At 40.9% G+C, this 72089-nt stretch overlaps 2 protein-coding genes, 1 long non-coding RNA gene and 1 other non-coding gene across 6 annotated transcripts; 1 reads left to right on the top strand and 3 right to left on the bottom strand.

Moving 5' to 3' along the window:
• Positions 1-32964: 32964 nt before the first annotated feature.
• On the bottom strand, positions 32965-38042 carry RDH14 (retinol dehydrogenase 14). Of its 2 annotated transcripts, none has more exons than XM_027077950.1 (2): positions 37302-38042; positions 32965-34045 (listed from the first exon to the last, which is right to left on the bottom strand). In XM_027077950.1, the coding sequence occupies exons 1-2, from the start codon at positions 38025-38027 to the stop codon at positions 33428-33430; spliced, it is 1344 nt and encodes a 447-aa protein (XP_026933751.1). In that variant the 5' UTR covers positions 38028-38042; the 3' UTR covers positions 32965-33427. The 2 variants fall into 2 exon arrangements, with proteins under 2 accessions (XP_026933751.1, XP_026933752.1); XM_027077951.1 differs by having other exon boundaries at positions 37332-38042.
• LOC128311305 (uncharacterized) lies at positions 37823-63945 on the top strand. Its single transcript, XR_008289666.1, has 3 exons — positions 37823-37946; positions 40853-41060; positions 47375-63945. It is a non-coding gene; the product is annotated as an uncharacterized LOC128311305 (long non-coding RNA).
• Positions 39750-65055, bottom strand: NT5C1B (5'-nucleotidase, cytosolic IB). 2 transcript variants are annotated; one of them, XM_015078367.3, is made up of 11 exons: positions 64966-65055; positions 59427-59551; positions 57575-57664; positions 57056-57238; positions 56308-56445; positions 54529-54960; positions 54021-54188; positions 52789-52918; positions 50248-50370; positions 49675-49859; positions 39750-41153 (listed from the first exon to the last, which is right to left on the bottom strand). In XM_015078367.3, exons 2-11 carry the CDS (start codon positions 59457-59459, stop codon positions 40821-40823), a joined length of 1815 nt encoding a protein of 604 aa, XP_014933853.1. In that variant the 5' UTR covers positions 59460-59551; positions 64966-65055; the 3' UTR covers positions 39750-40820. The 2 variants fall into 2 exon arrangements, with proteins under 2 accessions (XP_014933853.1, XP_014933854.1); XM_015078368.3 differs by lacking the exon at positions 57056-57238 and having other exon boundaries at positions 64966-65049.
• Positions 53302-53404, bottom strand: LOC113592546 (U6 spliceosomal RNA). Its single transcript, XR_003412453.1, has one exon. It is a non-coding gene; the product is annotated as a U6 spliceosomal RNA (small nuclear RNA).
• Positions 65056-72089: the final 7034 nt, after the last annotated feature.

The raw sequence follows: 72089 nt of genomic DNA, 5'->3' as shown, positions 1-72089 counted from the left end.
AGGTTGGACAAGACAGAGAGGCCTTGGCTCTGAAAGCCTGGATGCCGTGGTGCGATATGGATGTGACATATTGAAGTAATCAAGATAGAAGATCTGGCTTTAGCCAAGGCTGTCAGATAGATACTTTTTAAAACATTACATGGTTTGTAACAAGGTATTGTGTATCCTCCCAGAAACCCTGCCGCCTCAGTCTCTGGGAAGGCGGTGGGGGGAAAAGTGTGCTTATTTTGCTTGAGTTACTAAAGCTCCTTTTATATATGAGGAATTTGGCATCTCCCGGCTGGGAGCGGCTGAGCCAACAGTCCGATGCACTTGTAATGTAGATCATGCTAGTGACTCGCTAAGTAAGTCCAGGTGCTTGCATAAGAGGCAGGGTCCTAAGCACTCCCTTATTTGAGCCCTGAAGCAATCATGGCCCAGCGCCTCAAATGAGCCTCAAATCTGTTTAATAAATCATCTGTCTATTTATAGAGTTAATCCAGGGAGAAATCCTTCAGTTTGTCTTGTGGAGCCTCTTCCACCAGAGGGCGCCCAACGCCCGCCCCTTGCGGTCAGGGCTGCTCTTGGTTTATGGGGACTTCGGCTTCCCTGGAAACCCTTTGCCCAGTCCTTTCCTTCTCCTGTAACCTTCAGGCCCTGGATGCAGACGCAGGGATCAAAGCCGGCTGGGGATGGGGAAGAAAACCCAGACCTCTCCTCTATTGTCCGCAGCCAGGGTTTTGTTCTGGGTTGGCCTGCCCAGGCCTACTATGGAAAGGGAAGGAGGGCCCAGCTGTTTTAGGAAATCGCCAGTTTGTAACAAGCTGGCTTCCTTGTAATTACTCCTAGTTGGGAGACTGCCCCTTCCTTGAAGGAACTTCACACCTGAAAACAGGTTGGGCCGTCCCCACGGAGCCCGGAGCCCGGTGTCGGCCTCACATTTCAAAGCCTGGGAACTGTTAAGCTTGTGTTTTGATTAAAATTTTGTATTAGCTTTTCTTCCCCTTTCAATGTAATTTCAGGATATTTAATTTCAACCAATCATCTGAGGGGAGGGGAGAGAAGGTATGTGATGTGAAACAGCACACAGGGAAAGCCAGCCAAGTCAGAAAAGAGAACAGCTCTGGCTGTGTTGATATGACAACTGAAATCTCTTTTGTTCTCCCAGGCAGGCTCTGAAACCCAGAGCCCCTCAAGGACAGGCGATCTAGCCCCCAGCTTGGAATCAAGGGGACCAACTGTCCAGGCCGGCCTCGCTGCTGCCTTTGGGGACTTGGGCAAGTCTTGAGAGTTTCCTGCCTTCGGTCACCTGGTTGGGCTCTGGGGCAGGAACGCCTACCGTTGCTCCTTGTCATGGGACTGTGGAAACAAAAACAGCAAGTCTACAGAAAAATCGGTCTCTGGAGGCTGTGGTGGGACATTGGTTACAATATCCTAGCCTCAAAATGACTCAAACTTCAGGTTATGGTGGTTACACTAAGATGGATGAAGGGACATGAGTCAACGTGAATCCACGTCTGTCTTCTGTAGCATGGCAGTCACTTATTCACATGTCTGCAGGGTCCCGGCAAGTAACGCAAACATAATCACGAGGGCATTCCTGGCACAGAGCGGGTGCACAGTAAACATTTGTTAACGAACGGATGAGTAAGTGTAGGTCCAGTACGAGACATTAGGGAGGGCGGGGACATGTTAAACTGGAAGATACATGCACTGTCTTTGGTGTTCAAGTTACAGTTCTTTAAAACACTGCTTTAAATATCTTCTGAGCCAGTGGCTACTGATTTGCATCTCTACACCACCTTTTAAATATTTTATGCCTACTTAGAAGACCAAGAAAAGAGGAAAATTAATTTGGTAGTAGAGAAAACCCCAAATCTGCCCAGTTGAGGTTGATTTTAATATCCTACCCTTGCTCATAAACATACATCTATTTGCCATTCTACTTACATGCTTTGGATTTGGGTTAACCCAGTCACTTTGGAAATCGTAAGTATAGATGGTATCACATAGAATGAAGGATCACAGACACATTCTCGATTGCGGACGTCCATATGGAGGACAGACTGATGAACTAATGACCAATCCCTTCACCATCTTCCTCAGAGAAAGCCCCCATCAACAAACCCACAAGGTTATGATAGAGCCAGAGGGACAGCTGACCTGGTTTTAGACCTGGTCATGGGACCGGGCTCTCCTTAGTTTACAGGGCTGTTTGTGAGGACCCATGAGATAATGTCACGTGAAAGGGCTTTGTCAGTTGCAATGTGCTAAGTGAATTAAAAGAGTTAACTCTATCAATTTGGGGGAGAGAAACTGGAAGAATAGTCATCTACCGGTTCATTGCCTCCCTTAAGTTAGATGATTGGCATGATTCCCTATTCCCGAAGAAAATTCCTCTATTTGTGGGTCAACCTTTGTTTCTCTCTAATGTTATTTTTGACTTGAGTTAACGAGTCCCAAGTTCACGTTTGCATGTTAGCTGTGACCCTCACTCTGTGCTCACCCACAGCCCTGCCCTTTCTTTAGAGGGGATGTAGGGAGACGAGCCTTGGGGCCAGACCGCTCCTCTGCCTCCTCCAGCCCTCCCCTCAGGCCGCGGGTCCCATTCTCAGTCATCTACTGTTTGCATTTCTGTTGTGTCTGTATTTACCTCAAGGATTTGGGGCTGCAGATTTCCCCTACTATATTTGAGGTAAACATGCAACGTGATTTCATCCTGGAGCCTAGGGGAGCACACCTAGTGTTGCTTATAAGCAGGTAAAGAGGAGGAGGCTAAAGCCAGCTCTCTCTGCCAGAACCCGGCACTGCTCCCTGCTCTGGTGGACGCACATGCTCAGAGTTATGTTTCCAATAAGAGGCATGGATTTGCACTGCCTAATGATCAAAGTCAAAGTCCTAAGCCTGGAATTCGAGGCTCTCCAAATCTGGCAATATCTCCCTTGCCTTATCCTCCCCCATCTCCTTGTAAGCACCCCGGGCTTCAGGCACCCCGCAGCAGCCCCCTTCCACATACACATTCCACATTTCCTCACATCAAGCCTTTATACATACGATTTCTTCTGCCTGAAATTCTTTTCTGGACTGTCTGCCCACTGCATTCATGAGCATTTTTAGAAAGAAATGCTTATACGCCCCTCATATTTCCACAGAGAAGGAGAGGCAAGGTGGAGAGTTTCAACACCCTCTCCAGGAGAGGAGAAGTAGAGGGACGTTTCTGCCCTTCTCTCCACCTTTCACGGGGAAGGGATGATGGGGGACCAGGACCTAGGCACACTGGCTCAGCTCTCCCTCCCTCTTTGGAGGGCCCCCTTGCCTGCAGATCAATGCCTTCCTGTCTGGTCCCTACCAGCTGCCTCCTAGAAACAGTCACTAGTGCTGTGCATGGCCATCCACTGCGGCATGGCTGGCCTGGACTGGTGATGCCCCTGCAGGAGACAGCATTAGCACATCTGCTCTGCAGGCCCAGCTCTGGCCTCACAGGGGCCTCCCAAGCTGCAGACGCCAGGGCAGGGGGAGTGGGCCCTGTTCTCCCATCCAGAGGTAGCAGGAGGAACGCTGATGTGTTAGCTCTCATCTGACTCGATCCCTCGTGCCTGATAGGTTCTGAATCCCGAGGGTGAAGAGAGAAGTTATTAATTATATCCTCAGACCTCAACACCCAAATATCACATCTTCAAAGAGGTCTTCTCTGACTCTCTTACCAGATGGAGCAATCCCCTCTCTTTCTCCTCTTAGTTTATGTCCTACACAGTTTCAATTTTACTTCATTTGCTTATTCTTACGTTCAATGCCTGTTTACAGGTGTTTGCAGAACTGGGATTCTCCTGAATTTCAGAGGTGATGAGAAGTCACATTTTAAGTGATTGCCTCTGAAAGTCCAGTTCTCTCAATCATGTGGTTTAATGAAGACAAAATGGGCAGAAGGCCTAGGTTTGGGTCTCAGATGCAGGCCCATAAACTATCGAGAGCCTGTTCGAGGCCAAGCAGTGCCTCTACTGCTCTGGTGGTGGCTAGGTGCTTTTCGAGACCCAACCTTGAGTTAGCTGAGCAACATTATTATCTCCTTTTTGTAAGAAAGATAACTGAAGCTCAAAGACAGAAATAAACAACACCAAAAAGGGCAATAAGGAAACCGTGGCCTGTAGCCAGTGGATGGCAGAGCCAGGCCGAGAGCCAGGGCTCCTGACTTTGAACGCTATGTCCTTTGTGCCCCACCCCACTCACCCTCTGTGCCCCTTGTGGTCCCTCCACAGTGACAGTACTAATCTATAAAAAAATGCCTTTAAAAAAATTTTTTTAATGTTTACTTATTTTTGAGAAAGAGAGGGAGACAGAGTGCAGGCGGAGGAGGGGCAGAGAGAGTGGGAGACACAGAAGTGGAAGCAGGCTCCAGGCTCCGAGCTGTCGGCACAGAGCCCGATGCGGGGCTCAAACTCACAAACTGTGAGATCATGACCTGAGCCAAAGTCAGATGCTTAACCCACTGAGCCACCCAGGCACCCCTATAAAACATGTCTGTAATGACATAGGCAATAAATGATAATGCCAAAATAAGTATTTCAGGCTTTGAGTGTGTGGAAGCTTCCACACAGAGCCAATCCTGTGGCCTTTCACACTTGAGGCAGGTTCAGTGGAAGTGCAGGATTGAGCTGAGCCCTGGGAAGAGATCTCTGGAGCAGGCAGAGAACCCTTCGAGGAACACTGCAGGCAGGAGGTCCCACAGGGACAAAGAAGCAGTGGCTGGGTACAACAGGGACATTCAGAACGCAGTGGCTTTACCAGCCCAACCTGACCCACGGTTGACAGGGATGAGATGGGAGGGAGCCAGAAAGGACAACTAGGTTTCTACTTGACCAGATAGCAGTTGTCAGCCTCGGATGAACCACAGGATCACCATTTTGAAAATACATATCCCCAGGCCCCAGACCCACTGAATCCAAATCTCTGGGGATGGTTTGGAGCAGTCATTTTTTTTTTTTTTTAAATCTGCCACAGAGACCTCTGATGCTGCACAGAAGGGAAGAAAGGACATAAGGCAGATAAAGAGCCCTGGATTTGGATTCACGAATCTGGTTTTGGCATTCACAATGCTCTGGGATGGGGCAAAATACTGCCTGCCACTCAATTTCCTCCTAAGATAGGGGCAATAATAGGGTTGCTTGCCTCCCTCAAAAGATGGTTATGACAAAAAAGCAAAACGGTGCCCTTGAGAGCCCCAAGCAGCACATGCCCAGAGGAAAACCTGGGTAGACGTGCACAGACCCTGGAAACTGGGAGATTCTGCAGGTTGCTGATAAAAGCACGTGGGGCCGGACGGCGTGCAGGGAAAAATAAGCAATGAGGACTGGAGGGCACTGGATGGCGGCTGATGCAATGATTCAGGTGTGAGCTGATAGAGCACAGCAATGGTGAGGCCTTGAGGACATCTGTGTGGCCACAGGCGCAAAGCATCCAGATTCTCTGTGGGTGAAAGGCAAGGCAGTATCCTCACCTAAAAATAACTCCAGGCTTTCCCAACACTGGCCTGGGTGCCTGGAAATGACAGGAGGGCAATGAGGTACAATTCTAATTTTGGAAAAGTCGGCTCTTTTAGTACAAACTCAGAAGCAGTTTTGCTGCAGGGGGGGCGGGGGGGGGGGCAGGGGGATGTCCATGTATTGTATCTTCCAGAGTATTGTCAACGATCCCAAACAGATGTTAAGTACAGGAGTCCTGGGAGAGGGGCTGCCCAGGCAGGAGATCTGGGGGTCTCTGGTTCTAGCATCTTTCAGCGGGAGGTAGGAAAGGACAGAGAAACCCAGCTCTGGGAGGTTTAAAAAGGACCGAGCTGTGAAACCACGCTCCCGATGCTCCACCTTGGTCTGACCTGGAGCCATTTCCTGCTGATCCTGAAAGAGTTACTACACCCCAGGGTGGGGGCAGGGGCGGCTGCTCCCCTTCCTCCCCCCCTGGCAGCTACAAGATCCATTATCTCATGAACTTTCCCCATATCCCTTGGAGATAAGTATTTCCTTATGGTAATGATTGTTATTCTCATTTTAACAGCTGAGCACGTGCAGACAGAGGGATGGTCCTGAGAAGAGGGAGACATTTTCTTCCTTTTCTCTGGACTCTGTCAAGTTCAAATCATAAAACAGAAAGCACAAGGAAGGTCTCTGAGCATTTTCGAACCCGAGGTGGCAGGGTCAGCACTGGGAGACGACGGGGGACAATGTGGGTTTGCTGCGCCTTAAAATTTACGTTCAGTCTCATGGGGGGTTGGGGGGGGCGGACAATAAATAGCATCTTTTTATTTTCATATGCCCATAAAGAAAGATGGAGTTTCAGAAATAATCTCATGCACTTTTTCTCTTGCATGTGAGGGAATGGAGGCCAAAAGATGAAACAGGTTAAACATGTTTCAAGGGCAAAGCTGAGACCCATGCTCCGGGTTGCATGTATGCCCCGTTGCTTCCAGCCCTAAACTCTTTCACATGCTCCTCGGGCTGATTCTCCCAGCAGAGGCACATCCAAGGGTAGTGCTGCCTTTCTTCAAGGTCATTTTGAGAGCCTGGCTGGAGGCCGGACTTATCTGTGAAGTTTGAGAAACATATTGAAATTATCAAGACTTGGAGCACAGCCGCCCCTTGCACTGAGCTTTCACCGCCTTATCGAGTTCCTACACTTGAACTTCGCAAGGTTTAGCCAGTCAGTTTTATTTGCCTCACTGGAAGCCCTGCAATCTTAGGCTTGTCCCCCAGGCCCCGGGTGAGGATTCTGGGAGGTATGGGAGCCCTGCTCGTTCCGTGGCCCTCCAACAACTGAGACAGGAGAGGGGCTCTGGGGTGGCTACCCATGCTAGGAACTACCCCAGGCATGAAGATGGGTGGCCAGCACAGAGCCAGGGCCTGGGTTACAAGAACCAACATGGAAGTCAATACTGGATGACACCCTTCTATGCAAGTCACATATTACTGGAGACTTCCCACAATGACAAATTTGAAAAATCCAAAGCTCATTTTCTCATGGGCATAAGGAAGGAAGGATGTGTCGTTGAGACTTACAAATTTATAATTATGGTAAAAGCTATATTTTTTTTTACTTTGAATTTACTTTTAAAATAATAAATCTAGGGGCGCCTGGGTGGCGCAGTCGGTTAAGCGTCCGACTTCAGCCAGGTCACGATCTCGCGGTCCGTGAGTTCGAGCCCCGAGTCAGGCTCTGGGCTGATGGCTCGGAGCCTGGAGCCTGTTTCCGATTCTGTGTCTCCCTCTCTCTCTGCCCCTCCCCCGTTCATGCTCTGTCTCTCTCTGTCCCAAAAATAAATAAAAAACGTTGAAAAAAATTAAAAAAAATAAAATAATAAATCTATAATGTAATATATAAAGACTTTCAGGAAATTTAGAGATGCTTATTTAATACTGTTTTTATTGTCTTGGGTTTAGCATTAGTGTTTCCCTAAATGAATTTTAAATCAACTGCTTGAGTTATCCTGGTGGATATTTGGTCATCTTCATGGTATTTTATCACATCTACATCTATTTCCTAAGGTTTTTATTCTCAGGAATGTTTCTCAGCAAAAGCACTCTCCCCGCTGCTTAGTGCACCCTTGGATGACATTGATACAAGAGATGGGGGAAAAATTAAATGATGAGAATACAGAGTACCGAAAGAAATGGCAGCAAGAGTTCCCTTCCCCCACCTTTTTGGGTAAACAGCAGAATGGACAGGGGAGGGACTTGTATGGGCTGACAAATGTAGCATTGTCATGGGCAATAGTGAGCCCAGCTTACAACTGAGTCAGCACTATTGATCATCATGCAATTCTCAACGTTTATAAATTTTGGAGATTAGAGTTACTTTGAATTTTGATCATTTGGTGTACTATGTTTAAATTCATCTGACTTCCTACCATACTTTATAATATACAAAATAGTGAAGAAGTTCAGAGAACGGAGGGAGGGGGTGGAGATTAGAATAAGGATTGAAACTTCATATGTGATTTACTCACCAAAGTATCCTCTAATATTGTGCCATTCTTACATTCTTAGCACATTTGACACACCCCATTGCCTATTTGGGGGGATATCACTGCTGAGAAAGCATTGTATTTGGCACACTCATTTTATTCGGTTCTATGACGATACCATGGTATGGGTACTCTTATGGTCAGGTGCCCACAGAGTACTTTCCTTTTGTCTCTGCTGTCTCCAGAATTGTAGCCCCCTAGTGGCCCGGGCTGCTTTGTCAGTTCCAAACTCCAGTGTTCATCTACCTAGGCTGTTAAGATTTCCTCTTAGTAACTCCCCTCCGCCAGGCTTCCCCGTCTCTCTCTCTGCACCAAGAATTGGCAAATGCACCATATCAAAACACTGTTTAAAATATCATGCACACAACTGAGCCCCAAAAGTCTTGGCTGCTTCAGTAGCTCTCTGCTGCCTTTTTACTTCATCCACTTTTCTTATTCTGGGCTAGAAAGAACAGTGGTTTGCTACAGCTACTGCATCATGACCAGAAGTGGAGGTTAACATATGTTTTTGAGATTTGTATATATATATCTGGATCATTCTTTTTAACAGATGAATAGAATTTACATATATAGTACGTTGTATTTATTTATTTATAGATGGACACTGGGGTGTTCTCCAATGTTTCTCTGTTCAGAACACTGCTGCAATGAATATTCTTGCACATGTTTTTTTGTGCACATCTTTGAGAATCCCTTTGGAATAAACATCTGGAAATGGAAATGCAGAGCCAAGGAGGATGCTCATTTTTAATTTCGTTACTTATTATTGCCAACTTGCTTTCCAAAGTAGACGAACCACCTTACATTTTCCCCAGCAGTGTGTGAGTGTTTGTATAAAACGTTCCGCTCGCTTTGGTGATGTTTGACTATGAGACCACTTCATTCTTGCTCATCAAATGGAAATGGATTTGTACCTTCTTATTTTGATTGTTAGTGGGATTCTCAAGTTCATTGCATTTTAGGCTTGTTTTCTGGAAATGCCTATTCACGTCTCTGGTCTATTTCTCAGTTGGGTATTCGAGTCCACTGGACCACAGACCTGACCTGTGGGAGCAGTCCCTGCAGTTACAAATGTCAGGGGAGAGTTCCTCAAACAGGCTACATCAAAAGCCCAAGGGTGCTCTCACCCCTTCATCCTAAGCAAGAAATAAATAGTGATCATTTCAGGTTTTAGTTTCTTTCTGTGGCTCTCCTATTATCTTTTCCCAACACTCCAGCCAAGCTCATTTCTGGTTTACTCCAGGAAGGCTTTCCAGACACATCTCATCCATAAAGACCTCTCCTTCCTCTGACAACCATCCTCCACTATTCTCAGTGCCTGCTGCACATGGTACAGAACTGTATTCTGTCTTCTCACGTCCTCCGAGATCAACTTGAAGCCCCTAGAGGCCAGGACAGTGGAGTGCTACAGAGCTCAGAAGTGGACAGGTCAGACATATGGGCTCGGCCTTTACCAGTGTGTGATCTGGAACAAGTCACATAAACTCGTGGCCTTGTTTCCTCAACCGTACAGTGAAAAAATAGCAATATCAACCTCAGAAATATTGTGAAAACTAATGCCTTTACGCCTTTAGCAGAATGCTTGACTTAATAATCACTCAAAACATCTTTGTCATTGCCACTAGTTAAAAAAAAAATAATGTTTATTCATTTCTGAGAGACAGAGAGAAACAGAGTGTGAGCAGGGGTGGGGCAGAGAAAGCGAGGGAGACACAGAATCCGAAGCAGGCTCCAGACTGAGCTGTCAACATAAAGGCTGATGCAGGGCCTGAACCCACAAACCATGAGATCGTGACCTGAGCCAAAGCTGGATGCTCAACTGGCTGAGCCGCGTGCCCCTTTGTCATTTCCATTATTATTGTGACTTTGTGTTTCCCTCCACCCTTGTGTAACACTAGGTCCAGAAGGGAATCCCACACACACTAGGTCAGTCCCGACTCCCATGGAATCCTCTTATGTACTGATGTTCACTTTCTCTCCATTACCTCCTGTCCATTTGGTATTTGTTTGCTCGTACTCTTGCCCCAGACTGCAGGCAGTGAGTTAAGTGTGCCCTAAAATTTGGGCAGTGTGGGACAGCAGATAGGGAGCATGCTTGAGGGTGCCAGTATGCTTACAGGTCCCAGGTAGCACATGGAACCCATTCCATGGCAAAACTAAGATGGAGGTCCCATGACACGCTGCCCCGGTATGAAATATTTTTTAGCTTGGGGGCCCCAGGCTATGAATAGCCCAGTTCTTGGCTGCGACTCTAACTGTGCCAAGTCTACGAAGCATATTTTTCCTTTGTCAGTTTATCCAGATCAAAAGCTTTTGAAAGTACACGGTCTCCATGAGATTATTTGCTTTGTAACAATAGGAATCCCATATATTTATAGAGCACATTTACAACGTGCAAGGTACTTGCACATCTATGATGTCACACAGTCTCCCAAATAATGCTTGAAGGTAGTCAGGAATCGCTGACCTTGTGCCACAGATGATTCAGAGGAGAATAACTCGGTCCATAAAACTGAGAAGGGACAGAACAGGGCTTGAGTTCAGGACTTTTAAATCTAAAAGCTTATTAAAGCATTTAAATGCTTTTAAATCTAAATCTAGTGGTGCCTGGGTGGCTCAGTCGGTTAAGCGTCGACTTCAGCCCTGCTGAAGTGAGTTCGAGACCTGCATCGGGCTCTGTGCTGACAGCTCAAACCCTGGAGCCTGCTTTGGGTTCTGTGTCTCCCTTTCTCTCTGCCCCTCGCCTGCTCACTCTCTGTATGTACTGTGTGCCATGCCTTACATTGAGTTTTTTTCTTATGCCCCACTTACACTCATTTTCACGTCAATGAGATAAGTTTAGAGAGATGATGTGACTGGGCTCCAGCATACAGCTGTGACAGCGGGTTTTACAGCCACTGCTTTTGCCTCCACACCGGGCAGCTTCCAAATACCAAGGTGATGTGTATCAGAAGGCAGGAAGACACTTTACCTCGGGCCCTCTAGGCTGAGCTGACCCTAATGGCCAGCCTTCATTGAGTCACCTCCCACCTGGCCACCTCCCTCCCCTCCAGACCAGGCCCTCTGCAGGCGCTGGCCCAGCTCTTGAGGAATATTTAGCTCACTGAGGGTAGAGACCTGGGCCCGAGGAAAAGGATAAGTTTTCGACAATAATTATGCCAACTTGGGCATAGAACAGTCATTCAGATGCAGGCTTCCTTTTCCCACAAAAGAACTTAACTTCTAAGGAGAATATTGGAGAACTTTTGAATGTGTGATTTATGTAAATGATCTTCATAATGATATTCTTTTCAATGAAATACATTGTAAAACATCATTTGGGTATAAAGGAAAGTAAGAAAAATGTCTCTATGAAAAAGCAAAGAGGGTTCTTGAAGGAAACACAAAAATCCATTCATTCTCAGGGGAATTAGGCTGGGCTGGGCTGCACTGGACTGGGCTGGGCTGGAGACCTTTCACACATCCACTGGGCATGAACTCTTGGTTACCTAACACCCTGGTCGGAGGATGAGGCAGGGCGGGGCCACTGAGGCATAGACCCTACTAAGTACAGAACATCTGACTGTAGATTCTCAATACACATCCCCACATTCATGGGCTCCAGGCCCTCTATTCACAGTAGGGTCTGAGAGCTCGGACTCCAGTGTCAGAGGAAACAGGGTCCCATCTACTCAGAGCTACTGAGCCTGCTCAAAAGAGCAGTAGCTTCCCACTTCCCTTAATCAAAATCCAAGTCCTTTGAAGGGTCCCCAAGGCTCTACCCAATGTGACCCCTTTGCTCATCCCTGCTGCTTGTACACTGACCTCTTGGCTGCTGTTCCTTAAATGATGCTGCACACAGTCCCCGCTTTATAACCTTTGAATGCTCTTCCCTCAGCCTGGCCAGCCGCTTCACCTTCTTCCATGTCTTTACCTAAATGTCACCCTCTTAGTGAGATGTGCCCTGTGAACTTCATTTATTATTACCACCATTTCAGCAGGCACCCCTTCATCCTCCTCAGTTTTTTCCTGCCGCCTTCATACTATATAATTGATTTATTTGTATTATTCCTACAATTTTATTCTTTGTTGATGTCCTTGTCAACTAGAACTCAAGCTTCATTAGAGTCTTAGTTTCGTTCATTCATTGAGTCCAAGTTCCTAGCACAGTGCTTGGCATATAGTCAGAAATCATGGTTGAGTAAAGCAATAAATGAATAAATAATGCATGGCATGGAAGCCACTTAACCTCTCGGAATCTGTTCTCTTCTCCAAATAGGAGTGACAATAGTGCTGCAAGGAGCAGCTACTGCCTTCCCCTGCACGGTATTCCTTCTACGTGCAACAACCCAGCTTCTTCTTCCTGTGGTAAAGCCATTCCACGTGGTTTAGATGGGATTGACCACGGGGTTCATATTGTAACCCAGGCTAGCCTGGCTCAGGAGCACCACTTCCCTGGCTATGGTGGTGCACAGAGGGGGGCATGTGTTTCAAACGGGGCTCGTCTGTGAGATTAGCTCCGTCTGGAGGAACCCAGGCTGGCAGGGCCGTGCGGGCTGGAGGCTGTCAGCAGCCACCTTGCATACACGTGTAGGCAGCTTGCCTGAGGATGAAACCAAGCAGAGGCAGGCAGAGCAGAGCCCGGGGCCTTAAGGAAGATCAGGCTTTGTGTTCTCTCTCTTAGTAATGACTGGCTGAGGGTCCTTTGAGGCAAACATAACCTTTACAAGGCACCAGAAGACTAACATGGAGAGAGGTATTGAGAGCCAGAAAGAAGGAATTCCTCTGCCCGTGATGTCATCCTTCAATTGTAGCTTGGCAAACTGAGAACCTCACTGAAGAATTTATTCCTCCCCTAGATCTCCCAGGCTGAATTGATCATGATTCCCTTGTGCCCCATGGTACCAGGTTTATACTTTATCACACTCTTATCATCGTAAATTTCAGTTATCTCGTTTATTAGTCTGCGAGAGCTGCCACAACGAAATACCAAGACAGGGTGGCTTGACCAAAAGAAACTTATCTTCTCACAGTTCTGGAGGCTGAAAGTCCAAGATCAAGGTGTCAGCAGGTTTGATTTCTTCTGAGGCCTCTCTCCTTGGCTTGCAGATAGGTGGTCTTATTTTCTCTGTGCCCTCACATGGTCTTTTCTCTGTCTGTGATGTCTGTGTGCTGACCTCCTCTTTTTGTGGGGACACCAATCATATTGGATTAGGAAATACCCATATAATCTCATTTTACTTTAATGACTTCATGAAGGGTCCTCTCTTCAAATACAGTCACATTCTAAGGGCCTGGGGGTTAGGCCCTCAGCATGTGAATTTGGTGGGGGGACCCAATTCAGCCCATAACATCCATTTACCTGCCTGTTTTTTCCAAGTTCATTGAAGTCACATGGAATCTGCAGTGCAAACATTTGTTGAACAAAGGAGTGGGAGAATGAGTGAGTGAACGGAAAACATCATACTTCCCCAGAACAAACAGAGCCTTCATTCATTGGCAATGGCCACTTCCCTAGTCTCTCCTCCTCTGGTGGGTTTGGGAAGATCCTCGTGACCTCACTCAAGTCTACCAGAGAGAGGATTCTACCTGAGGTTATCAGAGTTCCTTTGGTCCCATTTCAGGTGAAAGCAGTGCTGAGGGGATGCTTGTATCTGAATGGTCAAGAATCAAATTAATTATTTTAATCCATTGAAGGTCTTTCTCACCACCACTCTCTAGCTCTCTTCCCACATCCAGTAAGTCTTCCCAAGCTGTCAATTCTGCCTCCAAAGTAGCTCTCAGTCCTGACTAGCTCTTTTCCTGGATTAAGAGCTGCAACTTCCAAACTGGTTTGTCTACACCACTTCCCCATTTCAATGACCTTGTCCTTGTGATCACAATCTATCCGAAATACGGAGCTAGCTGTGACATTCATCTGCTAAAAAAACTCCAACGACATCCCATGGTAAAAGCCTAGGTTACCTTTCTGTCCTTCACAGGCCCTTCATGCCAGCCGCGACCCTTGCCTCATCCATGTTTCCCGCATCTTCCTTAGTGTCCACCCTCTTGCCACATCATGGCCAAGTCCCTGTGCCTCAGCCTGTGCATCTCCCACTGCCTGTGATCTTCTTCTGTCCCTTCTTCCGCAAGGAACCCACGCTTCCAAGGCCAGCCCCAAACCACATGCTTACCTAAAGCTTTCCCCTTTACTATTGTTAGTTGTCCTGTGAGTTCTTTATCACAGATCCAATCTAGTATTTATTTGTTTTGTATGCACATATTCATCTACACCTGCCAGACTGAGAGTATCTTGAGGGGCAAAAATTGGTCTTATGCATCGATGTATTATTTCCAGCACCCAGCACAATACCTGGAATATGATAGATGGTCAAAAACAGGAGAGTTTTTCGGGACGTCTAGTATGTGCCAGGCATAGAGATGTACGTGGGCCTGACCTAGAGACAGACATGACTTACAGCAGTGTGTTCAGGGCTGGAAAGGATAAGGAGGTGGGAAAGGCTTTTTGTAGAGGCGGCATGGGATCTGGGGTTCATCACACGGCTAGTGATTTTACAAAGGAAGTGAAAAACAACCCCTGGCCCGTGGAGGGTGAAAACAAGGGGAAGCATTCCCGGCAGAAGTGAGTGGCCCAGTTGGAGGAAAATAAGAAGCAGCCAAAAAAGCTTCAAGAATACGGAGTGGCTGAAGCTAGCTGAGAAGTAAGTTATCATTTGCTGAAAGTCTTCATGTTGAAGTGAAGGTCCTTGGCTTGCAACGCAGGTCACCTGTTTTCGTGAACTTCCAGAGAGCAGAATAGAAGGCGAGGGCCCACATATGGGGTGACTTACATTGGTGCGAGGGAATGTGTATGTCACTCTGCTCAGGGGTGGTATGTGCTGTGTTATTAGGCCCAGGCTGAGGCCACAGTACAGTCATAAATCAAGAAGCGGGTGTTTAAAAAACAGTGGAAGTGTTAAGGGAACATGAAGTGGCTGACCTGTGGGGCTGGCTGTTACTCCCTACAAGAATTTCGATGACTAATGATGTGGATAAATAAGTGCTTAGCTTTCTCATAACCGCACGTGTAATTTATTTAATTCTGGGGGTATTATGCAGTTCTGGAAGCCCTTTAAGATGATGGTGATCCGTTGAAAAAGGTTTCCCACTCTTCAGAAGAGGCCAGAGCCTTTTTCTCCCAGACAAGTTTTTTTCCCCCCCTGGTAACTGGGATTAATGCACAGAAGGATGGGATTTAAGGGTAGCCACTCACCTTTCTAGTTTAATTTATGGTTTTTGAAGTTCTACCAGCAGATAATCATTCACCTGGGTCTTTCAGAGCCTTTTTGGAAAAAAAAAAAAAAGAATAACTGAGAAAGAGGTGAGTCTCCCCTTAAGATTTATTGGATCGCATTGACAGAGGTTCATGGATCTGCTGAGCGAAAGGCCTAAATGCTTGTGAGGTCGAAGGATGGCAGGTAGCGGAAACCTGAGACTGCCTGCCCTACCGTTTAGTCGCTGCCACTTCACACCTCCAAGCCTCGATTTCCTCATCTCTAGAAGGGGCTGAGGGGGGGCACCTGGGTGGCTCGGTCGGTGAAGCGTCCGACTTCAGCTTAGGTCATGATCTCACGGTCCGTGGGTTCGAGCCCTGTGTCGGGCTCTGGGCTGACAGCTCGGAGCCTGGAGCCTGCTTGGGATTCTGTGTCTTCTTCTCTCTCTCTTCCCCTCCCCCACCAGCGCTCTGTCTGTTTCTCTCTCTCAAAAATAAATAAACATCAAAAAAATTTTTAGAAGGGGCTGAGGATACTGGCCTCGCAAAATATTGTGAAGCTCAGAAGACAAAATAAAGTCAGATGGCTATTTCCATATAATATGCTTCTTACAGGTGTATGAAATCCTAATATAGATATAAGGAATGGTTGATCCAGATAATTATAAATGACAAAATCTCACATTGGCCCTGTTGTGGTATAATATTCAATGTAATATTTCTAGTATTTTGTTTATATTTTTTGGTACATTTTGATTTATAACTGGGCACAGAGATAATGAACTTAAGCCCAATGAACATATAACTGATGTTGTAAGTTGTTTGCTTTCATTACACTTATTTCACTCATTCATTCAACAAACACAAACAAATAAACGAGTATCCATTACTGGACAATTTAGTCTCAAATGTGTCAGGATTCTGAGATTTATATTGATTTATCACTTCCTTTTAAAAAAAAATCTCGAGCGATTTTTAAAAACGTATTGATAAAATGCAGTCCATATCAAGTAAGTTTGAAAACTTCTTCTAATACTCAACCTTGCTTTTCTTATCTCTTTTTATGAAATAAGCACTGTCCAATAAGCCACTTGCCTGCTTATCTCTACTTCAGAATCTGCTTTTCAGGTGATGTGCAAAAGACATATAAAATGGTATTTTGGGGTAGTCAGAAATTGGGTAATGTTAACATAGATGGATTATAAATTTTAGAGACAGAGTCTATAATACTTGTGACCATTCTGATGTATCTCTAAATAAAAATAATTGGAGTTTTAATTTTCAGAATACTATAATTTAGGCTACTCTAGGAAGGTCAGTAGAAAAAATTATTGAGATTAGGCAGAAGGGCTAATATGAATCATTATTTATAAACTAGAAATTCTGTTTCAGGGGCACCTGCGTGGCTGAGTTGGTTAGGCGTCTGACTCTTGATTTGATGGTTCAGGTCATGATCTCAGGGTTCATGGGATCGATCCTTGTGTCAGGCTCTGCACTGACTGACTGCTAGCCTGCTTGGGATTCTTTCTCTCCTCTCTCTCTGCCCCTCCCCTTGCTCGCGCTCTCTCTTTTTCAAAAATAAATAAACAAAATAAAAAATAAATAAATAAAAACAACATTAAAAAAAAAGAAATTCTGTTTCAAATATATACATATCCACCAAAGGCTAATTTTAAATGAAATATGATGATCTTTAGATTTGTCAATTAATAATATGGTTAAAAACAACTTCTCTTGACCACGTGGTACATTTCATTGCATATTCATTTGCTTGGGATATGCTTTGTCTTGAGAGAATGTGAAGGCAACTCATTTCATCTTCAAACATACTATTACAAAATCCCAATTAATTAAGTCACAATAATGAGGTTTTATTTCATTTACAATTACTTTAAGAACAGATGCATATCTAGGATACAAAATCACAAATGTATTTAGCAATAGTTTTAGTAATTTTAAAGCTATCCGGTAAGCATCTGAAAGCTAACCTTAGTTCTAAATTCAATTACTTTTCTTGTTTATGTTTTACTAAAAAAAAAACCCATATACCAAAAAACAAACAAACAAAAAGAAAGCATAGCACATATGCAAATAGTTTTAAATGCCTGTACCCAATCACCCAAGAGATAGAACATTCCTAGACACCTGGATCACAATTTCCTCCCTCCCTCCTATAATTATCCACTATCCTTCCTTCTGTGAGGTTATTTCCCTAGTTTGCTGTATTGTTTTATCACCCACATATCACAGATCATTATGCTCCCTCCCTTGGAATCTGAATGGGATTACAATTAGTGTAACTAATAGGATCCGACAAAACTAATGCTATGTTATGCAGATTTCCAGGCCCAAGTCTTAGGACACAGCAGCTGCCACTTGAAATCCAGATGCCATGCTATAAGAAGTCCAAGCCATCACTCAGAGAGGTCCACAAAGACAGAAACCATGCCCTCCACCCAACCGTCCTATCCGAGCAACCAGCTGACAGCCAGCACCAACTATCCAGCCACGTGAATGAACCATCTTGGAACCGAATCTTCCATTTCAGGCCAGTTGCCCACTTGGGGCTGGCTACATAATGTGTGGGGCTCAGTGCAACTGAAAATTCAGACACCTTTGTTCTTAAAGTAGGAGAAAAGTTTTTTTCTTTTATTAATGGCCTCTTGGTTGACCTGCCATAGGTTTTTCGGTTGTTGTTTGCTATTTCATATTGTGCACCCTTTGGGACAGGGATACATGCCAAGTGAGTGCCAACGCTCAAAGGTTTCTCAGCACCGTGCAAGAATAGGGATGGTTGAGGCAGGTGCCTGATAAAGGTGGGAGCCAGGCAGCTAGGAATCCTCTCTGGGATGCTAGAAGGTGTCAGAGGGCTAAACTACATGTAACCTTAGGCCCCAAGCCTTTACTGCATGTTCCATTGTCCCATCAGATTTTATTTACAAAACACAGATTCAAAGATAAAATTATTAAAAAGTTGAAGAGACTGTGGGCCCTCTTATGAATATGAGGCCCTCTGCACCTACACATATTGCATACCTCAAACCAGCTCAGGTCTCAGCTAATGTGAAGAGGAAAAGTGATGAGCCCCCCATGCAGAGCCTGGTCCCAAACTGCCAACTCATGAGCAAAGTACATGGTTGCTGTTATTTTAAGTAACTGCGTTCTAGAGTGTTTTGTTTCACAGCAGTGGGGAAGCAGAACAAATTTTGATACCTAGAAGTGGAATAATATTAAATCAATCAATCAGTCAATATAAAGGCAACACGGTTTTCGGACTAGACAGCAGGCAGAAATTGGAAGAGCCTCACAGAGATCATTAGTGAAAGTCGGTAAGATCTTAAAGAAGATTCTGCCATTGAGGGCTTGAAGGGCAGTGAGTGACATTGTCTGTTTGTGCCTTCTCTACAAAAGGTAGGCCCATTTTATAAATCTTTTCAAAGAATCAACATTGTTGATGTTCTCAATTGTAAGTTGATTTTCTATTTCATTAGTATCTGCTCTTATCCTGAAAATTTTTCACTTTTCTCGAGCTAATATTTGCTGTACTTTAACCTCTAGATATGAATGCATGCCTGATTGATTCCCAATGATTTTCTACTTCTAATATATTCATTCAAGGCTATTATTTAATCATCATATCTTTTAAAATATTTAAACATCTCTGTTTTGCTTTCTGATTTGACCCATTGATATTTTAAAAGTTTATGTTTCAATTTTGAAACATAAGAGAATTTCTGATTATTATTCCTGATGTTTATCTTAACTGCATTGTGATTAGGAAATACATTCTATATGATCTCAAATTCAAGAGATAGTTGAAACTTGGTTTATAGTCCAATATAAAATCACTTTGAGGGGCTCCTGAATGGCTCCATCAGTTAAGCATCTGACTCCTGAGTTCAGCTCAGGTCATGATCCCATGGTTTGTGAGTTCAGGCCCAGCATTGGGCTCTGAGCTGACAGGGCAAAGCCTGCTTGGGATTCTCTGACTCCCTCTTTCTCTGCCCCTCCCCCGCACTCTCTCTCCCTGTCTCAAAAATAAATAGATAAACATTTAAAAAGTAAATAAAATGAAATCACTTTGAAATTCTTCTGTACAAGCTCGAAAGTTCATGGATTCTTCAGCTGTTGAGTGCAATGTTCTCTGTCTATTAAATTAGCTTTGTTAATCAAATTATGGCTCAGATCTGCTACAGGCTCATTGACATCTGGTCAGCTTTGGATATCAACTACTGAGAAATGTGTGTTTAAAAAAAAAGATACTGGGGCGCCTGGGTGGCTCAGTCGGTTAAGTGTCCGACTTCGGCTCAGGTCATGATCTCAAGGTCCGTGAGTTCGAGTCCCGCGTCGGGCTCTGTGCTGACAGCTCCGAGCCTGGAGCCTGCTTCGGATTCTGTGTCTCTCTCTCTCTGACCCTCCCCTGTTCATGCCCTGTCTCTGTCTCAAAAATAAATAAACGCTAAAAAAAAAAAAAGATACTATGACAGACAGTAGATCTGCTTTTTTGCTTTTTGCTTTATATGTTTTGAGGCTCTATAATTTTTAATTTTCACACAGTTAGGTTCATGGCACATTTGAAAAAAACAAAAAAACCAAAAAACAAAAAGCAAACCTATCATATCTTCCTGGTGGACTAAAAGTGTTACCGTTAGGAAGCGACCTTCTTTATCTACACCAATGTTTTTTGGCTTAAGTTTTACTTTGTCCTAATAGCGTTATGTCCGTTTTCATTTGGTGACTTGTCCTGATGCAGCCTTTTCCTTTCTTTTGCTTTTAATATCTTCATACTTATATGTAAGGTGTATCTCTTGAAACAATGTACAATTGGGTTTAAAAATTTCTTAAACATTTATTCATTTTTGAGAGACAGAGCACAAGCAGAGAAGAGGCAGAGAAAGAGGGAGACACAGAATCTGAAGCAGGCTCCAGGCTCTGAGCTGTCAGTACAGAGCTCGATGCAGGGCTTGAACTCACGAACTAAGAGATCATGACCTGAGCTGAAGTCGGACGCTTAACTGACTGAGCCACCCAACTGCCCCTACAATTGGGTTTTTAAAAACCAGGGTGCGTGGGTGGCTCAGTTAAGCTGCCAATTTCATCTCAGGTCATGATCTCTCAGTCTGTGAGTTCGAGCCCCACATCCGGCCCTGTGCTGACAGCTCAGAGCCTGGAGCCTGCTTCAGACTCCATGTCTCCCTCTCTCCCCGCCCCTCCCCCACTCATGCTCTGTCTCTCTCACTCTCAAAAATAAATAAACATAGAAAAAAAACAGTCCAAAAATCTTTGTCTTTGTTATAGGAGTATTTAATCTCTTACATTTATTATAACTATACATTTAAGTCTACCATATTATGTTGTGTCCTATGTTTGTCTCATATTGCCTACTCTTTTTCTTAGTTTTTATATTCTTTTAGAAATATTTTTTAAAACTTTTTATTTATTTAAGTAATCTCTACATCCAAGGTGGGGCTCAAACTCACGATCAAGAGTCATATGCTCCTTTGACTGAGGCAGCAAGCTGCCCCTAGAAAGATTATTTTTATTTTTTTTCCTGCTGTATTAGTTTGGAGATTATACCTTTTAAAAATTATTTTGGTGATTACTCTATAATACACCATGCATCCTTTACTTAACAAATTTGAGTACCAATCTTGACTTTTTAATCTTACTCCTGGATAATGGAAAACCATTAGAACACTTTAACTCAACTTACCACTTCATCATTTCAATCTACATCTTATCAGGTGTATTAAGTCTATTCTTTCATGTTATTATTTTATATACATTATTTTTATATAATAAGTGTTCATATGATTCTTATTTTCTAATATAATTATCAGTTTTACTTAATATTTTCTTTGGTCTTATCTCCTCAGGACTTCCATCTGGAATTACTTTCCTTATGCTTGAAGTGAATTGTTTAGAATGTCCTTTGATGGGGTTCAGCTGTGGCTGGTTCTCTCCATTTTGGACTGTTTATGTTTGTTAACATTTTTATTTTACTTCCATTCTGGATATATACTTTGATTGAGTATGGAATTCTAGGTTGGCAGTTATTGTCATTCAGTCTATTACTATCTTTCACACGTGCATGTATTTTGTATGCAACCTTTCCAGATTGATTTCTCTCACTAAACAATATTCATCGAAGTTTCCTCCATGTCTTTGCTTGTCTTGATACCTCATTTCTTTTTAGTCCTGAATAACCTTCCAATGTTTGGATGTACCACAGTTTACTTAACCATTTACCTTCTGAAGTGTATCTTGGCTGCTTCAAAGTTTTGGCACTTACAAGTAAGGCTATAAATATCTGCGTGCAGCTTGTTGTGTGTATGTAAGTTTTCAGTGTGTGCCTTTTTAACATTCCTTTTAAAATTAGGTTTGTTGAAGTTGTGGATTATTGTTTTTTATCAGTTCTGGAAAATTCTCTGTCATTATCTCTTCAAATATTGCCTCTGTCCCTATTCTCCCTTTTTTCCTTTCTATAACTACAATAAAAATATATTATATTCTGGGGTACCTGAGTGGCTCAGTCAGTTTAAGCATCAGACTTCGGTTCAGGTCATGATCTCACAGCATGAGTTCGAGCCTCGCATAGGGCTCTGTCCTGACAGCTCAGAGCCTGGAGCCTACTTCGGATTCTGTGTCTCCCTCTCTCTCTGCCCCTCCTCAGCTCACACTTTGTCTCTCTCTTTCACAAAAATAAACATTATATATATATATATATATATATATATATATATATATATATATATAATGTTCTGTCTACAAATTTCTTGATCTCTCCCCTAAAACTTCCATCCTTATGTCACTCTTTGAAACATTCTGCATTATTTCTTCTAATCTGTCTCTTTAGCTTATTATTTCTCTCTTCTGCTGTGTTCAATCAGCAGCCAAATCTACCCTCTCACTTTTCATTTGTTACAATGTTGTTATAAATTATATTTGTTGTAATTTGCTATAAATTCTATAAATAGATTCATTTCTAGAAATGTTATATAGTTCTAAAAGGTGTCACTTTTGTAGTTTTTCTCTGATGAAATTTTCAACTAATTTTTATTTTTTTAAGCATAGTAAACATACTTGTTAGATCATCTATGTCTGAGAATTCAACTTACTTGTTAGATCATCTATGCCTGAGAATTCTGTATCTGAAATCCTTGGATCAGTGCTGCTGATTCTTACTCATGGTTCCTATGCTTGTACCTTAGCTACTTGTTGACTTTGAAAAAAAATATTTATGGAGATTGCTCAAGCCTTTTTATGAAGGTCCCTTCCTTGGAAGAGGATTTGGGTTTTTTCCTGCTGGTCCTCTAAGGTACTACCAGTCCCCCAAAGGACTTTCTTTTTTTTTTTTTTTTTTAAATTTTTTTTTCAACGTTTATTTATTTATTTTGGGACAGAGGGAGACAGAGCATGAACGGGGGAGGGGCAGAGAGAGAGGGAGACACAGAATCGGAAACAGGCTCCAGGCTGTGAGCCGTCAGCCCAGAGCCTGACGCGGGGCTCGAACTCACGGACCGCGAGATCGTGACCCGACTGCGCCACCCAGGCGCCCCAAGAACTTTCGGCCAAACTGATGGTTTGAGTTTTGTTGGCGTTGCTCTGGTGAAGTCAATGGGCACTTCTCCCTGGGGGCCAGGGCTTAGTTTTCCTTCCAGGGAGGGGTTTTCTCTTCTTTTATATGTTTCTTCTTCTGTTCAATGTTAAGACAACTCCCCTGTTCCACGGGACAGTTGGGAGTATAATTCAATGTTAATTCTTTTTCATACTTACCACGAGCGTGGAATGGTTCAGAATCCCAGCTTCATGTGAATTTGTGTGAATGTGTACCAAATCCCAGATTTTGTGCAGGCTTTCACTTCTATCCTCCTTCAGGCTCTGGGCAGTCAAAACAAAATTTCACATTCATCATTGTTTCTGCTAGGGAGACAAAGGTCCTCTGGGCAGGAGTAATTTTGCCTTCTCTCTTAACTTTTAGGATTCTTACATCATGTTTGCCTGATTTTGATCTAAAAATTTCTCACCACATTGTCCGCATATTTTTTCTATTTTTATCCAGAATTGTCAGTTGTCTTTAAATTAAAGTATTGGTCTAAGTAACCTGTCATTTTCAGCAGCCAAAATTCCCTCAAATAATTTTTTTTTTGGAAAACGAAACACAAAAAGTATTTTTCTTGTCATCTCCCACTTTATTCAGAAAATTTTACATGAAATAATATTGATATGTCAAGTGTGTTATCAATTGCAAAGTGGGAAAACTATTCTAAGTATTTGGAATCTTTAGAGGGTTTTTGCTAATAGGATATGTATAATCTCTGAATTTTCAGCAGATGTTGGAGAGTTAAAACCGCTTTATTTCAAAAGAAATGGATGCATTTACTATAAAGTACAGTAATACAATTCTTTTGATCATTGTATTATGATTTAACTCAGACATTTCATTGTTTGTGCAATTTCTGCAAAGCCATGAAAGATGATATATATCTCTTTGGCAGGGAACCAACATTCTGGATGGGGCACTGGGTTTTTGAACTGCCCCGATAAATAATTTACACTTAGGGATATTATGCAGAAACCTTTTCAATTAACTTGTGTTGACAGAGAAACTAAATATAGTAGTCAATGAAAAAAAAATTAACACATTCTTGACCTATCAGGCAGAAATAACCTTACTTAAAATATTATCTACTCTAGAAAATGAATATATTAAAGGGACAGATTGGGAATAATAATGATCATAAATATGAAAATGAAATATCTACTATTGTGTTGGTTTTAGAGAAAATGTTAACTTTTTCTATGTACATTATTTTAGTTCACTAAAAGAAGTGCACACTGGTAGGAAGGAGCCAAAGTCTCTAAAACCTGAAAAATTTTGGTTCAAATCCTGGGCCCATCACTTTCTAGGCAAGTCACTTAGGCTTTCTGAAACTCTCTTCCCTTATCTGCAAATTAGGAATAAGAATATCTTGCAGTGTTGCTACAAGAATTAGAGATAATATATGTGAACTATCTCTCATAAATAATAATTTTTCTAGAAGAACTCTCTCTGGTGAGTTTAATCACATCTCAATTGTCCTAATTGAATTGATCATCCGTGGTCTTAGGGATTTGCAAGAATGGTGGCATTATTTCTAAAAAGAACATAAGCCCTCTTTATTTCTTTTCATGCATATATACTTATTTGAAAATTAATTATGAACCAGAGCAAATACATGCTGGTTGTGGCAGAATTAATTGTGTTGGCTTTGGCAAATCCTCTCTTATCAACTGAAGGCAGACTGCTTACTGGAAGGCACTAGTCAATAGTTTGAATGAACTATATAGATGTTTCCAGGGGAATCTGTGGCAAGATTCGTTTTTTTCAGCCTGTGAGCCTTCTTTGTTGACATTCTAGTTTCCCCTCCTACAAATTCCTAATTATTATTGACTATAACTGTCAAAAATTATGACACACTTACTCAAGGCTCTTTCATACGCATCATTCCGTGTTTTGAGTAAGAGTGTATAAGACAATCCAGCATCACTGTCACAAGCCCAAAGAACCCTTTACTCCCTGTGAAGGTTGAGCTTATTTTCCAGGATGTCGGAAGAGACCATCTGCCAGGCCAGTTAAATCAGCTCCATCTACCCTGACCATGAATATGGTGGTAGACACCTTAGTTTTTGGTAATTAAATAACTAATTAAATAATCAGCCTAATATCTTGTGAGTAATTGATATGTTATAGTCCCATGCCAGATGTTAGCAGGAAGAAGAAAATGTTCAAACATGTCCTTGCCTTCCATGCACTATAGTCTGGTTCTTAAACACTCACATGTAGCCTCCGCATCCCCCTTACCTCTACTTCTCTGATTTGATTTGCAGCAGATAACTAGAAATAAATATTCCTAGGGTAGCCAGCGTTTCAGTTATGAACGTCCTTCTAATCCATTCACACTGCCCAAAACACTTATGCAGGATTATCCATCACACGTCATTCTACAATCTTAATCAAATTGCCTGCTGAAGGAAGCCTAGTATTTATTACATTTTTCCTAAATGGAAAACAGCTGTGATAAATTAACCTGTTCCCCAGAAATCTCATATTAGGAAAGATTCACGGATACTCTCTCATATGTCAGCCTTTCCGACCATGAATAATATATTCCTCTACCCCTACCTGTGTCTTTGAGTGTGGCTAATTCACTTGGCCCCTTTTACTTCTCTGTGATGTATCATAGAAGTGAAATGTTTCCTGAGGCAGACTAGCCATATTTAGGTGATAAGCACAGATTTAAAAGAAGCAAAAAGAAAATGTCACCCAGAAGGTGGAGTAGTCAACAAGAGAACACATCGTTTCAAAGCCCCCTTCAAGAGCCATGGCCATCTAGAGCATAAATCTGCTTATGAATTCACCTAATACAGGTATCTAATCGAATTTCTGGTTATAATTTTGTTCCCCAAATGGAGTTCCTCACTGTGTGTCACCCAAAGGAAAGAGGTTTCCAGTTCCTTTGGTAGTTTCTCATTGTCTACTGACATCTTGACAAGTTCAAATATGTGAGGCTGCTGAGTGAGGGCCCAAGCATTGTACTTCTGTGATTTTACCAAAGAAATGTCATGTTGGCTGCCTCTCCTTCATCAGCTCCCTCCCTTTCCAGCTGTAACCCTCCATCTCTTTGTGTCTTCTATTATGCCATTGCTTGCTCATTTGCAAGGTGGTTTTTATTTGAAACTTTATGCTTCTTGTCCCTGGTCAGTAATCCTGTTAATCTGCTTTCTTGCTTGCTTTCTTTCTTTCTTTCTTTCTTTCTTTCTTTCTTTCTTTCTTTCAGCAGAAAACAATCCTCCCAGATATTTTAAGGAAAAGGGGATTGAGTAAAGTAGGGAAGTAGGTGCCTACAAAATAATGGGGAGGGCTGAAATACTGGGTTAGGTTATAGTAACAGGAATGAATCCAGAAATACTACAGAACTGACCTGTAAGAGGAAGCTACTACTTCTGTCATGCACGGTCAGGAAGGTGGGAGCCTGGGGGATGTTGGCAGAAATACTTATTTACAAGACACAGCTTTGATTCTGGGATCAGGAAACCAGAATCAGGATGCTGCTACTGCTGTAGCCCCTGCTCAATACCCACTGAGAAGTGAGTGGACACAGAACTACAGGGTCTACCTCAATTGCCTCTTGTTATCAAAACAAAACAAAACAACAAAAATAAGACTGAATAAAAAGAAGCAACTCTGTTTCCACAACTACCAGAAAATAGCCAAAAACAGTAGGAAGAAGGCCTCCTTTTAATCACTCATTCAAAATCTCACTGTAGAGGCATCTTTTGTTGGAAACTGGTTTTTGTCTGGAATGTGCACAGTGCAGTTGTTTTACTAAAAGGAAAGAAAACTGAATGGCAATTTAACATATCCAAGATAGTTCTGGTTCTATTTGTCTTCTTGTTTTTCTATAAACTGAATGCAAGTTATATTGAAGGTATCCTATCCTGCGCATAGCCCATTGTTCACATGGAATCTCTTAATGCTTGTATATGCATTAGTGGGTAAGATAAGAATTACACACTGGAGTTAGTCATAAATTATACTCGGTGTAAGGTACTGACTTAGATCCTACATTGTCCCACACCCCAAAAGGCTATGGCTAAGTATGTGGTTGGTGCCTTTGAATGTCCCCATATCACACATAGTGAAAAATAAATCCCCACTGAAAATAAGAGCACATTTATTTGATTTCTTACATCCCGCATTTATTTTAAGGAGGTGGGGACCCTCTAACCTGCTATTCCTTTCCTTTCTACCCTGCTGCATACTTTTCCAATTTAGCTATAGTTACTTCTTTGTGGCTACGATGATTTCTTTTAAAATATTCCAATACGGTTCTTCTCCTCTTTTACAGGTCACAAAGAGAGCTATGGTGTGTTCGGAGAAGAATGAAAAATCTACATTCGAGCCTTCTCCACCCTCCTGCAAAAGACTCCATTGGCTTTTGCAACACCCCCAACTTCATTTATCTATAGGATGGCTCTCGATAGCTTTGTGTGAGCTTTTTAAAGTTCGGCCAAGCCAGCTGCATGATCAACACAAAGACAATAGCTCCCACACACAGGGCTACATGGATTAAAGAACCCGATCCATCAGTAAATCTGCCAGATGGCAGTGGAAGAAAGCTTGTAACTCTCTCACTTTCATTTCAACAGCAGCAAACAATGTTCAATGTTTAAAATAAACTCTTCCAGATGAGCTAAAGATAAACTCTGAGGTGGGTGGACTTGAGCTTGCTAGGCTGCAGCTCTGAAGTGTTTGATTACATTAACACAAAACCCCTGGGTAGGACCCGCTTCTGTCAACAGAATGCTCAGGCTCCAACACCTACTACATGAAGCCATTTCCTGTGCTTTCATGGGTTGGTGGCAGAAACTTGCTTTGCTTTTTTCACAAACTAATGATTATGTATTTCTCTGTGCTCAGCATTTCCTCAAACCATGTGTACAACTTCAAGATATTCCTAAAATGTTAACATTGTATGTCGGTCTGTACAGATAAAAATCTCTTGAATATATTTACAACTTAAACTTCTATTTACTCATTCATCTTACTGCTCTCATAGTAGCAGGAAAGGTGCTATTAGGATTTAAAACCGTTCTGCTAATCACTGGATTACTATGTAGACTATAGGGTATACTCCCTCCAAAAAAAAAAGTATTTTTTAAGTCAGAATTTATAAAGGAAGTTAGCAACTTCTTTTTTGTTGTTTTTTGAATAGATTTTAAAACTTGAGACTTGGAACAGACCAGGCTGTCATACATCATATGTAACATGGCAACTTCTAAAGACCGAAGGACATACTGAAAAAATAACTATTAAATATTAAGGAACTTACCTACGTAACAAAATTAGTAGGGGCTTTAAATGAAGCAGAGAAACAAACGGGGTTAATGATGAAAATAAATCTTAGGATGCAAAAACACTCAGGACAAAATAAACCCAAAAATCAATTAAGTCTATTGGGGTACTAAAATATATATATTTCAATTTAGATTAGAAGTCTTAGGGAAAATATGACTCACTATGCAGGACATATTTATTGCCAATTCCTCCAAATTGAAACTTTCTGGTGTCAGTCATAGCTCTATTTCATACAGTACTAGCCCTCTTCTTTGGAATTGGTTGGTTACATGAACAAGTTGATTAAAGAAGGAAATCATAAAGATGAATCATATGCACCAGGGATTTATTATTTCAACTTGAAACATACAGCATATTCATTTATTTGCCTATCTTCTGATACAAGGCAAAGGGCCCTTATTTGTTGTTTTTCTGAGTATGAGTTCACTTGGAATCCCATCTTATTGCATTATAGTCACTTACACAGTATAGTCTATGATTTCCAGTTTTTGTGTCTTTAAAATGGAGTCAAGGGGTGCCTGGGTGGCTCAGTCGGTTGAGCGTCCGACTTCGGCTCAGGTCATGATCTCACGGTCCGTGGGTTCGAGCCCCGCGTCGGGTTCTGTGCTGACTGCTTGGAGCCTGGAGCCTGCTTCCAATTCTGTGTCTCCCTCTCTCTCTGACCCTCCCCTGTTCATGCTCTCTCTCTGTATCAAAAATAAATAAAAATTAAAAAAAAAATAAAATAAAATGGAGTCAAAGTTGAAAGTCACCCACAAAGCACTAAATATAGACACCTTTTAGATTTTTATAAATATATTTTTAGTATTTGACAGGTGTTTTGAAACTTTATTCAACAGCAAGTTTCTAGTGATCTGCCCTCATTTAATTGTAAGAAAGCACTCAGCTTACCTTTCATAGAAGTTCTTTCTCTTTGTGCTCATATTTCATTGGTTTGTATTGTGATGAATAACTTCTATTATGATTAATAATAGTGCACAACTAACCCACACACACAGATTTGGTTGAATTTTCTTTGTTGCCCCCTGCCTCCCCAAAGCCTAGAATAATGCCTGGCACATAATAGGCATTCAATAAATATCTGTTAAGTGAATACATGAATGCTCTACAACTCACTCTTCCTAAATATATGATAGAACAGGTGGGAGCAGAATTCTGAGCCAGAGGTGCCCTGGAGGGGAACCTGCCAGCCTAGAGCATTTGCACCCTATGGGTATCAGTCAGTATGTTTTACAAGAGTGGAGTTGTTACAGTAAGTCAATGATTGGTTAAAGGTGCTTCTCTGTACTTTGGTGATATATCTAATTTAGCAAAAACTCTTCCTTACTGGTGGTGCAAAATGGAGCACTCCACCTAACTTGCCTTTAGTAATAAACTACTTCCTCCATGTTAACCTGTAACTAATTTAACTCCCTATTGTCCAGATAAGCTTTGTGAAACATCTGAAGCTGTCTGTAGGGGCCAAGCTCCTGAAGGGTGATTAGTAACATGTTCTCTCTTCAGTGTTCCTTAGGACATTTGGAATCAATTAAATATTCAAATAGAGGTTCCCTCAGATCTCTGGCCAGGCTCAGCAGGTTTGTGAGGGGAGAGAGTTGAAGGCGGATAACTATGATTCCTCACACCAGAATCGATAGCTGGAGAGAGGTTTTAAAAAATACACTCTCTAGACTTCCTGGGCTGCAAACAAATAGTCATACAAGATTAGAAATGATATGAAGAAACAACAGGAGGCACACAAAGAAGGTGTGTTACAGCACCCTCAAGAACCGCTGTCATGCACAGTGTCTGAGAGAGAAGAAGAGTTAGTTAGTCCATTGGGCTGTTGCATAAATATAATGGGCTGGCCTGCATGAGCTAAGAATGGTTTTTACATTTTTTAAAGGATCATAAAAGAAAAAGAACATGTACCACAGATTGTATATGGCCTAGTGACTTTAAATATTTACAGTCTGGCCTTTTGTAAAAAGTTTGCTGACCCTTGGTTTAGTTTTGCTTCCATTATACGAACTCATATAAACATTACTATTATTAATTACTATTACCATTAATAGTAATGATCAGGTGCATTTGGGAAGGGGAAATGGATGAGTGCCTATTATGTGCCAGGCACTTTGCTAAAAGCTTTATTTACATACTCTAATATATTCACTGCACAGGCCTTTAAAGGATTATCTTTGAATGATAGAGCCAAGGAAACAGAAGCTCAAGGAGGTTAAGTGTCTTGCCAGTGTCTCAGGGAGAACTGGATAGTTGAGCTGTTAATCAAACCTGATGTGGTGGTGTCTTTATGCCATGAGATCCCTTTCCCAGTTAAATGCTACTGGGAACCCCCTATACAAAATAGTTACTCTGAGTAGAATCGAGGCAGAAAAGCTAGCAGGTTCACTTCTTTTCAGAACAAGTTGCTTGATGTAGAAGGCAACATTTCAAAAGATGAAGCCAGAAACCAACATGAAAATGGGTTTCTAACCCAATTATTGCATCATCTGGCACACTGCACACTTCTAACAATATTTTGCTAAGGGTGAGAATAAGTATCAGTGGAACAGAATTGCCTTTTGCTCATTTCTTTGCCCAGTGAAATGGTTAGAAGTAAGTCAGCAGAACAGAAGAGTTTAATAATAATCTTCAAAATCTAACTAGTCATACTATAGCTATTAGCCCTCGATTCCATACAACACGGGGTGGGAAGGACATCTTCCAAATGGCAGCTCATTTTACCTAAATACTTGGTGTTTCCAGATGAGTTTCTAGTTTTCCATCATGATAAATTAATATATCCTATTTTATTATGGTGCCGCAAACAAGAACTCTGAAAGGCTCAACTCTTACAAAAGGCCCAACTCCCCTGAAAAGCATCAGGTATCAAAATGAAGCCAGAAAAGATGGTATTAACTGGAAGAAAAAAAAAAATAAAAAAGGCGCTCTTTTTAATGAAGTCGAGGTGTAGGACAGATTTATTAGCTTCCATTTCTCCAAGTTGCATTCTGGTGTATTTCCTGCCATATTTCTAAGTTCAGCAAGTCTCTTTGTGGAGGATTTTTTTAAAATACATTTCAAAGAACATGATGCAGCTATACCCACTACACCTGCAGAGGCACACCTGTGATGATACAACCACTGTGTTCCTCAGATGCACAACCCAGTGCTCTAATGGAAAACAGATCTTCTGTGTAATCTGCCAAGGTCCTGCCATTCTCGAAAAGAATTGATACTGGTAACCAGATAATATAAATAGTCTTAAAAATAATAACCGAGGATTACTCCTGAGCAAAATGGTCCTTAAATTCAGTATTGTACAGTCCATCATTTTCTGTCCCAATTCCTTTTCCAATAAGAGATGGTTAAGACAAAGAAATACTAATTACTATTTCTGATGTTACAGTACAGATACCTATAATAGCCCTATTCAGACTTATTTTTAGGCACACCACTGACCCATTACTTATTACTCATTCAAACATCATTATTCAATGTTTACTGTGTGTCAAGTACTACACTTGATTCTTGAGGAAGGAACACTAATAAGAATATAACAAAATAAAAAAAAATTCCTTGAAGAATTCTTATTCTAATTAACTGGATTTTTGAGCAAATAATTAGTAAAGCTCCAAAATCAATGAAAACAAAGTAGAAAAAGGACTGGTTCTGCCTACAGGGATTGAAGGAACGATATAAGGAAAGGCCAAGAAGCAGGTGAACATATGACTGATTTATACTGATGACTGGGTTATACAATGGAATGAAGAGAGATTCCTGTCTGAGACATTAGTCACTAGGCACCTGTGCCTATTTAAATCTAAATTAATGTTAAATAAGATTAGAAATGCAGGTCTCAGTTATATTTCAAGTACTCAATAACCACACGTATCTAGAGTGTACCTCACAGGACAGCACAGACACAATTATTTCCATCATTGCAGAAAGTTCTATTGGACAACACTAAGAGGACAAAGTAAGCCTGTGGCCAGTTCCTGGATAGTCTCAAATGTATATTAAAGAGTTTAAACTTTAAATAGAAGTAGTTTATAAACTACCATATTCTGCTAAGTCCTTTCAGGAATTAGCAAAAGGAACATATTTGGGGGAAGACAATACTAACAAGTATTGTAATTACTTGTTTTACCCATTAAGTTTCTCTACTTAAGACTTTTTTGTTTTGTATTGTTTGTATTTTTAGAGAGAGAACGAAGAGGGTTGGGGGTTGAGGGGCACAGGAAGAGAATCACAAGCAGGCTCCGTGCTCGGAGCCTGACACGGGCTCGATCCCATGACCCTGGGATCATGACCTGAGCTGAAATCAAGAGTTGGATGCTAAACCAACTGAACCACCCAAGTGCCCCTTAAGACTTCTTTTGAAGAAAGAATTCTGCAGCTTAACAAAAAAAGGCTGGAAACCCACTGTTATGGGCAATTGGAAACCACCACATATTTTTAAGCAGGGATATGACACTATGACACAGATTTGGGTTTTTGAAGTATTAATTCTTTTTAAAAAAATTTTTTTTAACGTTTATTTATTTTTGACACAGAGAGAGACAGAGCATGAACGGGGGAGGGTCAGAGAGAGGGAGACACATAATCTGAAACAGGCTCCAGGCTCTGAGCTGTCAGCACAGAGCCCGACGCGGGGCTCGAACTCACAGACCGCGAGATCATGACCTGGGCCGAAGTCGGCCGCTTAACCGACTGAGCCACCCAGGCGCCGCGAAATATTACTACTTAATGCAGCATGCAAGATGTGTGGGAAGGGAAGATACTGGGCATACCAAGATCAGTGGAGGCTAATAAGATGATAAAGGACACAATTTAGTGAAACTTGTAAAAAAAAATGCACAATTAAGAATTTGCATCACTGAATTTATTCCAAGTGAGAATGGTGCACACAATAGGCATATTATTTTCACACAAAAACCAGCACTGCAATATAAATATTTAACACTTTGGCCATGAAACTCAGAAAGATATTTGAAAAAACTTCTCAAGGTGTTTAAGTCACTGGATTCTTTAATATTTATAATCCATGCTTGCTCAATCATAATTTATAAAATTGTTCATTATATATTCATTATACTATTGCTCATTACACCACTCATTATGCTTATATTTAAAACTTTTCTGAAATTTTATGTTCTCTAGAAAATAACTTTTTTAGTACCTTCAAAATATCCTTATGTACCTCTCAGCAGTTACTGTAAAACCAAAGCTGTGTTTTCAAGTAGCAAGTACTCAAGCCACACCATTTCTGATTACAGATGTAAGGCATCCAGTTTTATAAATAGCTCTCTTTCACTCCTTGTTCCTATTTTAATATGCCAACCATTACTTCACTGATATCCCAGAGTTTTCTTGCAACAGACTCATCCATAGCTTTGGGCAATAGTGCTTCCTCTTTACAGTCCCCAAAGTACTTTCCCGACACGCCTTCCACTTCAGGTGAAGAGGCTAAATAAACTGAAGTCTGGGCACCTTCTACTGGGGTTTTAAAAAAAGCCCATGACACCAAATTGAAAAGTGGTTTGACCAACAGTGGAATGTGTATGTGCCTGCCAAGATTCGTCCGCACAATACCAGGGTGTAATACGTTGACAGTAACGTTTGTGCCTTCTAAGCGGCGGGCTAATTCTCTGGTAAAAAGAATGTTAGCCAGTTTGCTCCGACTGTAACAAAAGCTTTTATTATAGCTTTGTTCACTGTTCAAGTCTTCAAAGTTGATGTCTCCATATTTATAAAGTTTGGAAGAGACTACCACAATCCTGCTGGGAGCTGAACTTTTGAGGAGTCCAAGGAGAAGATTGGTGAGTAGGAAGTGCCCCAGATGGTTCACTCCAAACTGCATCTCAAAACCATCTTCGGTCTTCATATAAGGGCACTGGAAGATCCCTGCATTGTTGATTAAGACATCCAGTCTAGGCTCTTCCTTTAAATGTCAAAAAGAGAATGAGGTAATTATGAACACAGTCCTCAAATGAAATTAAAAACAAATTCTTGCAAAGTACTAAAATTCTATACAATGCCTTCAAGGGTTTTCAACAGTCGAGGGTGGGTTGCATGCTTAATGGAGGGCTTGTGCTTCTCACATGTTATCTCATCTACCCTCAACAACTTCAAGAGCAAACTGAAGCACCCGGGTTAGGTGATTTGTGAAGACGGGGCTCCTAAGTGGCAAACAAAAATTGGAAGAGGAAATCTTCTGACAGCAATGCCCTATTTTTTAATGCCCCTATTTTTAATTAGTAAGCTAGCTTGCTTTTCTAATTGGGAGTTTCAAACCATAGCTAGAGAATCGATGTGTGCTAGAAAGTGGAAGTATAGCAGAAGGCAGGTCAGCATCCTTTATTCCCAGAGCTGCTATTAACAATGCCAGGGCCAAATTAGGATTTTTCCATTCTGTAGTTTTCTAAGGGCAAACAGTACCATGGGGATAGAGCAACTTAAAGTGGTTTCCTCAAAATTGGGACAATAGAGAGGGTCAAGGATGCAAAATAAGACTGGAGAGGATATCAAGAATAAATCAAAGAAATATTAAGAAAAAAAAAGTAGGTAATATCAAAATATCAGAAACTACACAATGGGGAAAAAAAACAATGCAATGAAACATAATACTAAGTCTCACAATGACAGCAAAGGACATTTAGAGAGGAGTTAGCCCCAACAAACACCTTTAACATCTATTAGGATTCTAGAATACAGTTCTTTTTTCCCTGTATATAATCTACCTCTTTCAAGCTACAAGAGGCCCGCAGCTTGGAAGATCTATATAGTCAGAATTCTGCACTTTGTACCCTCCTGCATCTCTCCAGAGTAAAATGCTAAAATTTAGACTGTCCTCAAAAGGAAGTCTTTTCATTTTTTAATTCATATTAAGTTGGTTTTCCCCAGCCCTTTCCTGGCTCCTCTCTGTCTCTTCTGATGGGCAGAGAAAAAAATGCACAACATGTTCCAGGTGTAAAGACAGAGTGATGACCTACGATTAAATTAATTTGAGGTCAAATTTCAAATTTCACTGGCCCTTTTGCCAAGTGTAAGTAAAAAGAAAAATGTGTTAAATTTCACAACTGTTATCACAGCCTACCTGTCAGAGGATCAACTATTTATCATTCTGTCTGTCTACGCACCTTTGGCTTTTCCAACAGTCAACTTCAAAAAGAAGGCAAAAGTTCACCCGTGGGGGAAAGAAAGGAGTGTTCTTTTTTCACTAATCCTTTGGAAGAGTTTCCTGTATTAATCATTTCTGAGCCATCATTCTTTGCTGGGCTTGTATTATTTTAAGACTTTATCATTCACTATTTTTTTTTTTTAATTCGAGGAGATAAATGATATAAATACCATGAATACCAACCTGTGGGAAATTTACACTTCCACTAAAAATATATATATATATATATATGGTTATTGTCACTGAACTTCAGAGCCAGGAAGGAACTTAATAAAGTTTATCTCTTTAACTTTTAATTAGTTCTGTCTCAAATGGCCAAAGTGGTTAAATGCTGTAAGTATCAGAAATGAGAAGGATTCCCAGACCCATCCACATTTTAATGAACAGGAAGACCCACTTTTTATGCTTCAACATCTTTTATACATCAGTACTGTTAACTGTTTCAGCTGATAATGAAACACTAGTTATTAAGACAAACAGACAAAAAAGATCTGCAATAGTTCCCAAACAATGCATCAAAGCGCCCTACAGCCTCATAAGGGACTCCACAAGGTGCTATGGATAATTTTATATTTTCCAGGGAAACAAAGTGATAATCTGTACAACATCTCAAACTACTAGCTGCAGGGGGCTCACAGCTTAAACATTAAATTTTGCTAAATTCCTTTCAATGGTGTCTCATCTCTGCAAAGCTGAGTTTTTACCAAAATGCAAGTACAATGTTAAAAATCAATGTAGAACAAAAAAAGATGGACATTTTCAGTGTGAGCCCAAAGACTGAGAAGTTGGTGCAGTGAACAACAGGTGCACATTTCCCATCACTAGTTATGATTATTGAACAATGAAATAAAAAATTTTTCTTTGAATTATGTATATTATTTTTTCAAACAGCTACTAAGTTGTTAGGATGTAAATACTGGGTTGTTTGGACCTAATTACTTAATAAACTGATAGATCTTTCCTTTGGCTCACCAGCATTATGAAAAAAAATAATTAGTTTGGGAACCTCTGCTGTAGACTCAAGAGGCTCCATTTCATACAGGCACCTTTCCCATGCCAGCTAATTTTAAATTTCACTTTTCTATATGGCCTTTTGCAAGTTACCCCTGCAGGAAACTCTTCTATCTCAATTTCAACAGAGGACATCCCCTGCAGTGGAATATTTATCAGCTAACCGAAGAAATCCTACACCTCACTGGCAGGCAGCAGGAGTATAGAAGCTAACAGCGAGGGCTTTGGAGACAGATCCTGGGCAAATTACTTGGCCTACCTATGCCTTCATTGCCTAACGTTGTAAAATGGGGATAAAAATGTCTACCAGGGTTGCTGTGAGGCTTCGATGACAGTAATAGCCAAGGGCACTTTAATTTCATTATAAGTGCTTGGAACACCTCCTGGCACACAGGAAAGCCATTGTAAGAATGCTTGGAACACCTCCTGGCACATAGGAAACCTTCAATAAATACTAAGTATTATATTTATTTGTCCCCGTTTAGAACACTTGGCCACTGGGATTCTGAGCTCCAGTCTATTTAGAAATCAGGCCAGATACTGCTTAAGGATGTGGTGCTAATGAGTCCACTGGTGACAGAGAACTAAACTTCCTACCCCAGTAGGGGGGGAACATTGTTTCAAGGTCCCTGGCTCTAAGGTTCTCTGAAAGATGGCTTGGTGCAGATTCACTCGGGACACAGAAAAAACAGTCCGTGACCTCGCGGATCTCCTCCAGGGCCGGTCCTCACATAATGAAAGGAAATGTGCAGAAACTGGCTTATTTTCCTCTTGGGGCCATTATTTCCCCAGCATCTTTGGAAGGCAGACACCTGTCCTACCAATTTTCCCAGCCTGCACTCCCTAGCCTTCTCAAAACCACTGGACTGTTGGGACTCAGGCTTGGTCTTTCCCAAGGTCACACCCCCGGACTCTGGGCGGCCACCCGCCGCTCAGCCCACGCCCCGCCCGCTCGCCGAGGCCTGCGCCCGTCCCCGATCTCCAGCTGGCTCCCGGAGCCCCACACCTGGAGCATCTCCTGACAGAAGGCGCGCACCGAACGCAGCGAGGCGAGGTCCAACTCCTTGACGACGAGCTCGCCGGCCTCGCCGGCCTCGCCGGCGTCGGAGCCCGGCCCGGGGCCCCCAGCCTGGCGGAGCTCGCGGCGGAGCTGACCCGCTGCCTCTTCGGCGCGCGCGCGGTCACGGCAGCCCATGATCACCCGCGCGCCTAGGCGCAGCAGCTCGGCGGCAGTGGCGCGGCCCAGGCCGCTGTTCGCCCCTGTGATCAGCACAGTCTTCCCGTGCATGAGGCCGGAGTCCCCTCCTCCGTGTCGGACACTGGGCCCCACGAAGCGCCGGGCCGCCAGCCACAGAGCCCCACCTAGTGCAGCCAAGAGTGCCGCTACTGTAGCCACCAGGGCCATAGCCGCGGGGGCCGAGGGCCCACCGGCCCCTGCGCGGGACTTCCGGAGTGGTCTCGCGCGCCAGGGACTAAGGCTGACACCTGCACGCGAAGAATTCTGGGGCGCGGCCTTTCGCCGCCTGACGGGACGGCGTGGGGCATACTGGGACTTGTAGTTTTCCTTCCGAGGGCATCTGATTGGTTGCGGGAGTACAGCGCCCTGGGTCGTGGTGACTCCGTGGAGAGGTCTCCAGCCTGAGCGTGGAGGGTGAGCACAGGCCCCAGAGTAGCGGGGGTCGACCCCATGGGAATGCCTAATGAATATTTTTAATTTACAAATCCCATACATCGGAGCTTGCTTAGTATATTTTCCGTTAAAGGGCCCTGGGACTTGTTAACCCTCAGTGAAGTTTACTTTCACCCTCAGGAGAATTGTCCCTGCCCACCTGGAGTCTGAGGAAGGGCTCTTTTTTTATTATGATGAGGCGAAGAACTCAGCAACAGGAACCACTCGGAAATGGAATGGATCAGTGGTTCTGGTTGGTTTAGCGTTGTATCAGAATCTCCTGGAGGACTCATAAAAAACAATCCCCCCCCCCCCCCCCCAGAAATTGTAGGGTGCTAGTACGAGTTTAGAATTCAATAAGTTCCAGATGGGACCTGAGACGTTGCAATTCTAACAAGTTCCCAGGTGATTCTGATGCTGCTGATTTGTGGACCACAGTTTGAGAACTGAAAACCATCGTCATTGGTCTCTATAGCAAAAGGCATCCTCCAATGGTCTTATTTCATACTGGCAGAGATACAGTGGGAAAAGCCCATTCACTAGTGCCTCCACGCCTCCCTCCAGGAGGCTATTCAACGTGATAATGGAAGGGAAAGTGCTTTGTACACTGTAAAAATGATACAAAGATGCGAGGTCTTATTGCCACAGGGACCCATCTTCAAGCTGCAAACTTCATAGCTTTAGACCCGACTTTTCTCAAGTTGTCATTCGTTCATCTACTCACCCATCTGGTATGTGCCAGGCCCCTGCCCTGGGAGAGTCACAGAGAAATAGGACACCATTTCTTCCCTCAATGTGCTTATTGTCTTGTACAGAGACCTCCCCTGGCAAAGCCCCCATTCTAGAATCTTTAGGATAAGAGAGGAGTCACACAACTTGTACAGTTTGAAATTAACTCCCTAGATTATTTTGATAAACTCTCCTCCACTCCTGTACATTTGGGAAGGATATAACATGCATTTAACACGCACATAGAAGAGGGTTAGAATGCCAGAAGAAGGTTTCGTGTGAGTGCTGAAGGTAGAGCTTATAGGTGGGAAGGAGCACTGTCCCTGAGGATTCCACAAGGCACCAGAGAAGAAGTCACCAGGGGTGGGCCTTTATTTCTTCCTTTTGGTAATTTGAAGTTGCCTCTCAAGCTCACTGATCCCAGAGCACATCTGTTTCCTCTTTCTTTTTCTACCTATCCATGTCTTTCTCATCCTTAAAAGCTCACCTCGGTTCTCTCTATAGTCTGACCACATCCAGCCCACACAGATCTCTTCCTCAACTTCCATGTGCGACCCTCTCTTGGCACTGAAGACAAACAGCTTTTTGGGGTTGACTATATCAGTTTGCATGCTTGACTTACTCTAAGGGATTGTTCAAGGTTTTAAATTTCCCAAAGGACAGGATTATGTCTGAGTTTCTCTTGTGGTCTTCACACTGGAGAATGCATAGAAAACAGTAGGTGCTCAGTAAGTGTCATGACTGGTATATTTTGGACTAGCTTATATCAAATTAAGAAAGAGAGAAAAAGCTATATGTCAGCAACAGTCTTATTTACCTAGAGCCGGGGCAGAATATGTATACATGGGTGCAGTAGAGATAGAAGTGGGGGTAGAAGAAGCAGGAGAGGGCATGAAGAGGAGAGGAGGCGGCAAATCCTCAGACCTGTTATGTAACTGCTATGTAACTGAAGCATAGAACATAATGGGATGACTATCTGTTCAGGATGGGTCCTATGGCCATGGAATTAATAACAACTTGAAGTGGAAGCTGTATATTCACAGAGAAAACAGAATGTAGCTTTTGAAGGAATCTCAGTCCTACCATTTATTAGCTGCACGTTATTGGACAAGCTACTTTTTCTTTGCGAGTCTTAAGTCCTCCATTGGTAAAAATGAGGGTAATAATGTTCTGTTACAAACATTTGGTTTGATGAGAAAATGAGGTAACGTGAAAATAACCAGCTCACTGTGCCTATTATGCAATAGATTATGGTTAATAACCAATAGATGTTTCTTAAAATCAAAAGAAAAATAACAAAATAATAATAACAACGAAAGGCTGGGATATTACACTTCATGTCACATTTTGAAGTGGTAGCCAAAGCTTTTTTTTTTTTTTTTTTTTTTTTTTTTTATGTAAACATTGGACCTACCTGCCAGGCCCAGAGCCAGAGACTTCAAATATGAAGCCTTGTAGTCCAGAGGTAATGCACCCTCGGGTAAGCTTCAAAGAACCTTCCCCAGGTTCTTCAGGTTCTCCAGACCTTCTGTTTGGAGCTCATCTTAGATGGAAAGTGCCCTCTATGAATAACCTGCTGATTTATTTCTCAATGAGCAGTGTCAAACTTGGTGCAGGAGTCAAAATTGCAGGTGGAGTGACCTTTTCATTTTGCATTGATTAAAAGCCTGGTCACAGAGGCAACAGAATAAAAAGCTCCAATTTTCAAGAGTGTATCTAACCCTACTCTTTCCTTCTTTGAAGACCAATATTCTACAATGATGGTGGGTAACAATTCAATCAACCAACATCCAAAAATGAGCAATGCTTTGTAAAAATAACTAGACACCTGAGATAGCCCGTTAAGTATTCAAGCATTCAGGTTCTAAACTTATCCTAAAGAGTCATCAATATGACTTACACATAAAGGTAAGTGCAGTGGTATTCAACAGCATTGATAGCTCAGAGAGAAGTAGCTTGAAGGTAACTTGAAGGTTCAAAATATTTTCAAAATATCAAGAGGAAACCTTTCCAAATGAACTAAGTTCTGAGGTCCAATCATCTGAAATACCTATCTAATTACCCTAGAGATCCACAAAAGTGGCTTCTGTAATACCAGACTCACTGCTTTATTTCTCCTCCCCATCCCTAATTGTTCATTTTTTGATTAATGCCATAAGGTACATGAGCTGTGATGGTGCCGAATTTCTGTGCCCCTTCAATGTGGAACATGTGGTCATCAAAGAAAATGTGGGGCCTTATCTTTACCAAGATGGGACCTTTGGGGGCTCCAGCAAGGAAAAGAGCTTCGTCTATCTCTAGACCCCAGCGGCGAAGGGTTTTCAGCACTCGGGCGCCTGAACTGGCTGCACTCCTGGCTGTAACCAGGTAGGTCCTGATAGGGCAAAGTAACCGTTCGTCTTTGGCATAAAACTTCTTTTGCAGTCTGCCTAAATCTTCCAGAAAGCCTTTTAAGGGACCCTGTAAAAGGAACATATGTCATAGCTGTGATCCAGTGAGCTAAAGGAAGTGAATGCTGAAAAAGCAGAGGCTTATAAGAGCTTATAAAAGGATATAATACTGCATTAGACTGTCAGTATTCTAAGGCCGATAGCAAAGTCCTGAAACTCCTTGCGTTTATGTGAATATGTTTCCTTTTGTGGAACTATCCTTGCATTGCTGGAATAAATATAGGATGACCATATAATTTATCATCTAAACATAGATGTTTTAAGAGTGAAAGAAGTTTCTATACAAAGTTAAACCAGGGCAAAAGACATAAATTGTCCATGGCAAAATGGGATACTCTAAATAAAGTCTGGTTAATCACTGAAGCACTATTTTGGTTTGCTTTTTGTGAATTGCACGTTTTATTATTATAATTTATGGTATATTATAATATATGCTAGTTAAGTGACTTCTTGGCTTGAATCTAACCTTGTCTTATATTTACAATTACCTTTGTATATCTTCACACTTACTTTTATCTTCATCTTTCTGAACACTTAGTTCTAGCTGTTTCTCTGGAATAGAGCAAGAATTGGATTCTGCTGTATGATCCAATATGGAAGTCTTAATTTTTTAAAACAAAGTTGAGTTTTAGGCCATTTATATTTATTGGCATTACTAATATATGCGATAATGGTTCTGTCTTAGGATTTTTATTGTATTTTCCTTGTTCATTGAGTATCTTTTTTCTTTGTGAATGTGTGTATGTGTGTTTCTTCTAACATTTAGGAAGGTTTGTAGTATTTCCTTATATTGGTTACCTTTGTAACTTTAACTTTTTATAGTACTTTTAGTCCTTTATTTTTTAAATATCAGACCTAGTGTTTTTTTATAATGAGAAATAATGAAATTACAGTCCTTCTTTACCTCTCTTTCATTTCTGTTTCTTTGCAAGCATCCAATTTTACTTGGTCCCTCTTCCTCATTTTCATTATTAAAGATTCCTATATTTCTATTTATCAGTTTTACATCTTATCCTTTGATCATTATTGTAACTGAAGATATCAACATACTTATTCTTCCTTGGATTTTTTTCCTCCGCATTTTTCTTGTTTTCATTAGTGATATAATTTTTGCATCGTTAAGACATGTAATGTGTACTTTCTTTTCTGTCACCCTAATCCCTACAATTGTTTTAGTTTTAGCTCTATGGTTAAATATATTCTGCATCCATTTGTGCCTCCGTGTTTTTATTCATCTACACGTGGGCCAATATGTGTCTTCTAAACTAATTTTCCCAAGAAAATATTATGGAAATAACAATCTCTGAGAATATAGTATGTTTTCAACTGTTGATCTATTTTCTTTACTTGAATAAACTTTTGGCTAGATATAGAATCTGTGATATATATTTTCTCTCCAAGTGATTTTATAAGTAGTGCACCACTGTCTTTTGCTATTGAGTGCTGCTGTGGAGAAAACTGAAGACAGCTTGATTTTTTTCCCCCACTCATATGTGCAGACTGCCCAAAGAATTACTTTTTCATCTTTGATGTCAAATTTTTTTACTAGGGAATTTTGTTCTAGTTCCCAATTACATAATGTCACCTTTAATCTTTATTCTTTTAATAGTTTATTTTTTAAATGTTTTTATTTACTTTTTTTTTTTTGAGAGAGAGAGAGAGAGAGAGAGAGGAAGAGAGCGAGAGGAAGGGAGGGAGAGAATGAGCTGGGGAAGGGCAGAGAGAGACAGAGAGAGACACAGAATCCAAGCAGGCTCCAGGCGCCGAGCTGTCAGCACAGAGCCTGATGCGGGGCTCGAACTCATGACTGTGAGATCATGACCTGAATCAAAGTTGGACACTTAACTGACTGAGCCACCCAAGTGCCCCTAATCTTTCAATAAATCTGACAGTTTCAGATATTTTATTTATTTATATTTTGATATAATTTTGCATCTTTGTATTTACCACACACAATCCTCTCCTCCTCCCTTCAAAACATAATTTCAGTGTTTTCTTCAGGGATTCCACTTATGCATATGTTGGATTTTCTTTACCTATGATAGATTTCTGTCATTTTTTTCCTCTGTAAAATCCTATTTTTCAATTTTACTCATTTCCAGAGTTCTACCATTTAACATTTTATTATCTCTCCCTTGATTCTTGCATTTCCACTTTATGACCCTGACCCTGCTTTATTACGTTTTTAAAAGTCATAGTAAATGTTTAGTCACAATTTTTACCTATGCTTTGGCCACTATTTCTAGTGAGAGATCTACATCTGTTATTAGATTTTGCCCTTTTTTGCCTTTGTCTCAGTATCTTTGTGTATGTTCTGTGCTGCTTCTGTTTTTATTACTCATCACTGAAGCAGACTGGTTTTTCTGGGAACAATTAGAGAGTTTATGGGGGAAGGACAAGGATAGTATTGTAAGACTGACTTGTTTTCAATTCAAAAGATCCCTTCCCTGCTGTCCTGGAAACAAACTGTTTGTTTATAAACATGACTTAACAGATGATCTAAACATTATTTAGATCACTGTTTCTCTAAGGCTGCAAATATCAGGAAAAAAAAAACATGTAAAATTCATTTTCTAAAGGTATTCTAAAACTATTAACTATTTCTAAAATTGGCAGCAGCAACAAAGGGGGTATGGTGACTGTTGGCAGGATCCACCCTACTAATAACTAGTTTGGCTTTGAAACATAGAGGAATACAGTTCTCCTACTGCTTTTGAGTAGTTTCCAAAGGGAATAAATAGGGACCAGTTTATGTCACCATATTCAGAACGGGTGTCCGTATCATCCTTTCTAGAGACAATTTAAATGTAAAAACATAGGGATGCCTGGGTGGCTCAGTCAGTTGAGTGTCTGACTTCAGCTCAGGTCATGATCTTGTGGTTTGTGAGTTTGAGCCCTGCATTGGGCTCTGTGTTGACACCTCAGAGCCTGGAGCGTGCTTCGGATTCTATGTCTCCCTCTCTCTGCCCCTGCCCCATTCACGCTCTGTCTCTCTTTCTCTCAAAAACAAGTAAACATTAAAAAAATAAATGTAAAAACATAAATCGGTTAAAAGTAAAAATTATAGAAAAGATATGCCATGCAAACACCAGTGAAAAAACCCAAACCAAAACAAATAAAAAAGCTGGAGTGGTTATATGACTATGAGACAGAGAGACATTACATAATGAAAAGGGATTATTTCACCAAGAAGACATAACAATCCTAAATATTTAGGCAGTAAGCAGAAGAGATTAAAAATACATGAAGCAAACACATATAATTGAAAGGAGAAATAGATTAATCCCCAAACATACTTGAAGGCTTCATCCCTGCCTCCTCAATAATGGATACAAGAAGTAGGTAGAAACCTACTGACAATATGGAAAACTTGGGCAATATTACCTAATACACTGTCAATTTAATCTAATTGACATGTTTGACTACTCAACTTAACAATACAGAATCAACATTCTTCTCAAGTACACATAAAACATTAACCAAGATAGACCATATTCTGGGCATAAAACACTCCTCAATAAATTTAAAGAATTGAAATCATATAAAATGTATTCTTTGATGACAACAAAATTCTATGTGGAATCGATAAGAATGAGATATCTAGTAAAATTCTAAATCCTTGACCAATAACCAACTTCTAAATGACCCATAAGTCAAAGAAGAAGTCAGAGGAAAATTAAAAAATACTTAAAATTGAATGAAAATTACAAACAACCTATCGACATTTGTGGGATGCCATCACAGCATCATTTAGAAGAAATTTTAATGTATTAAATGCGTATTTTAGAAGTCTTAAATCAGTGTCCTCAACTTCCATCTTTAGAAACTTAGAGCTGGCTATTGAGAAGATAAATAAAATTGTTGTCTAGCTAGACTAAGAACAGGGGAGAACCACAGAGAAGACAAATATTACTAATATCAGGAATGAAAAGGTATACATCACTACAATCCTAAAGATAGTAAAAGCAAAATAAGAACATATGAAAACTTTATGCTGATGAATTCAGTGACTTCAATGAAACAGGCAAATTACTTTAAAGATACAAACTCATAAACTGCCGGAAAGTAGGACAAAAAGAGAAAATCTGAGTAATAGTTTATTAAAAATAATTGAATTTTTAGTTAAAGCCTTCCTACACAGAAAAGTCCAAGCCCAGATGGTTTCTCTGTGAAAGTCTACCTAATAGTTGAAGAAGAAATAATACGAACTATACACAAAGTCTTCCAAAAATTTGACAGGAAGAAAATATTTCCCACATGATTCTGTGAAGTTAGCATTATTCTGTAAGGTATTACCAGAAAGGAACACTATAGAGTTATATATCCTTCAGGAGCATAAAGGCAAAAAAAAAAAAAAATCCTAAATTATATTTTTACAAATTGAATTTAGCAAGATATAAAAAGGGTACTACAACATGACCAAGTTGAATTTATACCAGCAGTGCAAAGCTGCCTCAACATTTTTAAGTACATCAATGTAATTTAGCTATCAACATACTAGAAAAGCCACATGCTTTTCTCAGTACTTGCAGGGAAGAAATTTGACAAAATTCAACATGCATTTATCGTAAAAACTCTTAAAAAAATAGGACTAGAAAGTAATTCCCTTACTTGGCAAAGGGCATCATGAAGAAAACAATAGATAACATACTTAGGAGTCAAAGACTGAATGATCTGTTCCTAAGATCAGGGATAAGGCAAGGATGTCCCCTCTTATCACTCTTATTGAACATTCCACTGAATTCACAAGCAAGGGTAATAAGGCAAGAAAGATAATTAAAAGACATGCAAAATGGAAACATAGAAATGAAAGTGTTTTTATTCAGTCAATATTGTCTATGTAGAAAATCTCAAATCATCTATGAAAATTTTACTATACTAACTAGTGAATTTAACAAAGTTGCAACATACGAAGTCAATATGCAAAATCTGTGATAACAGATTGGAAATCAAAATTTTAAAGTACCAATCACAATAGCACCAAAATTATGAAATACTTAGGTATTAATCTAACAAAGTATGTGCAATATCTATATACAAAAACATTTGAAACACTGAAAGAAATCAAAGATGACCTAAATGAATGGAGAGATGTACTATACCCATGGACTGAAAGACTTGATATTAGGACATCCCCCTGCCTCCCCCAAGTTTAAGCTATAAATTCAACATAATCATAATAAAAATTCCAGCAGAATTTTTTTTTTCAGGAATGGACAACCTAGTTGTTAAATCTATATAAGAATGCAAAAAAAAAATTCAGAATATCCAAAAGAATTTTAAAAAATAACAAATTTGAAGAACTCAACACTACCTGATCTCAAGACTTACTATAAAACTGCACTTATCAAGACAGTGTGATATTGGTAAAAGCATGGACACCTACATTAAAGGAACAGAAAGCCAGTCTTTTTCACAAATAGTGCTGGAACAATTAGGATATCCATAGGCAGTAAAAGTGAACTTAACCAATACTTTGCACAAATACAAAAGTTGATTCGAAATAGGTCATAATCCTAAAAGAAAAAAAACCCTAAAATTATAAAATTATGTGCAAAAACATAGGGAATTTATGTGACTTTGGCAAACAGTTTTTACATATGACATTAAAAGCATGATTCATAAAAGAACTAACTGATAATTTGAACTTCATCAAAATTGTAAAATTTTGATCATTGAAAGACAATGAATGGTATAAAGAGAATAGAAAGACATGTTTGTCTTGAGACTGAGCGAAAATATTTGCAAACATATCTAATAGAGGACTTGTATCTCGAATATGTTAAGAACTCTCAAACTTAAATAATAAACCCAATACAAATGAGCAAGATATTTGAGCAGATATTTTTGCTAAAGAGCATATATGATGGCATATGTTCAATATGATTTATTGTTAGAGAACTGCAAATTAAAACTACAGTGAGATACGGAACAACTTAAACAAACAAAAAAACAATTACCAGTACAAAATACTGGTAAGTATGTACTGCAACAAAATCTCATATATAGTGCTATTGGGAATGCAAAGTGTATGGTCACTTAGGAAAATAGTTTCACAGTATCTTATAAAATTAAACATATACTTAACATGTGACCTAGAAATCCTACTCATAGGTGTTTACCCAAGAGAAATGCAATCTTATGTTTGCACAGAATGCTGTATGCAAATGCTTAAAGTGGCTTTATTTATAAATGCCAAAAAATGGAAACAGTCTAAATCTCCTCCAACAGGTAAATGGATAAAGAAAATGTGGTACATCCATAGAAGAGAATATGACTCAGCAATAAAAAGGAACAGACGCTACTGATACATGGAATGGCATGGATGTATTTCAAATGCATTATGCTCAATGAAAGAAGTCAGATTCAAAAGATTGTATACTGTGTGGTTCCATTTATGTGACATCTGGAAATGGCAAAACTATAGGGACAGAAATTATATTAGTAGTTGCAGATCCTGGAGATAGCAGGGTAGGATGACTACACAGAGGTATGAGGGAATTTTGTGAGTATATTGAGTATTTTGAATTTGGTCATGGTTTCACAACGGTATACATTTGTCAAAACTCAGAAGCATCCAATAAAAATCATGAATTTTACTGTATATAAATTATACATCAAATGTTATGATTAAAACACACAGAGACACACACAGACACATACATACACACAGAGTTGGAGACCACTGTTTGAGAATGGTGAGACTAAGTAGGGATCAAATCAGGAAATGTCTGTTACTTGTTATAGTGCCACACTGGAAGCTTATAAGGCACCAGAGAGTGCCCAAGTTAATCTTCTCTAGCTGTTTCATTTTCTGGGGACTCTCAGCTCTCCTCTATTTGAGACAAGTGGGACATTGTCATGACCAAGCTGCAAGTCCCATGACCAACATACTTGAAAGGCTTGGGTAGGAATTGTACCTCAGTTGTACTTCTTTCTCATCAGTGGAACACATTGGCAATACCTGATATTTATAGAAAAGCTACATTTACTATGTAAAAAATAGCATCTTTATGGGGTGCTTGGGTGGCTCAGTTGGTTAAGTGTCTAACTTCGGTATGACCTCACGGTTTGTGGGTTCCAGCTCCGCATCAGGCTCTGTGCTAACAGCTCAGAGCCTGGAGCCTGTTTCCGATTATGTGTCTCCCTCTCTCCCAGCCCCTCCCCTGCTTGTGCTCTATTTCTCAAAAATAAACATCAAAAATAAGTAAGTAAGTAAGTAGGTAAAATAGCATCTTTATCCACTGCCAGAAGGACTGCATAATGAAAACAAGTATCTTCAGTTGAAATTTGTTGGGTATTCCAGCAATAACTAGCATTGGGCTTCACAATTTCAATGTTTAATGGAAAGTTCTTTAACACGGAAAAGGGAAGTGATTAATGCAAAATTTAAAATAAATTTGATTTACCTGAGATGAGAAAATGGTATTTTAAGATTATCTTGAAATAATTATGATTTTGAATATTTTAAGTGTTCTTTTTTTGGAAATTTCCAAATTTCAGTAATAGACTACTATACAATGGACTCTGAATTTCAGCAGACTTACTAAAATATAACAAAGGATTTTCCTCTCAATTTCTTAACAATGAACAACTTCATAACATAAGATCAAGTTTTCCAAAGAAGCTGTTAAGGCAGGGACCATGAAGTTATGTGCATATGTGTGCACACGTACACACACACACACACAATTTAAATATCGCTTGCTATCACAAGGCAAATTAGTGAAACTTTTCAGCTTTATGTTAGTCTATTTATACTTTTACAAGTATAATAAAAATAACAATATTTGTTTATTTTAAAGTTCAAGAAAAGCTGAAAAAAAGACCAATTAAATAATTAAATTCTTTGGTAAAATTCTTAGATTAAAACTAAATGGTCCATCAGTTTAGATTCAGTTTAGAGAATAGCTTGATGTTTCAGATTTCCTTTGGTTCAGGAGTTGTAAGTTTTGTTTATTTCAGACTGTGACTTTAACATTTCAGTTCATGGGTTGATTCAAAAAACTTAAATATTCAGTTTCATTTTGATTCAGTGTTCATAGCTTGCACTTACTTGAGGCTCATTGTTTGATTCAATCTGAGCTCACACTTGTGCAGATTTTCTCAAATAATGCCTTTATTGAGTTTGAGGTCTATGGTCAAAGAGGTCCATAAATGTTTACTGAACCTATTGGAAATCACTTTACTATTCTGAGAACTTATTATGTAGAAATGGTTTACTGGTAAGCCATATTACCTCTATTACTTGTAATTTGGAGGTGAACTCATTATCATGAGAAGATCATAGAAACATTTCCAAAACAGGATAGATAAAAGAACGCTAAAACAAAACAAAACTAAAAACAAAACAAACCAAAAACAAAAAGTACCCAACTCGGCAGCAGATGTTTCAAAATGAGGAGTTCATGAAAGAAAGGGAGCAAAGTGTGAAGGATACGAAGTGAGGAATAGCCTGCCTAAAATAATTCAAAACATTTATATGTTGGAAAATAAGTAGATCAAAATTAATTAGAAATCACTGAACCTACCTGAGCAAGAGGCTTATTCTCAAATAGTGCTTCATGTTGAAAGAACTTGTCCAGCCCGTGCTCCTTGGTAATATGTTCAGATTCATCCGAGAAGAGGACGGCATCCCCATCAAAGGCCACGCGGAGCTGTGTGTCACAGTAAGCCATGTCTTTGGCTCCATCAAACATAGTTGCAGAGGCGATCCCTGGCAGACCATGGAGATTTATTAATAGTCTTCCCAGAAGCGTCAGTTTCTTCTACCATTTAAATGATTAAAAAAAGAAAAAAACCTTTGCAGTATTTTTTTTTCAAGCTATTACCTGATGATTCAACTGCTCTTTATAACCATGCATCCCCAAACTATTGTTTACACACTGCCTCCATTTCTATAAGGGATGGGAAAGTGTAAAAGCAGTTGTAGGACAATCACTGAGGATGTCCACCTCTAGAAGGTCAGAGCTCTAAAAGACAGCCTTAGGGGCTGCCACTCGTTGGAAACGCCTTACCAGAAAATTTAACAAACCACATAATCATATATGAAGCCCAATGAAAGTCAACACTAGCGCAAACCTTCGATAAAACCAAATGAATACCTTCTTGTATGGCTTCTTGTACTTTTTCAGAATCTGCCGAAAGATATAAGTTGGTAAGATATGCCTTCAAATAGCCAATGGGGCTTTTTCCACCAGTCAGACAGAAGCGGTCAATTAATAAGCCTATTATTGGGCAAGAAAGACTTTGTTATGTCAGAGACTAAAGACAATCTACCTACTATAAATGTAAATCAAAGTTATCATAGGAATAATTGAGTGTCTATTGAAGTTTTAAAATTCATAGCACTAATACTGAAAAACTGCTATATTACATTTAAAAAGCTATTTTATATAATAGTGGATGGGTTTGGTACATGATAATTCGTTAAGTATGTCCACGTAGACCATGCCAATTTACCCTCACAACAACTGTATGACAGGCATTATTCTCATTGTGACACAAAAGGAAACCGAGACATAAAGACTTGTCTAAGCCCATTGGTTCATAAGGACTCTTGTCTAGACTAGAGCATAGTTCTTTTCCTTCAACCACAGGCTCTTCACTTGTTGAAAGAGATAGTTAATGTGTGACTCTATTTTAAGTACCATTTCTGTATTTCTTCAGTAACAGTACAATAGTAATGACAAGCAGTGCCAGGATTTAAACTGTTTTCTAAAAACAACAACAAAAGGTCTGAAAGTGTCTCCTTCTTCACTTGGAATTTTAAATGTAATTATTTAGCAGACTAAATATTAAAATACCACTAAATGTCTTTCAAATCAACAACAATTAAAAAGCAAACGCTAGATGTTGGTGAAAGTTTTGTAAAACAGGTACCCATATTCACTTTAGATGAGGGTATAAACTGCTATAAGCTATCTAGAAAGTAACCTGACAATATGTCTCAAGAGCTTTTATTAGTTTATAGCTTTTGACCTTTTCATAGTTTATTCTAAGGGAATAATCTGAGGCTCTGATAAAGATTTATGTGGAAAGGTCTCAGCTCAGGATTATTTATAAAAGCAGAACACCGTTTAATGATATGAGAATAGCTGAATAAAGTATAACATTATGCATATGAGATAGTACATACCCATTCAAAGTATTTTTTAGGTACATGATGAATGGGTACCTGCATGTACAAAACAGACTTTTGGGTCTAGTCGTTGTGTTTCATCTGTATGGACCAACAGAGTAGATAGAGTCCATTGACAGTTGAGGCAGAAGTGTTTGCTACTGTATGAACAAAATACTCTTGTTTTTCACTTAAGCCAACATTGGGCATAAGTGGCACCGAAGTATACTCTACAATCCCTTAAATAATATTAATTTAAAGGTCAGAAATTATTTGGTGGCATGGGGGACTTCAGAAATGATTAAAACACCATCCCAATTCGCAAGTAAATCATAGTTCCCTGAGCAGCCAGGCACGTAAAACAGATAATTGTAATCTAACAGGCCATACGTAGCAGAAGGAGACACAGATTGCATTCAATACTCCGAGAAGAGAAATGATGCTTCCAGGTGAAAGGTTGTTATTTCATGAGTAAGGCTGTGTGAAGAGATGGAGCTCAGTCAGTTCATTAGCAGAACTGTTAGGTCAATAACCATGATTCCTTATGCTACTAGCCATGATGGACCCAGTTTGGCAAGGGTCAAGAGACCTAAATCACCTACTAAATCAAATAAAGTTGCTGTAAAGTTAATAGCTGCCATAACTGAGTGATTATGCTGCTCATCTATACCAAACCTTTTATATACGTTCTCTTTTCATGTCATAACACTATGAAAGCTCCTTTTTTGAAAGGCTAACATTTTTTAAAGTACGTCTCAGACATCAGCCTTATAATTAGGATAATGTAAAACTCATAATTTGTAAAATACATCTTGATTATTTATAAGTATGCCCACTTTAAACCCACTTTAAACCTTGAATATACCAAAGTTCAACCTTACTCTGACTTCACATACCCATAAGACTGGATATGTCACTTAAAGATAGGCTAAAGGTCCTCAGATAACCAGTCAGGTAATTCCATAACAGGAAAATGAGGATTTTTCTCTTAAAGTATCCAACACATTGATGGAAATGCTATGAGAAGACTAGAGTCAATCCAAATTTCCATGTAAAGGAACAAAGACATTTTTGCTGGCATGGATCTGATGTGCAGGGAAAGCAGTCAAGGAGAATTGAATTGTTAAGAGTCGAAAGGAAAGGGGAAAACCTGTAAACCTTAGACATGGATCTGTGGTGAACAAGAAGTGTGATCACCCAGAGAAAGCCTCTGGGTTGATGGCTCCTTGAAGTCAAGTTCAGAAGTGAAAAACATAAAACAGAGAAATATATCGCAGGAGCTGGGATTAAGTCTTTGAAATTCACACTTGACAAGTTAAGTCCGGAGCTTTGGGCCCAACTCTGCTGAAGTTAAAAATGAACATGGCCTCTCTTTTTCTGACATAGGCAAATAAACATTCCTCACGCAGAAGGGGGTGTCAGTATCAAAGACGTTGCATTGGTTAGGCCACAGTTAGCAAAATGACATGGCTTCTCCCTTCCAGAGCAGCTAGCTGTTCTTCCACATGTTGTTTATTTTACTTACCATAGTGATTGACGCTGTTTATAAGCCGCACTCCCACTTGGGCATGGTTATTAGTCATCAGTACAATATCAAATAAGTCCTGTTCATTAGGATACAGGTCACGGAGTCTAGCATTGACATGCTGCAGTGCCTGCAGGTTACAAACATGAATGCATGTAAAGAGGGCCAGGCAAGGTGGGCATTGGAGTCTGGAGTCTGGAGAGAAAGGATAGCATCAGTGTCAAATTCAAGCTCTGAAGACTCTTCACTGAGAGATTATGGCTCCGTTAAGGCAGGGTTATGTCATTCATTCCTGTATTTCCAGCCTCTGCTACACAGGACATCAGTTAATGTTTGCTGAGTAGATAGGGAAAATTTGTTGAAAACCGTTACATTTGATTTCTTAGAATTATCTCTGTGGGGTAGGTAGAGGGAAGGATCAGGTTAACTCTTTTATGCTTTGTCTATTTTTTTTTTTTTTTTAGATTCATAAAATCTGCTTTTCTGGATCATCTGGTGATTATTTTTTATTGTGAAAATATAGAATGCTTCATGAATTTGCAGGTTACCCTTGCACAAGAGCCATGTTAATGGTTTCTGTATTGTTCGAATTTTAGGATATGTGCTACCAAAGCACTTTGTCTATTTTTCAAACATGAGTCTTTAAAATAGGTTAGTGGTTTTCTCTGATGCATCTACCACGCCCCACAAATACCTTCTACTCACAACTTGTGGAGATGTCGTTTATTTGTCTGGTTATAATGTTATGGTGTAATATTTGTATAAGTTATATAGGGGATCACAAGTGCTATACATTTCAGTGTGAGTTCAGAGAACTATACTTTCTCTATTAAAATCATGCCTCTAAGCACCAACCAAGATCATCTCGATATTGTGTTTGGGACAGCTAAACTGAATTTCATTTTGTTTCTAATGCTGGGATTGTAACTCATTATCATTTCCGGTTACCACTCCTTCTAGGAAGGGAACAAATGTGTCTCTTACACATGTCATCATTAGAACTCGGCTGAGGGCCATCTCAGCATCCCAAATCTAGAACTGGAGACCCTTTCTCACCAGTCTAGGAGCCTCTGTGAAAGCATAAGTTGACCTGAGGTTAACTTGAAAAGGGCAAGAATTACAAAGGTAGACCAGTAATTATAAAGAAACCTCGATGAGTTCCCAAGGACCTGCCTGGGTCCTTCCGTCTCCTGTCAGGGTTCTGACAGGAGGAGCACAGCTTTGGAGAGTACCTTGACAAAGCGGAATGCAGGCCCTGGGGTCAGGATGACATTCTCATTGGTGAGCTGATATTCCATGTACTTTTCTAGACCCTCTTCCTCAAAGATTTTCCTGCCGTCCACCATGTTGAAAAGTGCCCGGGATGACACAGCGATGGTGATGGCATGCTTGGGTTTGGGCTGCATAAAAGGGGTGCCAATGCGAGGACAGTCACACAGAAGGAAGGGATCAGCAAAGGGGCTCATACCAGGGCAAGGTGGAAAGGTGGAAAGAAAACACCTAGGCGTCCGCTTGGAGCACTGAGATGCTGGAGACAGTAAAGGGCTGAGATTCCACAATCCAACACCCGCCCCCCCTCCAACTCCTGAACCTACAGGGGTGGGGGTTTAGGGGGAGGAGAAGCAGGAGGCTGGGCAGGTCTTCCCTACACATTGGAGAGGAGGAAGGCTGAGGGAGATTCAGGCTGTAGGGTTGCAGAGAGGGGGAGTCCCGGGTCCCAGGTCGGTGGGCCACACTCACCGGTCGGGGGCGAGAGCAGCTGGGGGTCTTCTCATACAGAGTTCTCACGGATGCCCAATAGGCCTCATCATCTTCCTCCTCTTCCTCCAGCTGCTGCTGCCGGGGCAGTTCTGACAGGCAGTCGCGGTGCAGCTGGGTGGAGTAGGTCGTCCTGCGCTGGGCATAGGACTTCCATTCCGTGGGGGGCGTGCGAGGAGGGTATTCCCGTAGCTGCATGGAGTCCCGAGCGATGCCATGAGCCCAGGCTTCTGGATTCTCCTGCATCTTGCTGCTGCGCCGCGACTGGGAATAGGACTCCGGGGGAGTGGGAGGGTTCGAGTCGAGAGGCATGGGTGGCGTGGGCGGCGAGGGCTGCGCCGACAGCTCTTTCTGGGAGTCTTGCTGGCTGGGGGAGGTGGATGAAGTCCGGGAGGTTGTGGAGCTAGCGGGGAGCTGGAGGGAGAAAGTGGGAGTCTGAATTAGATGCTCGCCTTTCCCCCTATCTCTGCCTAGCAGGAGTAAAGGACCCTTGCCCTTCCCTTTGTTACATTTTTAGCCCTCAGTTGGATCCCGGTCATCCCAGCTCCTTTAAGTAGGGCTTGGAGGGGCTCACATGTTTCAACAACCCAGTTATTAGGTATTTCTGTTAAACAGACACAGAGACAGACTGCTTTTATTTTCCCCTCCTTCCTCCCCCCACCTCCCCCATCCCATCAGCACCTCACACTGTTTTTTGTTTGTTTTGTTTTATTTTAGTTTGGAGTAGATATTACAGGTCTTCTTGCCCTTAGGCAGCTGGCACATAGCTCCAAAGTTCTGTGGCTTGCTTTCATTTTAACTGCTCATTCAGAGACCTCCAGGTAGGATGGAGGGCTTGAGTAAGGGACCTTGCTCACCACTGCCTTCATCTGTGACCTCCAGTTCACTATGAGCGACTAGACCAGATGCTCCCACCAGCAGACTCTACAAAACATCTGGAGGCATCTCTCTCTCTATTTGCCGTGTGATTAATGCAGCAATTGCTGGGAGGGTTGGTAGTCTAGAGAACCAAGGGTCTCCCTGTTGCCTTCAGAACTTTGTGCCAGTGGAGCTCATTTGGAGAGAATCATCTAATTAGAAAGGAAGTATACCTGTGCAGTAAATTATTAAGCACCCATATCTTATTTCAATTTTTATGATTGTTTCATGTGTTTCAAAAGACATTCTTGGTTAGATTATTGAGCCACTTTTCAAACAGGAATAGATGGATTGTAGGGATTTGTAGGGATACATATTCTCCATCTAGGTCTGTGTCACTCTCTCTGTACTCAAAAACTCAATCTCAAAACTAATGTTTTCTTCTCATGGGACAAGGCTTCCATAAGGGCCCAAAGCACCACACAATCTAACACTTTTCAACAACTTATTTCCTTTGTTGATTTTTCCACCCCATCTTCTAAGGCTTCGGTACTCAGTTATTGAAGGAAGGAAAGATGGAAGGAGAAGTCAAAGAGCGTAATCATTAAGTGTACAGTTTATAGACCTGGTAACCCTGGGTTTTAATCTAGCTCTATTAGTGTTATTAATGTGAGATCTTAGGCAAGTTACTCTGTGTTTCAATTTTCTCCACCATAAAATAGGGCTTATAGGTTTGTTTGGTTTTTTTTAATGATGACTGAATTCGCTAAAACATGTAAAATGAATAGAATAGGGTCTGGCACATAGAAAGCATCAATAAAAAATTATTATCGTCATCATCATCATCATCATCGCCATTATCATTATTATATCATGTTCCCTTCATTTCATCTCCATCTCTACCTTAAGACTGGCACTCTTGCTTCTGGTTTCGTCTACTGATGGAGCTCTGGTGGATGGGCTCCGTGAAGTTCGTGACCACTGATTTCGCACAACGTACCCCCGAGAATCAGTCTTCGGCAATGGTGATTCTTGTGATTCCTTTGGAGGAGAGAAGAGACCCAGGAGTATGATGCCCCATCACCCACTCCTGCCATGCATGTACCTACAGAACAGCCATGTCAAGCTAAATATAGCAGAGTCCAGTGAGAAGGTCCCTGGCCTATATGATTCATTCAACCTTGATCCTTATGTACTATTCTAGCTCTGGCCCAATCCTAAACTCTGTGAGGGACAAACAGTGGGGATCCACCTGGAGGAGAATCCAAAACTAAGAAACAAATCTGATGTCTCCTATTTTTTTCACCTGTGACTCCTCTTATATGGAACATAGTAGAGTTGACCATTTTTCCTCCCTTTTCCCCACTTGTTCCCTTAAGGTAAGCCTGTTAGCTGAAACTAAGAAGATGTGATTTACCATTTTTGACCCTACTACAAAGATGAGGGCAGGTGCCCCCTAAATGGGGCTGCAGCATGGCTCCAAAGCAGCTACCGAAGAGGGAATAGAGCACTGTGGCATTTCCTTTGGGAGGAGTAAGAATGGAGGACACCATGGAGAGGCAAGCGGAAGAGTTTTTATTCCCCATATCCTGCCCCTCACCCAGACTGCCTGTGGCTCCCCTTCGAAATCAGTTGTTTGATCTCTGCTCACCCTGATCATGGTGATCTGCCGGCCCTGCTCCCACAAGAGGCACATGTGAATATAAACACGTATTGTGCGGCAGGGGCCAAGAAGTACTGTTCCCTCCGCTGCACAAAGGCAGCGTCTACACGACGAGTGACCTCGCATGGGGCAACATCTCAGCAAGTGATTCGGATTGACTGCACGCCTCATCTGAAAGATTGTGCAGAAAATGGTCAATGCGATGGCCAGACTCCCCTTCCCTCCCTGATTTGAACAATGACCAGTCTCCTCCCATAGGCTGAGCAGAGAATATGGCTGTGGTTTCTACACCATATATTCTATATGAACATGGGGATGTGTACTGGTGGGGAAGGCAGGGACCAGCTTCTCCTAGTCTGTCCTTAATCTCTCATGAGAACATTAGGTTTCCCTTAGTAGAAATCTCGGCAGCTCAGTCTTCTCTCCCAGAACTCCCTGCTGCCTTACATTTTCTGTTATGCTTTCTACTCTATAATTCACTCATCATATCTAAAGAGGTCAGCTCACCTGCGTGCTCAGACGAACTCCTGATTTCTCAGAATCCTTTCTTTTCTCTGTGTCTATGCTGTCTTTTGAGTTCTTCGATCCAGTATCATTCTTAATATGAAAACAAAGTGTATTTATTAATTTTTTAATCCTAGGGGCATTAGAAACCTTGGGTTTAGGAATGGGAGGATAAATAAAAATTAGAATGTGTCTCTTTCCCAATTTAAAAGTATATATAAATTTTAGACATTTTCCCTCTGTTATAACAGGCATGGGTAAAAATAACACCTATCAGAGAACTATATAAACAATTTTTTAATTTAGAAATTTGTTGGCTTATATATTGAGGCACGAGGTATTTATCATTTAAAAAATGATAACAAGGGAAATGCTATGGCAGAATTTTCTAGGGCTCAGCCAGACTTAAATTTAATGTGAAATTGCTCACACAGAATAATTTTTTTTCTCTCCATTCCTCTGAAGATTGCTGCATGAGGAACTTTTCCTTTTGCCACGTAGAATTAAAACTTCTCTTGTTTGTTTTCTTAACAAACCAGAACTCCAATCTTCTGTGCATCTAAGCCTCACCAATATTAGCTTGATTTTTAAAATCAAGGTTCTTAATCCCATGCAGATCTAATGACCGACCTGTCTTCAGTACATATTTTCTAATTACTCATACCAGCTACAGTGAAAGGATGGACATTTCTTAATTAACAAACTTGTAGGGAAGTCTGTGTAGGAGAGCACAGGGAGATAATTCATGTCATGGACAGCTAGTCAAATATTTTCATTTTCAATTGCGGAACATACCATTGTGTGTGTTTGTATTGTTTCATACTAATTCGGCAGCTGTAATGCAATCAAGATTAGCATTATTTCTGTTTTAAGAGCTCATCTTCTAGCTTAGACCACGGTGCTCAGGCGCAGTCTAGGCATAAAGCTCTTTGTGCATCTGTGTTAGTTGAATGATGGAGACTGTGACTGCAGAGAATGGCAGAGCTGTGTGGTCCTAGAACTGATCTTAAAATCCTCCTAGCCATTCTCCACACCACCACCCTAAAATCCCGTCAAAAGATATTTTAAACCCAATCCTTCGTCTCTATCCCTAGTATCATTGCCTTGTTCCAGATCTCAGATCGGTATAGGACTGCATTCTCAGAATTATAGACTTTTGGTCAGGTTTCATAACTTTAAATCCTCCCAACTTCTAGATCTACCCCATCAATTTAAAGTGACCTTTATCAAACATAAATCTAATTATGCTTCATTTCCAGGTACACCCTTCATTTACTTGGTTTTACAGACCAGGAGCCTCATGGTGCATCCTGTCCGCCTCCAACTCGCCCTCCACCGTACACTTTTATCTCTGTGTTTGCTTGTGCTAAATGACTTGCATTTGCCTCCATATCACCCTGTTTCCTTGTAACCTCCTCTTCTCTTTAATGTTCTTCAAAACCCAGCTCAGCATGACCTGGGAGAAGTTCCCAGAGTTAAACATTCTTTTATGTTGCCTGTGTCTTTTATACATATTTTCACTGAGCACTGAATTGTATTTTGTTTATATATTCTCTTTCCTACTAGGCTGTGCATTCTTCACAGATAGCAACAGTGTTTCCACCTCTTGCCACTGACATAGGAGCGTCAGCCCAATAAAGGCTAAATAATTCAATTGATTGCTACTGTATGCTCTAATCTCATTCTTCTCCATTCTTCATTTCCTTTATTTTCCTTCCCTTTTCTCCACATGCAGTCATTATCTGAAATGATTTAATTGTTGCAGAACATTCCCAGAGGTAATGCTATCTACATTTGTTGATATCTACATTTCCTTAGCTTTTTGGCAAGATTCTAGGACATTCAACTCACTCACCTTCTTTTTCTGTTTCAGAGATGTTTGACTCATTTCTTTTAACTGGAATTTCTTTTGTTGTTACGCAGGTTTTCCTCTCCCCAGCTCCATTTCCTGTTGTTTCTGTTGCTCTGCCTAGGTTTGCGCTTAGAATGTCAAATTTATGACATCATATGTGATTCCATAGTAACAAACTGACTCTATATATATGACTATAAAAAAAGCAATAGTATTTCTTCAAATTTGAGTACATCTACTCATAACCATTCTTAAGAGTTTTTAGGAAGTGATGTCTAAACAATGTTAAAATGTTTTATACGTAGCAATATCAATATTACTGCTTCCTTCTTTTTAAACATTACTATATTACTCATCAGGTAAACCCCACTGTGGATGTACATTTTCTGGTACTGCAAAATTGAATGGCAAACTCACTTGTGGCCCCGATCATTTATTATTGTTTACCCCAAAAGATTTTGGAGAACTTTATGCAATCTGGAGATGGTTTTTGACAGCTGAGATTTTGTTCTCATGGAGAACAATGGAGTCTAGATCTGTTTTTAGTTTCATGTTGGGTGTTTCTTTCACAATGGCAAGGTCATTTCCATTTTACAAAGTCAAAGCACCTTCCCTTGGACCAGACAGTGTAGGAGAATGATACCTGCACTGTCGTTTTGCTATTTGCCCCATCCTCGAAACTTTAAGCACGTATTTGTCCCTCTTGTGTACATACAGAAAATATACAATCCAGTCCCCAGCTCTGGTTTACAGGGTCTGCTAATGTAATGCATTTAATGGTTCTGGTTTTATCTTCAACCAGGCTCTAGGAAAGAGACTCACACACCAGCCTGAGCTGGTCAAACCAGCAAGGACTAAGGCAGATTTCTTCCTCTCTTAATTGGAGTTAATAATTTAATTTGAATATCAGAGGAAGTTTTTGAAAGCTTTAATCAAAGTTCTCCAAGGAGTCTTCTAGATAGTAAAATACATTGGCTCACGCTTAGAGGTCCTCGGTTTGAATTCTTTCCCCACTGTCACCCTGTACCTCACCCCCACCCAGTATCTCTCTGAGATTTTGAACAAGTGGTTTAATCTTCCTAAATCTCAACTTCCTTATTTGTAAAATGGAGAAAATGATGGTATCAACATCAAAATGCACACAATGATAGTAATTGTGATAGTTGAAATAGTGTGAAGTACTTAAGACAGTTCTTGGCATTTATAAGTGATTAATAAATGTTAGCTATTACTGTGTTATTCATAATTATGCTATAGCTATACTAGAGAGTTCAAACAGAAAATCTCTAATCTCCAATGCAATCTGGTTGTAGGAACAGAAGTTTAAAAATACCTATTGTTCATATACATGTATAATCAATCAAATATCAGTTTGGTGGTTCTTCCCGTATCCTAGACTCTCTAGCCCCACTGGTGAGACAGAGCAAGGAGGGCAGGCTGGGAGGGAGCAGTTGTTAAAGCAGCAGGAGCAAAAGCTGGAGCGCTCTGAGACTTGCTTTCTATAACACACAGGAGGAAGATTTTGCAGAGATGAAGGATTGAAGAGTCTGGTTTCTGACTGGTTCTTGTAGCCAGGATCAGCCTTTGCTTCTTGTCCTTTCCATGACTCTTCCATGTAAATCAGCATCCATATGTTCAATAAGTTCCTTGATTATTGCTCCTTTCCCGTAGCACACAGCCTCGGATAGACTATGAACTTCATGAGTGTTTTGAATTTTTTTCTGTACCAAGATTTAAATACGTCATTTTGTTGTGAGTGCTGAGGATGATGTTAAAGAATTATTCGTATTTTTTCAGATTTCCTCATTTGTCTTTCTTTATTATCTGCTGATTATTAACTTTGTTATTGAACACTGAAAACTACACATACATGTAGGCAGTTGTGCTAGTCAGGATTCTCTAGAGAAACAGAACCAATAGGAGATATATAGATATATAGGAAGACATTTATTGTGGGAACCAAATCATGTGACTGTGAAGGTTCTTCTGATTGCCATCTGCAAGCTGGAGAATGAGGAAAGCCAGTGGTATGAGTCAGTATCAATCTGAAGGCCTGGAAACTAGGGTAGCCAATGGTGAACTCCCAAACCAAGGGCAAAGGCCAGAGAGCTTGAAAGACCCCTAGTTTAAGCTCTAGGGTCTGAAGGTCTCAGTATCAGGAGCTCTGATGTCGAAGGGCAGGAGGAAAAGGTAGATGTTATGGCTCAAGAAGAGAGAGAATTCACCCTTTCTCCACCTTTTTTGTTCCCTTTGAACCTTTAATGGGTTGGATGATGCTTGCCCACATTGATGAGGGTGGATCTTCTTTGCTTAGTCTACTGAGTCACATGCTAATCTCTTCCAGAAACATCCTCATATATACACCCAAAATCATGTTTAACCTGCTATCTGGGCATTCCTTAGCCTAGTCCAGTTGTTACATAAAATTAACCATCACAGCAGCATATTTCTTGTTTGTCTTGGGTTCATTTCCCCATGAATTCAACCTTGGTAATAAAGCCAAGATACTACAAAGTTATGACACTGTCATGTACACTTTCCAGATCAACCAAAATCATTTTCTATAGTGAAATTTTCATTCTAGTTGTGGATGAAATTTTTTCATTTAAAAGAGTTCCATAAAAGGACTCTAAAAGACATTTTAGAATACCACAAATGTGTATAACTAGGCCTTTCCCATCTATTTTTGGCTAATGAATTTTGATTCTTGCCATGGTTATCGACAGGAATATACCCATTCCCTTGACAGAGCTAAGAGGATTTTGCATAGTCATTTGTGGGACGTGACTCCTACTGGGTCATCCTTCTGCTATTTCTTATTTTCTTGTGAAGCTGTGATATTATGCAAAAATTCTGGGGACACCAGGAGACTCTGCTTTCGCCAGGAGATTTTCATAACGTAGGAGGCATATTGCTTAATACAACTAGGCACTAGTGTACTGGGAAGACTCCGAAGAATCTTTTTTTTCACTATGTCCATCCAGGTCTATTGAAATAAATATGGTGGAAAGTGGCTCTATTGCTCTCATAGCTTTTCTTCTCTGAGTCTAAAGATACACAAGTAACTAGCATGTCAGAATGTCAACAACATTTATTAATATTTTAAACTGTTTGTACATATGCATATAAATAAGTTCAAAGATAATGAAATTTAGTGAAAATTAGAGAGTTCAAAGAAAAAAGGCACCTGTGAACTCAGTATCCTAAGATAGTCATAATTATATTCTTCCAAAATTTTTTCACCCATTTGTCTGACATTTAATTTTTCTTCCTTTGTAAAATATTATTAGAATTATATAGTGTATACAGTTCAGTATCTTGATTTTTTTCTATATAATATTAAACACAGCTATTTTCATGATATTACTTGGTCTGAGTAATCATTAATTTAATGACTCCATCTGCTCTACAGTGGGTCTGCTACCATTTGCATAAGTATTTCCCTATTATTGAATATTTGGAGTATCTCCAGTATTTTGCTATTATGAATAATATTTTCCTGAGTATCTTCTTTCTCAGCTAACATAAAGTTCTTAGTACAAAATCTTTCTTTCCATAGTGACTGGTACATTCAGACATGTATTGGATGGGCCCATCAGAATCCAAGTGCTCTTGATGGAGTGTTACTTGTGTTCAAGAGGGCCACATTGGGTTGGTTGGGGTTTAAGCAGATGGCATTTATTTTGACCTGACTTTGTTTATTGTCTCCTTTGGCCTCACTGTCCTGAAAATTTTTCATGAGCAGAGACCTGTATACCTTGTCCACTGCTGTTTTCCTGGTGCCTAGAACAGTTACTAGGAGGTACCACAATAAATATTTCTTAAATAAATACACCATTCCCTTAAGAAATGCATAGCAGTAATAAGCAGGATACAGAGTGCTGTGATAACAGTAGTGGTGAAGATGAGAGGAGACCCACAAGTTCAGTGAGTAGGAAGAAGTACAAAAACACCTTATTTTTTCCCTGTCTTTTTAAGTTCTTTTTCTAGATATCAGTGGTTCTCAAAAACAAACATGCATCAGAATGACCTGGATGGCTTATTGAAACAAGACTGTAGTAGGTGAATGGTTACACAAACGTCCATACCATGGAACGCTACTCAACAGTACAAAGAAAACATTGATTCTCACAACAACTAGGTGACTCTCCAGAGAATTATACTGAGTAAAAAAAGCCAGTCCCCCAAAGCTATATTTTGTTTGATTCTATTTATATAACATTATTGAGTGGCAAAATTATAGAAATGGGGACAGTAGTGGCCAAGGTTTAAGAAGTACATGAGGCCAAGATGGAAGTGAATGTGGCTATAAAAGGGCAACATGAGGGGTGCCTGGATGGCTCAAGTGTCTGATTTTGGCTCAGGTGATGATCTTGCGGTTTATGGTTCAAGCCCTGTGTGGGGCTCTGTACTGACAGCTTGGACTATGGAGCCAGCTTCAGATTCTGTATCTCCTTCTCTTTCTCTGCCCTCCCCCTGCTTATTCTCTGTCTGTCTGTCTGTCTGTCTGTCTCTCTCTCTCTCTCAAAAATAAATAAGCATTAAAAAATTTTAAACGAAAAAGGGCAACATGAGAGATCCTTATGATGGTATAAGTATTCTATATTTTTAACTTAATTGTATCAGTCTCGATATACTGACTGTGATATTGTACTATAGTTTTGCAAGATGTTGCCATTGGCATATATTGGGCAAAGGGTGATGGTGATGAAGTTTTGGGGTGATGGTGGGGTTTGTGGGGTTCAGAGCTGATGGCTAAGAAAGAATTCTTGAAGACGTTTTTGGTGTAAAAAGATGATTTTATTAAAGCACAGGGACAGGACCCGTGGGCAGGAAGAGCTGGACTGGGGTCGTGTGGAATGGCTGGTTATATACCAAGGACTTGGAGTAGGTAAAATCAAAAGGGAAGTTTCCAAAGAGAATTTCACATGCTAAAGACTTGCTGGAAACCTAACTATTGTCAAAGCTAAGGTTGTTTTTCCCTCTAGCAAACAATTAACATTAAGACAGTAGGGAGTTCCTGGACTTTAGGCCATTGATGGGGTTGCCTTTTTCTTGTCAACTGGTGGAGACTTATTTATTTTGTTTTTGGGTAGTGGGGGTGTCCAAAGAATATCATACAGGTCCCACCTGGCAGGGGTGGGGTGCATGGGGGAGGCTGGGGGTGTGGGGGGTGGGTAGTGGTGCTGTTAGCCTGAACTTGACCATCAGCTGGCCCACACTCTCTCATTAATGGGATGGTTCTGTATTATTTCTTATAATTGCCTATGAATCTATTACTATTTCAAAATTTGTAAAGGTTTACTTTATTTAAAAAAATATACATTGATTGTTGGGCCTCCTTTCCAAGGTTTGTGATCATGAGGTTGGGATTAAAGCCCAAGAAACTGAATTTGTAATGCGTACCCAGATGAAGTTGGTGTTGCTTGTCTGAGAACTACACTTCGATAATCACTGAACAAGAGTAATTAGGAATTCTTACCACTCAGAGTAGAGCTCTAGCTAGCCCACACTTAACCAGTTCAAATAGTCTTCTCCTTACCTTAAATTTTATCTGTTGTGGTAAAATCCACCCTCAGTGAAACTGCTTCTTAGATGGGCCCAAGAAACCCCATTACTCATGATGGGGCTTTATCTTGATAGGGAAAAATCTGTTATAAGATGGCCCACAGGACTGATGGGGGAATTCCAGTCCCTGCCTGAAGACTCCCCTTCCGGGTTCTTCCCAGAAGAACGGCTTGCCCCCGGCACCAAATTTCTACTAATGAGGAATGCAGAAGTAACAGACTACAAATTGTCCCCTCTGTTGATGTTCTGGGCTCAGACCTCTGGGGAATGAACTCCTCGGAACCCACCAGTGTAAAATAAACCTCCTGCCTTCCAAGATCTGCAAGTGCCACTTGGTTCTTCTGCCGGGTGATCCAGACCAGTTTCTGTAACAATCTCTGTTCAGTAGGGCCAAGTCTTGTAGGCTAGGCTGTAAGCATTGGTAAGCAACGGGTGGGCGCTCTTCTGCCAGCCTCACCTGGAAAGGAGCTATCCAAGCCAGAGGTTCACAGGCTTGGCTGTGTGTTAGAATGACTTAGGATCTCTTAAAAATTGCACTGCCCAGACCACGATCACAAGAAGACTTACTCGGTATCATTTGTGTTTGGCTAGAGGGCAGAGCCCCAGGATCTAAGTAGAAATTTCTAGGTACCTAATGCACATCCCCACCCACCACCTCCCACAATTGCCTTGGGTCCAGTTCCCCAGACTCTAAAAAAGGCCAGGCAGGCACCATCATCCTTACAAAGCTGGACTCTCAAACTAGAAACCCCAGTGGTCTTGAGCTTCTTCCTTATCTTAAAAAGTTACATCTTTTTTTCTGTCTCCATTGTTTCTCAAACATTAGGCCTTCTTCCAGTCCTTTTGCCTTAGGCCAAGTCTATCTTTTCAGTGAGTTAATCTCTTTACCAACCTCCTAGTCTGCAGTATATGTCTCTCTTCTCAAATTCATCCATATAGAGCCACTAGAGGTATCTTTCTAAAACAATAATAGGACTTTTCACTCCCTTATTTAAAACCCTTTGTAGGGAACCATTATTTTTGGAGGAACACATTCCAGTCAGATTAGCTTGATATGCAAGGCTTTCCATGACTTAGCCTCGCCCTCCTTCCTCACCTGCTTCCCTAGCCTTATATACCTCACTTTCTCCTACAAAACTTTTCTCACTTTTCTTTTTAGAAAACAGCTTTATTGATGGGCACCTGGGTGTCTCAGTCAGTTGAGCATCCAATGAGTTCAAGTCCTGCATCGGGCTCACTGCTGTCAGTGCAGAACTGGCTTTGGATATCCTGTCCCCTTCTCTCTCTGCCCCTTCCCCGCTTGCACTCTTTCTCTGAAAAATAAGATCTTTAAAATAAATCTTAAAAAACCTCTTTTACTGAGATATAATTAACATGCCAAACAATCCATTTAAAGTGTATAATTCAATTGTTTTTAGTGTATTCACAGAGTTGTACAACCATTTGGGTTCTCTGCTCAAGGCCTCCTAAGGCTGGAATCAAGGTATCAGCCAGGCTGGGCTCTTATCTGGAAACTCTGGAGAAAAATTGGCTTCTAAGCCCATTCATGTTGTTATAAAATCTAGTATCTTGTGACTGCAGGACTGAAGTGCAAGTTGTTGGATTGGCCAATCCTTGGCCAAGGATTACCTTCAGCTCCTAGGGGCCATTCTCAGATTTTGCCCCACATTCTCCATCTCATTATTGGAGAACTTGCCTTGGATGAATTTCTCTCATTGTTTGTTTGTTTGTTTGTTTGTTTGATGATGTTTATTTATTTATCTTGAGAGAGAGAAAGAGAGAGGGGGAGAGGAAGAGAGAGAGAGAGAGAGCGCCCCATGAGCAGGGGCGGGGCAGAGGGAGTGGAAAAAAGAGAATCCCGAGCAGGCTCATCGCTGTCAGTGCAAAGCCCTATGCAGGGCTCAATCTCACAAACCTGGTGAGATCATGACCTGAGCCAAAATCAATAGTTGGATGCTTAACCGACTGAGCCACGCAGGCACCCCAAATTCCTTTCCCTTTAAATCTCTCTGCCTTTCTCTTCTGTTGCCAGACAGAGAAAACTCTGTTTTTAAAGAAGTCACAAGATTAGGTTACCCCTACCTGGATAATCTCCTTTTTCAATGAACTCAGAGTCAACTGATGAGTGACCTTAATTATAATTACAAAATCCCTTTTGTCAGGTACAGTAACATAATCATGGGAGTGATGTTCCATTGTATTCACAGGGGAGGAAATTATTCAAGGGTGAGGGATTTTTTTTGGAGGGGTCATCTTAGAATATTGCCTACAACATTCATTTAACTGACTTGATGTTAGTGATCTTTCAAAACAGGGAGTTAGATGAATAAAACCTAGGCTTGCAAATTGGTGATCACCATCATCTATCTCTAGGAATATGGGCTAACTAGGTAGGGCTGCTCTTGGCACTTGATTTAAAAACATTTCCTGTTTTTTGAGAATATGGGCTGGGAAAAGTAATATGTGATGAATTGTTTGAGCCTGTTCTAAGTCCCTTGGATTCATGTGTTTGGACATTTTTGGAGGAGTAGTAGACCCTTCCCTGTAGATTGTCGAGGCTGGCATGGAACAGACTTGGAAGCACCTTGACATCTAAAAGGAGAGTTTATGTACTTAAGTTTTCTTGGGGTGCCGGGGTGGCTAAGTCAACTAAGCATCCAACTTCAGCTCAAGTCATAATCTCATGGTTCATGAGTTTGAGCCTTGCATCGGGCTCTGTGCTGACAGCTCAGAGCCTGGAGCCTGCTTCAGATTCTGTATCCTCCTCTCTTTGCCCCTCCCACTCACACTCTGTCTCTCAATCTCTCTCTAAAATAAACATTGACAAAATTAAAAAAAAAAAAAAGAAGTTTTCTTTGGAATAGTCTTAAAAACATAAATGTGAGGATAAAGTAGTGTATTTTTCTTAGCTCCTTTCTACAGAAATGTAAGCATTGCTCATGCTTGGCCTTTAAAGTATATATTTGAGTTATCAGTGTTGGTTTTGGAATAAAAACTGAGTTTAAAGAGCAGACCTGCTCTTTATTAACTACTTCGTTAATCTCAGATAAATTCTTAATGTTTGTGAGCCTGTTTTTCATGTCTATAAAATGGGTGTATAACACCTAGTTTGAGGGTTTCTTTTTTAGGAAGAAATACATGAGTAATGCATGTTGTATGTTTAACTCAGAGTACCGGGTTCTGTGGCCAACTAAGCCATACACAATATTTTGTAGCCATTTTCATCAGGAAGTGAAGTCTGTTTCCCACCCCTTGAATTCAGGTCTGCCTGTGACTTGCTTTATCTAATATAATGCTGGGGAAGTAACATTCTGTAAATGCCAAAACCAAGCAGGTCTTCAAAGGTTTGCAGTGACTACTTTTTTTTTTCTTTCTCTTTTGGGATGCTGCTGCCATAGGGAGGATTTGAAATCTTTATGAATTAAACAGTTCACACATTTTATATTATTTATTACATTTCAACTACCAAGCAGAGTGAAGCAACCTGTCCAAAGTCAAAAAATTGAAAATTAGTAAAATCAAGATTATCAGTCCTACCTGCCTCTAAAGCTTCAGTGGCTACTCAATTCGACTTCCTCTTGAAGGAGCCTCTCCAATGGCCCATTCTTCTATACCCAGATTAACAACGGGCCGATCTGAAATTCTATGCAGGTAATTGAATAGTCCAAAGAACAAGTCTTCATATTTCCAAATATAAACCCTATTGGATGAGACCATGCCTTTACCAGCCTGAGAGCATGATTATGGAGCAGCTTCTCATATCGACCCTGTTCATAGTGCATATGCAGAGTACTCTTGCTGAAAGTTGATAAGTGGAAATTCCTTGTTCAAAGGAGTGACTAGAGGCCAATGTACATATGTACTAGGCTCTGTCCAGATGACTTTTATATCAGCCTTCCACTTGCATAGGTCATGGCTGCAACGAACAAGTTCTGGGAAGACTATCCAGAGAGGAGAGTAAGCCATTCAGAATTCACTAGTGGAGAATATGCTGTTTTGGCAGTTCCTATTTCTTGGGTCAGTCCATCTTGATTACCCACATGACTCAGGGGTTACCATGAAGTCAAACGGCCAGAGAGCTCTTTCTGTGGGACACTGGAATGGAATGTATCTGATGGATTGGGAAAGAATTAGAAGAAAAGGAAAACATTTGTACTTTAGAAAATAAGTTTTAAAGGTTATCCTGGGGGAGTCTTAAAGGTAAAGATGCTCTATAAAACATAAGGCCCTGGAAAATAAAAGTGCCACTTAGTTGTGTAGATTAGGGCTTTGAGCTTCGATTTTTTCATCTGTAAAATGGGAATTAGATGCATATACATATCTCACAATTGTGTTGTCAAACTTGAATGAAATCATACAAGTCAAAGCACAGAGCATAGTTCACGGTAAGTTCTTAATAACACATGCCTCCCAAGACAACTTCCATTTAAGAAGTTATGCATGTTGCACTGGGAGGAAAGGTCAATTGGAAGGTCAACAAAGGGCCTGAAAAGCCAGCAGGAATGGCTGACCACTGTAGGTCACCAAGTAGGAATGGGTGACCACTGTCTTCTAAAGGCAAGGGAGCGTGGTGCACGTGTGAAATTGGGGTCTTGCTTTTTTAAAGAAACTCATGAGGCATTTTTTCCACTTTTCATTTGGCTTAGCCAAAATGGGCCATGTTCACCTTTTTTTTTTCTCCATTCTGCCTTCAACACTCACTTTCCTAAGTAAAGTTAACAAATGATCCCATTTCTCCCATTAGTAACAGCCATTAGCGGGAATGTTCGACACTCACCAGCATTAACCAAACCCTAATTAGCTAAACACTGCCTGCCACCCCCTTACAAAGCACACCTTTCTTTCCCTGTGCCGGCTGTGGCTCTCCGAAAAGAAACTTTTGTAGAACTCCCCTCCTTAGCCCACTCTCCCTCACATCATTAATCAGCTTGCTATGCCTCATCCGAGGGAAAAAAAAAAATTATCCAGTTTCCTGCTGCATGCCGGTCAGATGAACCAAGTGCTAAATAGGACTTAAATATGTGCCCTCCCCATGTTCATGGCATGGAAGCTTCTGCACCTGGAACTCCAGTGTGTTAAGGAGGACGTGTCCTGGGGTTCCCAGAGGCCATCTAAGCTGTCTGGTTCCGTATGACATTCTGATGCTTCTGATTCCCAGAATCAAGTCTCGAGTAGAACAAAGCAGGGAAACAACTCCTGGCCTGAGACTTTCAGGACTTTATCAACTTGCTCAGAGAACCCATAATCTGAGTGGAACTGTGGAGACTAAGGGGCTCTCTCCTTATTAGGTAGCTTTGAAAACAAAAACCAAAAAAGAATAACAACAAAAAAAGGAGTGTTGAGACATCTACACGTACACACGTTCAACACACTGGGCCTGCATTGTTACCAGGTTGTTTTCTGTGTGGACGTGGCAGCGATAGGCACCTCACCTCCGGCCCCGACAAGCTCCCGGAAAGCATGCTTACTTCCTCGAGACAGGCGATGCATTGCTGAGAAAAGAAACAGCTTTGGCATCTGCAGGCTTGGCTCTGAACATTAGCACGGCCACTGCCCAGCGGCCTCTGAGAGTCGCTTACCCTCACAGCCTGTTTCCTCATTTGTGAAATAGGAATGATAATAACACTGACTTCATAGACAGGAAACAAGGAATGTGAGGGACGAAGCACAGTGCCTGGCACGGAACAGGCACGCCGTAACCATCCTCTTCCCAGGTCCCCTGCCTTCTGATTCACCTGCACAAACAAATTTCAGAGGCTCTGGGAAGGATTTTATCTGGACCCCGTGACCACCTAGAGAGGGCCTTGCCCTGAACTTCAGTGCCCCATGAACAGGAGACTAGGAGGCTTGTCTCTTTGTTTTCCTTTGGCTTGTTTTTTATTTGGGGTCTGTGTGATTTCCTGGCAATAGCCCCGCTGGTGGTGAGAACATATGTGTGTTTGCTATTTAAGGAGCAAGCAGCTTGTTTCTGGAGGTGCTCCCCCTCAATACTGTTGCAAAATATGGGTCAGCGATGCATGTCCCTCAGTGCAGCACGGAGTGCCAAGTCCAGTCCAGCATGCATTCGGTATTTTTGTGGATGAAATTGGCGTTGGTGACATTTTTTGGGGTTTTTTTGGAGTTTGGCTTTGAGATTGATGGCCTCTCCTTTCTTTTCCAGCTAGTCACTGCTGCTAGCCTCTTCCTCCTCCCCATTAAAACAAAAAAAGCTTGCCTTCGACTCTCGTGTTCTCATCCCTGTGAATGGCACCAACACCTTCCTGGTAGCTCAGGTAAAATCCATCCTGAATTTATCCTAGACCCCTGTATCCACTTCCCTATCACATTCAGGCACTTCTTAGCATGCTTTAGCTTGATTTCCTTAATATCTTTCAAAACCAGCCACACCCCTGATTGCATGTTCACTGTCATACTCTTGTCCCTTCTACATAATCCTGTGCAGCCTCTACTCTAAGCACACTGATTTATAATTATTTTTCTTTTCCACTAATCCGTGAAAACCTTGGGGACAAGGCCAATGAATTAATCATCTCTGTATCTCCAGTGCCTTGTACAGTGTTTGAAGTAAATATTTCCTGGATGAATAAAAAGATAAGTATAAAGACAATGTGTCCCCTGGAAAGACTATCTGTGTCAGAGGTCAGGCGAGGGTTTGAGGAGGTGCTTTCTATGACTCTAAATTTAAACAGATCCCAATCCTATTTCCACCAAGCCTAGGCTTGAATGACATTATACCCATTTGTGGTTTTCTAATTTCAGCCAAATGCCCTCAGTGATTAGTCTACTTGATACCTTGAGAGACTATTCTAAGTAAATAAAGGTATCATTGCTGCCTGATGATTCGTGGATATCTACAACTTGTCATGTTCAAATTTGGATTTATTCTCTCCCTCTAATATCTTTTCTTCATCCTGTGTTTCTTATCCCAGTGAGCTCTGTTACCTGAGCAGGGACACAAGAGTCATGCCAAGCTTCTCCTAGCTCCACCATCCTGCCATTCATTTGATCACTGAATTCTACTGATTCAACTTCCATAACATCTCTTGAATCTGTCTCCTCTGTCATTGTCTGGTTCCAGCCCTCATCACTTCTGATAGG

This window comes from Acinonyx jubatus, chromosome A3, assembly GCF_027475565.1.
Source record: "Acinonyx jubatus isolate Ajub_Pintada_27869175 chromosome A3, VMU_Ajub_asm_v1.0, whole genome shotgun sequence".
NCBI lineage: Eukaryota > Metazoa > Chordata > Mammalia > Carnivora > Felidae > Acinonyx > Acinonyx jubatus.
Note: the sequence above shows the minus strand (reverse complement) of the source record. Positions and strands in the feature narration are given on the sequence as shown.

Excerpts from the sequence above, each read along its gene's own strand:
- NT5C1B (XM_015078367.3), bottom strand. The coding sequence starts at position 59,459 with ATGAGTCAAACATCTCTGAAACAGAAAAAGAAG. Across the intron at positions 57,665-59,426 it reads CTCTGAAACAGAAAAAGAAG|AATGATACTGGATCGAAGAA; the intron begins GTGAGTGAGTTG and ends TTTCATATTAAG. Across the intron at positions 54,961-56,307 it reads GCAAGAGTGCCAGTCTTAAG|CTCCCCGCTAGCTCCACAAC; the intron begins GTAGAGATGGAG and ends TTCTCCCTCCAG.
- RDH14 (XM_027077950.1), bottom strand. The coding sequence starts at position 38,027 with ATGTATGGGATTTGTAAATTAAAAATATTCATTAGGCATTCCCATGGG. Across the intron at positions 34,046-37,301 it reads TCTGTCAGGAGATGCTCCAG|GAAGAGCCTAGACTGGATGT; the intron begins GTGTGGGGCTCC and ends TGACATTTAAAG.